At 36.8% G+C, this 72089-nt stretch overlaps 1 protein-coding gene across 1 annotated transcript; it reads right to left on the minus strand.

Annotated features, from left to right (window-relative positions):
• Positions 1–23040: 23040 nt before the first annotated feature.
• Positions 23041–45830, minus strand: LOC140332023 (glutamate decarboxylase 1-like). The gene is made up of 15 exons (XM_072413334.1): positions 45755–45830; positions 43841–43984; positions 37800–38042; positions 36856–36946; positions 35678–35790; positions 35424–35539; positions 34653–34732; positions 31652–31706; positions 31365–31481; positions 31044–31108; positions 30470–30548; positions 26856–27005; positions 26480–26587; positions 26052–26141; positions 23041–23690 (listed from the first exon to the last, which is right to left on the minus strand). The coding sequence occupies exons 1-15, from the start codon at positions 45783–45785 to the stop codon at positions 23511–23513; spliced, it is 1662 nt and encodes a 553-aa protein (XP_072269435.1). The 5' UTR covers positions 45786–45830; the 3' UTR covers positions 23041–23510.
• Positions 45831–72089: the final 26259 nt, after the last annotated feature.

The raw sequence follows: 72089 nt of genomic DNA on the forward strand, positions 1-72089 counted from the left end.
TTTTAACACTTTTTTTGTAAAAAAAACCCAATATCTTTACCCCAGTGGTAAAGACGGAATAGGAATGCAGAGCCTCCTGGTACACATTTGTCAAGCACCCCAAGAGGCTTCTGGTTGTTCCTTCTGTACAGAAGTAGTTTTTTCCCACATTGGGGGGAAAAATGCAGATCTCATGCATGCGCAGTGAGATCTGCACTCTTCTTTTCCCCCATTACAGCAGGCTACATCATCCAATCTCAGTGCAATATCGGGTGATAGCCAGAAGAAGGAAGAAGAGGAAGATGGCAACGCTACCTCCGCTCTGGGATGAAAGTGGATTCCAGGACAATGCAGAACCCAAACAAGAACAACACTGGAGGAATCAGGGGCTCTGAGGAAATAAAGGTGAGTGTGAGTTTTTTTTTTGTTTAGTTCTGTTTTAAAATGAACAAATGTGCTTCTTCAATTCTAGTGTAATTAAAGAAAACAAATCCCAAATATTTTTAATGCAAGGAGCCACAAAATTCTAAAATGTCTCAAATATGTTTGTTTTGCTGTCTGTATCCTTACTGAGAAAATTTCATTTTGGATTTTATATTTACTTTACATTTAGGAGCTAAACAAAAAGTTCCCAATTACACTTTTACTTTGATTCACGTAAAACCCATGTGATGTTTTCCCTTAGTAATATGTTCTTGAATTTTTTTTCTGGATCCATCATTTGCAGGAACTAGGAATTCTTGTATGATGTACAAACTGAATTACCATTTTACAAGCTTTGAACATAACAGTATTAGTCAAATATAATAATTTGAAACAGTAGAAGCCACGCATACACATAGTATACATTTATTTGAAAAAAAGTCATGTTAAGTAAATGCAGAAGCAAAATCACTGTTTTAGATTTTTCTCAGACTTAACATTTTGCATACAGTGGAAAATTTTTTAAAGTGAACCTGAATTGGGAAATTGATTTAGGATCAGCTTCTAGACTATTGGAAAGTAATACTAAAAAAAAAATCTCTAAAGAGGTTAGTTGTTATTCCAATCTACTTCATCTTAGTAAGCACAATTACACAACAGGTAATATAGAACCATCTTAAGGTATTGAACCTAAATCTTCTTGCTGGAATGTTGTACCTAATTCCATTACAATGACTACAATATGTTATTATTTTCTTTTAACAAGACTAAAACTATTAGACATGGGGAAGGAGCGGCCCAGGAAGTTTACCTCGTGTGAGGCCCAGAAATTTCTGATTGCCGCCCTGCACCATCCCACCCTTGATGACATGCCACTATCCTGAAATGCTCAGAATCTGCTTGCACATGCACAGTCTTACCTAAAAGATGCGGCGATATTTGAAAAAAGGTAAGGTTTTTTTTCTATGACCTAAATATATATTACCTATTTATTTTTAAATAAATCTGCTTTATATTCACATTATAAGTATTTTGTTTTTAATAATGACCACATTTATTTTACCTCTTTACAAATGATTTTGGACCACTAGCGTGTCAGTTAATTGGATATTTCATTTAATAATTCAACATTTTGATGAGATGTTGCTTTCTTATTACAAGACCTGGATTTAGTTCTTTGTGCAAGCCTGTCTAGTAGAGCACGTTCATATTATACAACCATCCTGTCACCCTGTATTTATTATGGAAATGTGACTTTTCCGTGTTCTCATTTATTCATTTTCCAAAGTGATCCACTAGTTTTATAGCCCATATCCATTAACCTGAAATAGAATTATGTCAAATGAAATATATTAAATGTAAGTGTTTTTTTTTCAACTTAGAAAGAGGAAAGTATCTGAAGCACTTGATCTGGTATATTTGTAAAAAAATAACTGACTTTTTAATAATTTACAGAATCTTTGAAATTCTATTCTCCATATATGCATTATCAGTATATATTATTTTAAGTTATTTATTTTGTTAGATTTTAGTATGATGTGGCCTATAGGATTAAAGAACAACAGAATTACAATCAAGTTAAAAAAACAAAAAGCCTAATTTTTTTTCTTCCGTAACAACAATGGAAAGTTTATATCATCCCTGAAAGTAGACAACCTGGTGATTAAGCAAGGGAAAGTTGAAAGTATAAAATGTAACACATACAACCATGTACCCAAGATCAGTAAGTATATATAGTACATGAGTGTCAGCTACACAGAGGAGACCACAGCTGGATCTTTTTGGAACATCATATTAGCTTTTGATGTCTATTATTAGTTTTAGCAAATTCTTAATTCCATGCAAATAGGTAAATGAGTATTTGAAACATATAAGTGAACTAACTAACTTGCAATCAACATTTCCAGGTCATGGACTTCCCATTAATCTTTAATTTAACATCTGGTCTAGGACCTGTTCATCTCCTGATCAGACAATACAGGTGCAAGAAAGACACTGATAAGGTCATCCCTGAACTTGGTCCCGTAAGAATACTCATTTACACTACTAAGCAGAACAAAAGGGCCATATTGACTTAAGTCAAAGTAATGCTGTCAAAAGGATACCAAAATGGAAATGTCAACTAAATAAAACCAGATGTTTTCAAGTAATATAGAAATATGTTTTTCAGGCTACTCTTGAACCTTACATAGACATTTAAATCCCAACTTAAAATATTATAATTCACAACAGAATAAATATATATATTGGTACTATGCAGTTGCATGGTTATGTATTACACAAAGAATAGGACCCTCTTCTGTAATTGGGAAATAATAGATATTGGCGGTTAAATTTAAATTTAATATCTACTGTCTACAGAAGTCCTCACAACATCAGCCATTAGCATCCTAAGCAACATTTGATCTAGTAAAAACTGTAGGTATTCCATAATATAAATATTTTAGGCTTCTTTGTATGTTTCCAAGTGTATTCACTTCCATTTATCTCATCATTTGAAAACTTTACAACACTGGAAAGAGCCTCAATCATCATTTTCTCCTGGGAGTATTTCAGTTCTACTATTACTCTAAGAGCTATAACATAGGTTTAGGCTGACATTTGACTAAAAGTCCACTTAAAGCTTAATAAGCCTATTAAGTTCATTTATCATTGCACATCATTTATTGTTTTTTTTTATATTTATATTTGCAACTGTAGTCAATAGAGACAAAAAAAAGATTCATGCAAAGCCTCCTGCTAAAAATGACTGTGATTTTTTTTTTTTAATTTTGCTGTTTAATACTAAATCTCACTATGTGTTATATTCAAACGATTTGAAGTTATAGGCAGCATATTTTTTTCTAGAAAATCATTTCCCAGTCATTCTTAGAATCATTTTTAGTTATGCAATGACATGAAAAAGAAGAGAGTCCCAGGTCAGGGTTATCAAGACCTAGGAAAGGGAATGAGTGGAAAAAGTCTGATATCTACTGCTTAAGATATTGCTCAGAATTTTAAAACTAACTTACTTTTAGCAACAAATATACCTTGTTTAACTATTCCTGGAAGTAAATCCTTATTATCGCTGGTACAGTTAACAGATATAATTTAGTATTCTCTAGTTAACATCAGATATTATCAAATTATGGATAATTTCTGGCACATAGCCAAGAAGTAACTACCTCACACAGCTTTTCTATTTTACTACCTACAAAAAAATAATGCGAGCTCTACTTCTTATGCTGTAAAGTGGTTGTATTTTACTGCTCCCCTTTCTCTTAGTTCACCTCTACCATTTTGATTACATTGACTGAAAATTATATTCAATCTCTAGCTTGCTTATGCTACAATCCCAGCAGCTATTTTACAGTTGTGACTGATAAAAAGCCACCGGAGAGGTTGATTCCCATTATTGTATATAAAAGATATTAATGAACATATGAAACACTAAATATGTAAAATGTGAAAGTCACATCAAGATAAACTTCATAAAAAAATACTGTAATTGCTACATTACACAAATGAAATACATCAGAGAGCAAATGTAATGAAATTACACCATAGATTATTTTTAAAGCTGAACTCCAGGCACTAAAATGTTCATTGATATAAACCCAGTTTTTGTGAATCAAATCTTGTTCTTACCCATCTAAATGATTTCATGGTGGCATCTAAATATGGACATGGGCAGTCAAATGGTCTTATGCAGCTTCTCTGCCTTCTGGTGCCTCCTGGTATGGTGTGTGTGCCTTCTCTAGTCTTCATCAGAACTATGTTACCAGCTATTGTCCATAGGGCACACGCCAGCAAAGGGGCTCTGCACACACCTGATTTTTGCAGCCTTGATGACAAATTGTGGTCCTCGAGCAAGTAGCTATCTCCTCTACTTTTCCTTTGCCTGTTATGTTGCAGCACCACGAGGTATAAGTTTTAGCTGAATCCCTGACTAGTGACAGTGGGCCCCTGTGCAGAACTGACTTGGGGACCTCTAGCCAAACAAATCTTTACCCCAGCCTGTAAATTACATTCTAGTATTTCATCAAGCTGAGACCAATGCTCTTTTCTTATTAGAGTGGTCAGTTCCTGGCCAACCGTAATTGTGTTATTTGTCTGACGGCAGTGGCCAACCCTTGCTTTGCTTGGTCCTTTGACTCTTTGCCACCTGGACCAACCTCTGCCTGTACTTTGACCTCAAGCTTTCTCATCCCTTTAGAATACCTTGCTTGGCTTATTGTTTTTCTGTGTAGGACTTTAACTCTGACTTGCTCTTGCTGAATTATCTGGACTGACATTCTACCTGGCATTATCTGTGGATCTGCCCTCATGGGCTTTCTGGTCATTTGCCAATCCTTTTTTCCCCTGAGGTGATTCCTTACATACATACATACAAGTCCTGAAGGAAACCAGGTGCAGAGATAGCACAACTAGTCTTCAGAGGAAGGGGCTTGTCTTTAGGTGAAGACCACAGAAGTAGACTGGGGAATCGTATCTAGTGGTCACCCCCGGAATTTGCTATTGCTGCTAGCATCTGCATTGTGCTTTGTATCTCTCTGGAGATGCGGAGCAGCTCCAGCGTCTGTGTGAGGCAGGTGGGAAATCCCCACTCACATCACCCCGGGAGGATGAGTCATCTTCCGGGTGATGCAAGTGGTGATGTATTGGGGGGGGGGGGTGTCTAGGAGGGAAATTTAAAAGCAGACAAACAATGTAATCTGCTTTTAACCTCCTGGGCGTTACACTGATGTCTAGATTTCTGTACCAAAAGCGTTACACTGTTTTTCATGAAATTTTTTTTTTTACATTTTAGACCTGTAAGTTACAGAAATATGTCCGAACAAGGGTCTAGTAGATATCATGAATATAAAAAAAAGTTTGAAACACACAATCATGTAAAAAAAAAATGTACATTTAATAAAATCCTATCCTTTTTTTTTTGCATAGAAATTTTTGTTTATATTGTGGGCTTGTAATTCTTAGTGTTAACTCCCGGGTATGATAATTATATTTATTTATTATATTAAAATCATAAATTATAATATAATACATAAATATAAATAATAATTTAAAACAATAATGAAATAATAGACAACAATGTAATCTAAAAATAAAATTAAAAATGTACTTTTATTTTTATGTTGTGTGGTGTTTTTGTACTGTAAAAACCATTTAGAAGCAGATTACATTGTAATCTGCTTTTAAATTTCCCTCCCTGACACACCCCCATACATCACCAATCACATCACCCGGAAGATGACTCATCCTCCGGGGTGATGTGAGGGGGGGATTTCCCTGCGTGCCTCACACAGACAGAGACACAGGCACAGGCTGGAAGCTGCTCGTATCTCCGGAGAGATGCACAGCACAATGCAGGATTTCTGCATTGTGCTATACATCTCACTACAGATGCCAGCAATAGGAGCTGCGGACACTGGGTGAGTATTTCCTTTCAGTTGTAATCCGATTGTCATACAATGTATGACAATCGGATTGCAACATAACATTTGTTTACATTTAACCACCTGGTGACAAAAACTCGGGGTTAACCATAATTGCAAAAGTTTTTAGCCTGAGCATGCTCGGACTTAACGGCAAGGTGGTTAAATGGTTTTTACAGTACAAAAACACCACACAACATGAAATAAAAAAAAAAGTACATTTTTAATTTTATATTTTATTTTAAGATTACATTGTTGTCTATTATTTCAATGTTTTTTAAAATTATTATTTATATTTATGTATTATAATATAATTTATGATTATATTATAATAAATAAATATAATTATCATAAACCGGGAGTTAATCCTAAGAATTACAGGCCCACAATACAAACAAAAATTTCTATGCAAAAAAAATAGGATCACTTTTTGCATTGTGATCTGCTTTTAAATTTCCCTCCCAGACACACCCCCCAATACATCACCCCTGGCATCACCCAGAAGATGACTTATCCTCCGGGGTGATGTGAGTGGGGATTTCCCACCTGCCTCACACAGACGACGCTGCTGCTGCTGCTCTGCATCTCCAGAGAGATGCAAAGCACAATGCAGGACGCAGCGGCATGGCTGGTGGTATTTAAAAGCAGATTACTCAGATTACCCCCCAACGGACCGGCGCCCCGGCATCACAGCGGGACCATCCGATCACCGCTGGAGCGTGGGGCAAAGGTAAGGGGGGCTTTTAAAGTTACCGCTTTTTGCATGTAAAAGCCACCCCGAATCACACTCGAGATTACCGCTAGGGGGGTTAAAGAAGCAGGGTCAGAAATCCTAAAGAAATTACATTGTTTGTCACTTCTGTATTAAAAAGACCACTGTTCCACTTTAAGAAAGTAAGTTCCTAAAACATAATGATTGTTTGTGTGATACTGTAAGCAAAAATTACCACTAATATAATAACAGTCACATGTCTTACAATAACAATAGTTATGGTAAATAGCACATGAACTATAGCTTGGTGGATTGAGCCTCTAGGGTTTATACAGATTTACTATACACATATTAGCTGTTATTTCTATATAAACACTAATCATATTCCCTGCAGACTAAATCTGTTCTCTTTATACTTCAATTATAGAAGTTTCCATAGATTACCATAATAGATGCTAAATATACTGTATTACGAATACATGAATAGCCTACAGAACAAAAACTCTAATTAGAAAGCCTTATTTTAATTAATTCAATATTCTGAATGAAATGAATAAATATGGAATAAAATAGTGTACCACATCTAGAGGTGTTCTAATACCGTGTTTATTTAGAGACTTATTTATTATAGTATTGTATATTAGTTTGTTATATACCAACATACATAATTTATTTTTATTTGTGCAAACAATATATAAAATGAATCCAATTACCACATTCAAAACAATTTACTGAAAAGCCAATATAACAAATAAATGAATGCATTTGCATAGTATTTGCTGCTTTATCTCTGGTTAGTTTCAACTAACTTTCATATTGTTATGGTCTTTTTGAAAATAGAAGCTGGAAATAAATGTGTCAACTCAAAGGTTTTAAGAAAAGAATTTGTAGTTATCATATCAGTCAAACTAAATGCATGATGTTAAGCTGGAAAGAGTATTAAGTTTAGAACAGTGCTACAATCAAACCAAAATTTCAGAGAGGTCAGGCCATTATTTAAACCCTTAAGCTCCAATAAAACCTGGGCAAATATGATATACTCTTGTGTTTCAGCGCTACAATAAATTTTAAATACTATAAACTATTGCAATGTACCTTTTAACACGGTAATACATTCTTAGCTGAAGTTGGATCACTAGCAAGAAATGTCAAGTTGCAGAACTAAATGGAATTGTGAATTATATATTACAGAACATTGGGAAAGAAGCCATAACCAATTCCTTAAGGGAAAAAGGCAGTATTTCAATGTTCTGGGTGTTTCATTTATAGTAACTTACACAGGTAAGTATTACCTAAGAAAGTTGAACAAAAAAAGTGTAAATGCAAAGTATATATTAAAACAAATAAACAAAACATCATTATACATTTAAGTTACAAGAGGATAGGAATGTCCTATTATATCTTTTTTAACCCTTATAGTTAGGGTTGCCAATTTTTTTGGGATAAGAAGCCAAAAGGATCATGACTTTTTTTTTAATAGACAGGGATGTAGGTGCACTATGTGGGGAAATTGTGGGGGAGATTTGTGAGCACAGTCTTATGTTTACATGTGTTTACATTACTTGAGAGCTCAGAAATGTCTATAACACACCACATTCCTCAAGTGTGACTGTATTCCCACTAGATGCCACCCCTCATGCACATACACACATCAGCCTGTAAAAAATGGCCCTTTCCTGTACCATTTAGGCCAATAAGCTTATATCACTAGTTAGCCGTGCGACTCAGGTAGGATCATTATATTAGGTACCCATGTCATTTCTGCTGTTTTAACCCTATACTCTGCCATGTGCAATCCAAATATTCTGTAAAACAACACCCAGGCACCCCACTTGTCACTAATCCCTAATTTCCATTGGTCATATCAGAGCATTGATAAACATTTCCCAATACCAACAATAGGAGGATGCCCCTTTCTTTCTGATGCAACCCCTCTGAGCAGCCCATTTTCTAGGCATACAGGTAGCAATGAGAACATTTCCTCCAGCTGCCCATCTTCCCTAGATACTCCCCCATTATGACTGTCCATTTATGTAAGGATGTTGGCAAAACTGCACATTTACATACTATTAATATACCGGTGCTGAACAATCCAAATAATTCCCAGTACACTCTCTAGCTAATTATCTGAAAAAAATAATTAAAATGAGTTAAAAGTAATATTTGTATATTTGGGATGTTAGAGGCCCCATATATTCACAGTTTTTTTTTTTTACATATATTATTAATTATTGGTATTTATAATGGAGTTGAAATGACCGAATGAATAATATAAAAACATTTAAATAAAACATAACAGCATGTATACAAACATGCATGCCACTAACAGAGACATGCTATCCTCAACGCGTTTTGTGGATTGCGTCCACTTTCTCAGGAGGAGAAAAAATAGATAGTTTGTGGCAGTTGGAAATTCGGACATCTTGGCGTGTGGGTGCCGGTCATTTTTTGGAATAGAAAGTGGTTTTGGTTACAACTATACTGGAAAAGGCGCTGTACAAACAAGGGGAATTTGGATGCGCATGATAATCTATATGGAAATAAGGTGAATCTGCAGTCTAATTACGGTTTTAATCCTCATATTGTCTGCAGCTACCTACCCCGGCCTTCAGCTGTCCAACTAAGGGAACTTTGGTTTCATGGTTTAATTCTGTTTTCTCCTCCTAAAGAAGTGGATGCAATCCACAAAAGGCGTTGAGGATAGCATGTCTCAGTTAGTGGCATGCTAAAAAGAGTATGCATGTATTAAAATGTTTTTTTATTAATTATTTGGTCATATCAACTCCATTATAGATACCAATAATGAATTCATATATGTTAAAAAAAACTGTGGACATTGAGAAATGTTGAACATATGGTGCCTCTAAAGTCCCAAATATACATACTGTATATTGCTTGAAATACCAAAGTGTTAATCCACATTGGGATAAGGCATGTGTTGATGAATTCAACATAGGGACATTTTGTAATTTTAATAAAAAATGTAAAAATCAGTTAAACCTAATTAAAGTTTTCCAACATTTCAGATTTTAAAAAGGTTTGTGTTGCACACGTTTAAATACACATAAAACATGCTGCCAAGTCAAGGAACCCCTGCAAAGTTCCCAATTCTTAACTACCTAAGCAACAGTCTAGGAGTTATATACAACAATATATACATTGGGAAGAGTCTTACCTTCTTTAAAAATACACCAAGACGTTAGAACACCAGACTTGTTTAAGACAGATGAAGACTGTCACTGTGTGTGTGCCTTTTGATGATATAGAGTTGTTCTTGGCCCCATTCTTCTTTCTAGTCTAAGAAAAAAGAAAAGTGCATTTGTCACTTACAGCGTTATTACAGTTAAAGAATTTGGCTATAGATTTGAAAATGTCCCCACATTTTGCATGTGGATAACATCTGTGTTGCTGTCAATTTTGCTCTTGCAATATTACCTATTTACATATAATTATTTTATAGGTCTTTCTAAATAGTTGAGGTTTTTCTATAACCTATTCTCTGAATAGTGAAATAGTGTTTGGAGACATTTTACTAGTTATCCTAGTCAGCATCATAACAAGCCATAGTAGCCCATGTGGCTACAGTGGGGCCTGGATATGGTAGGGGCAGTAAATGTGTGCGTGAGTACTAAGGATTAGAATATCACTATTATTATTGTTTATATTGCTACTACTTTTCTGTTTTTGTAAATCAGCTATTATACCATCTCTCTCGCCAAATACTTTTTGTGTTGGTAAAGGGGGTAAGACGTCTTTGCATTTACATAAAGGACCTGAGGAATAATATGCTGAAACAAGTTAGTGAACTTTGAAGGATAGAGTAGTTAGATGGATGGAAATGAAGTTTAAAAGTAAATTCCCTATTTCCAACATTTTATATCATTTGCACTGCTTCCTAGTAGTGTTGTGTCTAAGTTGCTTGATTCAGGCAAACATCAGATCAGTGACAGTATTGTTGCAGTTGATATACCAGGTACCACATAGAGTGTTTGCCCCAATTTTGCTACAAGACCCTGTGATCTCCTAATTTGTATCCGACCATTGTTATCAAATAATAAATTCAGATTTAACCTCCTGGGCGGTTCATTTCTGTCCAGATTTATATGTCTAAAAGCGGTATATTTTACAGTATAGTATAATAATATGAGTATATTAAAGTTTGAAGCACAAAATCATGTCAAGATACTAAGTAAAAAAAAAAAATAATGTTTTTTTTTTAAATAAATCTTAAAAATGTTTTTAAAAAATAAATAAATATTATACTCATAGTAATATATTATACTGTAAAATAAATTTTCATGAAAGGCAATGTACCGCTTTTAGACAGATAAATCAAGTGTATTGCATTCAATACAGTTATTTGGTATTGAATGCAATACGAAATAATTTGAAATTCCTGACGCAACCCGCAGTAACGGCTGTATGCGCCAACGTCACCGGGAACTTCCCAGTGATTTGGTCAGATGTGGGGGACGCCGGCCCGAGGAAGCGAGGCGGATCAGGTAAAGCTCTATTTACTATTGGTTTTCACTATTTTAGCCACCCCTAGTGTGACTCAAGGTTACTACCCCAAGGAGTTACCACTGAAGAGGTTAAGGGTATATTCTACTAAAATCTAAACATGAACCTTTGACATACAATTATGGCATTTCATTCTGACACTGTTGCACCAGTCCACCCCTTTTTTTTGTAATTTGGTTATCCTAGAAAGCACTTGCTATTGATTCAGCAACCCACGCATGTAGGTTCATTGCCACCGCTCACAATCAGAATGTAAAAATAATGCAAAGATTTTTTTCACAATGACAAATAGGATTGAAGTTTGTCTTGAAGGGATTGATTATTCATGAAGCAAAATAAAAAGAGCACCACTTAGTGAAGCAGACGTGACAGATTGTTAGTCTCTAATATAAAGGACCTATGTTCTAACCTTTATTTGTTGCTGAGAAACACTCTGTGGTATACCTAACTGTCAGTGCTTTGATCTTAGATGGTATACATTGAGGCCAGACTGTATGATCTCCTTTAGTCACAACAAAGCTATTTGAAGAAGATGCTAACTGCAGACTACATGCAGAGTTTGTTCTTTTGGAATCCATCTTGTGTAAAACACTTGTGAATATATCTTCTTTTTTTCATGAACACATGAAAAAAACTAATTACTATGCATATTCTGTCTCTATATATTAAATGTTTTCAATGAACAATATGGTATATGCCATGAGGTACAATCCAATATGGTAAAGACTATTCAAATCTTTATATTTGTGAAAATTGAATTGTTTCAATAGTTTTTTGCCATAATAAGTTTTTATTTTATTTTGATTGTAGACCTTTTTTAAAACAGAAATAAACTTCAAAAGTAAAATGTGAACAGGCGTGTTCTTTATTGCAGGAGGTACAGGCAAAGTCTTTGGCCATCGTAACTGGTAAAAAAAAATATATGGAAGTTAAGACAAAGAAAAAAGGCCAGGTGGAGAAATTTCACCTCATACAAATTATGAAAACCCCTTGTAGTGATGAAAAAAGGGGAAGATTGGATAAAACTATCTGGTCTATCTGGAAAGAGGGGTCTATATACATTTCAAAGTATCAACAAGCTAAAATATTGATTTTATGTTAATTACATTGAAAAGACAGCAATCAAATTACAGTCAATGGTATGCAAACATTCAAATAATAGCAAACAGTCACATGTTGATATAAGAGTTCAGATCAATCTGACACATATCACAAAACTTTCTTCTTCAGGGGATATAGGTAGTCCTTTTTAAAGAAGCACAGCATTTTTGTTTGTTGTTGACACTTTAAAATGTATAATGCTAATATTGTGTAGATAAAGACTCCTCTTTCCAGACAGACCGGGTTTAGGTTTATTTGATCATCCTTTTTTGCATCCTAATTGGGCAGAATGATATAACCCCCACTCCCTGCATGCAGATGGGTGCAAGTTTATTTGCAGTAGACAGGTATGAGGGAATCATACAGCTGCCCAGGTGTACATTAGGTAGAATAAAGGAACAGTCAGGTAAACAATTTTATTTGCAGAAAGGAGAAGCCTTTTGGTGTTTTTTTTATATATGCACTCTTTAAGCCTGTAACATACTAAATCTAAAACCTAGCCATATACAGCATGGGTATTTTGTGGAAGATCCATCTGCCTGCGTGAAAGGACCCTTACCCAAATTATGTGTACAGGTCGGATGCAGCTGAGCTGAGTTTTGCTAGTACAGGTAGTCGCAAGGTTAAGGACGTCCGACATACGGACACCTTCTAAATACGAACAGGGGTTCCCTGCTTGTTCTGTGCAGAACGGAGGCTTCAACAGGGGAGGGGGGCGGTTTGCATGACATGTAGAAGAAATCTTTTGCTAAACACAGCTGAGGTTGTGGGTGATCATAGGGGGTGCTCTTTCTGCAGCCTCTTGTAACTCATTGATGACCAAGACAAACTCTGCATATCAAAGCACACCTTGCTCCAGAAGTTAATGAATGTCTAGGCTTCATAAAGATTTGTTTTTTGCTTTATTTGTGATTAACTCAGTGAGGATTTTATACAGAAACTGACAGCATGCTGCCTAATATTATGTTGAGACAAACATCTGTCCTAATTGCATTTATTAAAATAATGTTCTGACTTACATACAAATTCAACTTAAGAACAAACCTACAGTCCTTATCTCATATGTAACCCTGGGTCTACCTGTAGATGTTTTACCAACCACCCGCAGTGTATCAGGGGTGTACTGAAATTTTTTTATGGTAATTTGTTACAGCAGATTGCCATGATTAGATAACAGGCAACTATTTGAACACAAGGCTATGGTACTATCTTCTATCAAAGGCAGCCCTTTACTTTTAGCATAAACTTTTTTTTAGATTTTAAGTATACTTTAGAACCAGTTGTAATTTATTATTACTTCATATTACAAAATTCTCATGAGTTACAGAACTGGCATAGAGCAGATGCAAGTCATCTTTTCAATAGTGACAAGAAAATTGTAGTGTTTTGGTATAATGGCATATTTTTTGGGATCATTTTAAGCAGTCTGTGTCATTTTATTATAATTGCTTAGATGTGATGCATACTCTGGGTGACACTTGAAATCATGCATATAATAACGAAGAAAATTTATGCAAAAAGCGACAATACCATTTTCAAGGCTCTCTGACATATTAACTGTGATTAATCAATTAATAAGACAAATTGTGAAACAATTTAAAAGTTTAATTTACAATTTTACAGACAAGTAAGCTTTTTCTTGTTTTCTAACTGATATGCTAGCTAAAAAGTACATGGATTAAACTATTCTTTTTAAGTTAGTTGTTCTACTTTGAACACAGATGTTTGCTCTATTAGGTATAGAGATCATTCACTTAGCAGAGTGAATGTTCATTTAGCTTTATAAATAAAGTCAGGCTTGGTCAATTCTAATAACCAATCATGTGCAAGGGAAATACAAATATACTATTATCAATAGCTTTGTCAGTCAATTCTGTCCTTTGCAATAAGCCTAAAGCAAGCCTATGAACATTTTAAAAAATCCCTAACACATCCCTCACTTAACTTTTTGGACTGGTAGTTATTGGAAGTGAGGAGGGCAAGGGCTGGCCCACAACATGGACCAGGAGTAAAACTGCTTTTTAATGGCAAAAAACTAGCGGATAACCCTTTTAGTATGAAGAAAACTCCCAACAAGTGTAATTTAGACATTTTCCTGGAGTTCCTTTTTTTTTATTCCTATCAGGGTATTTTTTGCTGACTACTTTGCTTCACTTTCTGTCTTTGAAATACAACAGAAGGTGAATGGATCTCTCTTCAATGGTAAAGCTAAATTCACATCCCATATCTTAGACACTTGTCTCCAAAACATTTGTTCCCATTGGTAGTTTTGTCCTCCTATCATGACAGCTAGAACATCTAGGATTTCTACTTTATCCAATGTTAAAGAAAGGAAAAACGTTTTTTTTACTCTACATTCATTTTAATTGCCTTCTGATCATGCTAACCAACTTGCTTTATTAGCCTGAACTGCTGACCTAACACAAAAATGAAGATAACAATGTTTCACCTTTTTTTAATTTTCAAATTTGTTCCAGGTCATTGACTTGTACTTGTGAAATTATAGAAGGCATAGGATCAGCATAATAGATTTTTCTTCAGAAGGTTACTAATGTCATTGCCAGTATTATTTTTTTACTATTACTATAAAGGCAACCTCCAAGCAAGGACCCAATGTATATATTTATCAAACATTTCATGCATTTTTAATCAATTAGTAAAGATAGTTATATTCATTTCAACACCTTGCATACTTTTCGTTTTTGGGGTAGGGACAAAGGTGGCTGTTTTACAGTAGTGTGGTAAGGGTTATGTTTCGTTTTGCATATACTTTGCCAGCAGCTGAAACAAAATTGCATTATACCCTCTGTGGGATGTGGATAGCCAGATGGGTTCCTGAACCTATGGGTAATATAGACCTTTCTGTGCTGCAAGATTGGGTGTTCACATTGGGTGACACTTGACATTTTTAGAGTTATTTCTGGGTATTTCTAATAGAAAGTTTGTTACACACTTTACATGAGAATACAGCACCATCTACTGATGAATGAGTATAAACTGGGATTCTTTCTCTAAGGGCAGTTTAAGGGGAAATGAGAGGGTTTATACTAATATATAGCATAACTTTTTCAAAATTGAGTTATGCTTTTTTATTTTTAATGTTTTGTTTCATTTTTTTTTAATTTGTGTTGTGCAGAATCAATGCCAGCAAGATATAGAGGTACCATTTTATAATCTACAGTATATTCTGTTCTAATCCAAATGATAAAAAATGCAAGTGCATCTTTTATTTTACTAACACCATCACTCAAATAACCATTTTTTTTAAAAAACATTGGTTTCATAGTTATCTATATTTCATCCATAGTAAACCCCACCTGAGCACTTACTCTGTACATTAATACAAACCACAATTATATTTTGAAATGTTGTAGAAAAAAAGCAGAGTTGGAAATCTAGTAATATCTTTGGATACAGGTTTCAATTCTGCATAGATAAATAATTCAGATATTTTTCACACAACTTATAAAATATTAAGTTATGTTTAGATGAGAGATGTCAGTAGTAAATCGCTTGGTATTTAAACAACATCCATTATTGATTATTAATTAAAGAAACTGTAGACCCGTGCAGTAAAGCTGGTTAGCAAGCCAAAAATAGTGCAAGGTGGATTACTGACATCAGTGAGGAAACTTAGAGAAATTGTTTTCTGACTGTAACCCTGTTTATAATCTAAGACCATGCCAGTGCATCTTTTCAAACTTGACAGATCTTCCAATAACAGGTTTATCAGTGTGACATAGCCCTTGGGAGGTTAGTTTGGTATATTTCATGTCAATTATTACTAAAGTCATTATTATTATTATTATGCCTAAGGGACATATTTATAATGGAAAGAGGACATCCTCAGGAGCAGACATAGGGAAGTGAAAAGTGTGCCAATCCACAAGGGCCCTGTACCCTCCTCAGTCACATGGGGTCCCCTAAATGACCCTGGGTGGGGAGGGGGCAAGACATGTGAATGTTTTTTCTCCACTAAAATGTGTTGTGTTATGAGAATCCGTTCTGCTACACATTCATAAACATAGAAGTGGTGGTATGCAAGCACCGAAGGACCATTGAGTTATTTTTGCTAAATGAAGCAGAAAGAGCTAAATGACTGAATGACAGTCTTATTGAATCACAGTATTCTCCCTAATCCAAAGAGGAATAAGGATTGGGTAAACAGGGAGAAGAAGCAGGATGAAATCTTACTACATAGGTACCTGGTGTGAGGGAACACTGGTGCAGGTATTAGCTATACACATAGCATATTCTTACTTCTTTTTCTAGGTACAGAAGGGCAGATGCAGGATGCAACAGCCAGGTTCAGGGTAGCACCAGCAGAATGAACACTATCCAATCCAGTCTAATCTAAACCTGTATTTTAGAGTCTTTATATTTCTTTAGAAATAACTATAAACTAAAATTGATAATTTTTCACAAATAAAAATGTGTCAGAGAATGTCTTTGGTTCATTCGGGATTATCTTTAGTACTGCATATATTCTAATAATTGTGGAAGAAACTGGCTAACTATTGAACTACTTTATTTGGAAGTTAACTTCCTAATGTGCATTGGGGAGTATTTTTGTAATGTTGAAAGACAAGTCTTGGGAATTCCAAGGAGTAGTAGAAAATTGGCACTTATCAGCATGTTAAAATCATTAAACCCAGTCTTCCCTGACTTTAGGAAAGCTTTAGGCTGTATAGCAAGAGGGCAACATGGCTTTGACACAGGGCAAAGCAGCAAGAAGTGATCAAATTAAACCAAAGCAGGCTGAAATATCATGGAGACTTTCCAAATATATATTGAGTGAAAATCTTTTGCAGTGTGATTCAGACTTACAACCTGGATAAATCCTCAAGCTACAAAGTCAATTTTTTTGTTACCAGAGATTTGTGTAACCATCTGTGCTGTATAGTTTATCATGTTTCTGCCCCTACCCCTTATTGTTGCTGATGTCTTTACCTCCCCCCTCCCCTGCCCAGTTTCCCAATTTTTGGACTTTTGAACTTTGCCTCTTGTCTCCAACATATTCGCCCCATGGCCTGCAAACCCTCATTCTTTTTTACTTCCTCAGCCAAACTGATGTTCATTACCTCCTTCTTTGGACTCATCATTCTCCAATAAACTCACCGTTTGCCCTTTCTGACCACAACTTCCCCACCTTCAACTAATCTAATTCTTACTCCCCTTGGCCACTTCTAGACCCGGTCAATGGCAGAGAGATATCCATAACCTTGACCAAAACCGATTCTCAAACTAAACTATGTCCTTAGTCCCCATTCTCTCTAAAATAACATCTCTTGATAATGCTGCCACTCAATTCAACAACACTCTTTCTTTGGCTCAGGATAAAGTTGCCCCTGCCACCATTTTCTCCCCCAATCCTGCTAACCCCTGGGCTTGGCACAACAATACAAACATCTACAAAAGACTGCTCATTCAGCTGAGTGCAAGTGGAGGAAATCTGGGCTCAGCACTGACTACAACACTTTAACACCACACTCACTGTTGTCATGCAAAATTATTTCTCCGCTGTCATTTCCTCTCAAGCATCCAACCCACGCAACCTCTTCTCAACAATTGACTTCCTCCTAAAACCCACACCTGCTCCCTCCACAATGGTCTCTGCCCAAGACATTGCCACCTACTTCGGGGATTCCTTTAGAGATAAAATTGTTAAAATTCAGACATGATGTCTTTGCCCACCATGCAACTACAACTATATCCACCCCTTCCACCTGTAAATTATCACTAACCTCCGTCAGCTCTTTTAGCTTGGATGAAGTCTTCTCTCCTCATCGCCATCTACTACCCGTCCGCTTGAGCCAATTCCCTCTGATCTACTCCGTGCCCATTCCCCTACCCTGACGCCCACACTAACCAAACTATTCAAACTCTCCCTTTCTACTGGTATTTACCCCTTCGCTTTCAAATATGCCATTATTCTCCCCATTCGTAGAAAAACCCTCACTAGACCCCTCCTCCCTGCCTTCTACCTTGGACCAGTTCTCCTTTCTCTGTACACCTCCTCACTTGGTAGTCTCATATCTGTACACCCGTCTTGACCCCTTGACTTGGACAAGGATTCAAGCTGTCTGTTGTCCATCTCATCTTGGATGGCTGACTGATTTCTGAAACTCAACCTTGATAAAACAGAACTCATTATCTTCCCCCACCCCCTCATATTCAAAAAACCCCCCTGACATATTTCTAACTGTAAATTACACTGTTATTGGTTCCTCCCCTCAGACACTTTGTCTTGGTGTCCCCTCAATTCTGTGCCCACTTTTACCCCCCTACATTCAGAACATTTCCAGGTCCTGTCACTTTACCCTGCACAACATTTCCAAACGCCACCTCTATCTGTCCCCAGAGACCACCAAACCCTTCCCACAACTCATCTTCTGTCTCTTCATTTGGCTTCCATTTCACTTTGGAATCAAATTCAAGCTCCTGTGCTTTGCCTTCAAATCCTTACACAGCTCTTGTCCCACTTACCTTTCTGATCTGGGAAAAAAATACTCCCCCAGCCGCTCTCTCTGCTCCTCCAATGACCTACTTTTAACTTCCTCACTCATAACCTCATCACATTCCAAGACTTCCCTAGAGCTGCCCCGGCTCTCTGGAATGGTCTTCTTCCTCCTATTCAGCTTTACAAACTTGCCTACCTGTCTTCTTCTGTCCTCTTCTCAACACTCCACGCTTTTTACCCAGCATTCCATATTTTCTCCTCCTATTGTGTGCTGGTTCCGCCACCTCTTAGATTGTAAGCGCTTCAGGGCAGGGTCCTCTCCTCCTGTGTCACTGTCTGTATCTCTGTCATTTTCAACCCCTATTAACTGTATAGTACTGCATATGTTGGCACTATATACTGTTTATTATTATTAATATTTATAAAAATGCCACACACTTTGCCAGGGTCACTGGAAGCGTACATCTAAAATCCATAGCTTCTGCTATCTTCTTTTTCACTAGTCACATTCAAACTTTTGAGGCAGTTGTAAATAAACTAAGTGATTTTAAAACACTTTTAGTGTTTTTACAGCAGGATCGGCCCATCCCTAATATAATAAATCGGTCTTTTTAGATCACAAATATTCTGACTTTCTCTTGTGGGAATCAATTACTGCAATTGAGAAACATGGACCTGGAAGATTTCCACTAGGCAATGTTTGAGGGAATGTCATATTCCCTGTTTTATAAATAGAGCCCCAGTAAGTCTCAGATCACCAAATTACCTGGAGATGGGTGCACTACATCATTGCTTTGTGTTTTCCTATCAGGAAGATTGCCTTCCTGGCCTTGAGACTCAACAAGAAGTGAATATAATCTCTCCAAAGGAGGAAATCCCATTTTAGACTGATGTCCTACAACTATTAAAAGATTTCTCTTCTGGTGAAGGCATCATTTCAGTGTATAATACGTTTTTATTGTGTTATGTAAATGGAACACATCCTAGATGTGTTTTGCATGCATTTTACCTCTTCCTTATTTTCATATTTCTTCTCAAGTGAATAAATTACACTAAACAAACCCATTCTGCACATATGCAGAGCATTTTATTTCTGTAGTCATTGACTATATTGTAATGTGGGTTTTTGCAAAAATGTACAAAAGCAGGATTTAAAAAAAAAATGCAGTGTGTTATTTTAAAACATAACCTCTTGTTAATTAGCATGAACCTTTAACAGATTTTGCAATGTAGCACAGAACAAAGTATATTAATGACACTGTATGTATATTGATAACTGTTTTGACAATATTTACACATGTATATTAAATAGGGGTTACTGAAATACCTCTAATAACTTTATCATCTATTTTCAAAACCTTGTTTTAGCCTTTCCTGTTTTTTTCATTCTTTTTTAATCCTGGTTTCTTATCATTGCATCTAGCACCACCTTGTGTAAAACAAGTGGTAATGCAGCTATTACTTTATTTTTTGGGCAAGGCAGAAAAAAAAACATACAAAACCCAAAATTATGAAAATATGTAAGTTAGCGGAAAATGAGAAAGTAAATATGATTGCTCTAAATAATTTTGTTGCTTTAAGGACAGCATTTGATTTGTGAGCTTTAAAGGGTACAGCTCCAGTCTGAATGAAACATTAAAGGTAATCTCCAGACTACTCACCTCCCTATTTTCTAGTATTACAAATAAATAATATTTGAAGTTCAAATGCCGTTTTTATGAACCTTAATCAGTGGTCACATTACACATCAATCTTGTCTCTTTTCTTTCTTTTATTTACGGGAAGCATGGATTGGGATGTTAGAACAGCATTCATGTTCTTATACAAACAATGTCTAAAATCAATCTTACTACAGAGTTCCTCAATGAAAAGTCAGATTCAAACCAACATTTGGCCATGATATTGGACTGGTGATACAGGGAGCAGAGACCGTAAGTTACACAGCGAGTAAGATTCTACATTTAGGATCTATTTATAAATGATTCCCCCAGTCAATTCCTCTAAAATCTCTTTACTGGGGTCATTTCAATTCCTATCAAAACAGCTCAGTCTGACATCTAGTGGCCAATCCGCAAAGGTGCACAGCTGTCACAATAGAAAATGAAAGGGAAATAAATGAATAATATGAGCAAATTGACAAGGGAAGCATTTATAAAAAAAGAGCCCTTAGTGCTTTAGGAGCGGTTTAACTGCTCTCCTACTGACCTTGTGAGCTATACAATATGTGATGTAGAGGATTACAGAAAAAAGGAAATTCATTACCATACCTGGGGCTGCAGTAACTTTTCCTGTTTATAGAAGAAAAAAAAAAAAAAGGAAAAAGAAAATGTGCAACATTAACTGCGGGATTCATTTTTTTTTTTTTTTTTTTACGGATTTGCCTTGGGGCAATGAACTGGACCCAGCATCCATACATTTTGCCACTTATATTAAACAATATACATAGCAGCTTATAGATTACAGGGAAAATTTAGGAAAACTTTTTTGTTAATCAAGTTCTAGTATACTGGACAATGTTCGTAGCCCTTGGCTTGGTTTCCTTACATTCAACTGCTGATGTTTGCTACCTGGAAAAGTTATTGTAGCTGCATTAGCTGATTATCTGGAGGTGTATTAGTTGCCTGATCCCACCATTTACTTCCATAATAAAAACCACTCCCCCCATAAAATGGACATTATCGGTGATGCCATTAATTGAATCTTGGTCCCATTCTTTCCCTGGCATAACTTTTAAAAATATAGTAAAAGTTGCTACCAGGACAAAAAGGTAAAAAACCCCAGCAAATAAAAACATTGTCAAAAACTTTAGTTCCCCACTCTACTAAACACATTTTCTAGTTTTGTCTCGATTTCTGTTGGCGAAAATTCCCATTACTTCCTATCCTGGCAGAAAGTACATACAAACTTGCTAGTATAGACACAAACAGCAATAAACACTTGAACAAAGGTTATATCACCCCTTGTTCAAAAAAATTTAACTCTTCAGCTCTTGAACATTTGTCACTACTTGGGATAACAAAGTACATATTCTGGCATGATTTCCTTTGTACTTTTACACAAATCAACAAATAGAATATATTAAAGATTTCTGCACGGTGGATTGAAGGGGTTAACCTCCAGGTCATCTACCTGTCAGTGTATTCTTTTGTTTATATAACCCAGACAAGGTAATGTATGATAGAGTTAGACAACTCTGTGCAGGGACACTTCAACCTGGATATAGGACTTTCCTGGTCCTTTGCAAATGTAATTAAATTGATTTCTGTTTTGCAAAGTAATAGAGACAAAATTCTATTATTGCCAAGGATTAGGAAACTTTTGCAACATTACGAGCATACTTATAAAATTGACTCAATAATGATATACTTTAAATATGTGTACTTTAGCACTAGGTGGTGCTGTTAAATTGAAAAAGACACTGTTAATTGTGAGAGGGGCACAGAGGCAGGTTACAGGCACACTTTGTAAAATTCAGCTAAAATATTTACCTTTGCCAAACTTGATTTACCTTTTCTGTAAAACTTTTCCCAATTTGGAAGTTAAAGAAATAATGCCTTATTTTTTTTTCTAGTACAAAAAACTAGGGACAGTAGCAGGAGAAAAAAAATATATAACTCAGAAATAAGTGTTTTTACACTCAAAATCATTCAAAAATTCTGCAGAATATGGCACAAATATTTAGGAGTAGAAAAACTGAACACAGCACATTTATTAAATGGGTAGTGGAGTTTCTATTAAAAACAAAATGTCAACCTTTTCATGCAATTTTAATGTACTTTTCTTTTTTGGTCCTGTATTATGTTTATTACCCTACCTCAACACAGGTTCTAGTTTACATGACGTTCATGCAGCCAACCAATTCAGTTATATCTGGAACTGAAAGCTGATTGAAAGTTGTTTAACAAACCATAGGTCCTTCTGTTCACAGAAGAAGCATGGATCACACAAACCTCCACATCCAATACTAGATCAGTGATCCGCAGAATTTAGGTTGATTCATTTTAATAGCCAATATTTATATAACGCCAACATCTTACACAGTGCCTTAAAAGTTAATTGCCAAGTCACTAACTGTTCCTCAAAGGAGCTCATGATCTTATGTCCCTACCATAGTCATATGTCTTTAATACAGTCTTCGGTCATAATTGGGGGGGGGGGGGGGGGAAGAGGGGCATTCAATTAATCTAACTGCTTGTTTTTGGAATGTGGGAGGAAACCCACATAAAACACGAGGACAACCTGCAAACTCAATGCACAGTGGGCCCTAGCCAATAACCGAACCTAGAACTTATCCCTGCAAAGATTCTGTTACTTCTTACAACAATGTGTTGATGTAGTTTAACAAACCGATTTTAAAACACTTATGACTACACTTTGGAGAACTGAATTCAAATGGTCTTTGTGGTTACATTTATGCTGCAATCTTATTAGTTACATACCGGACACCAACACTTCTCATTTTTAATTTAATCATTATAAGAATTTATTACAATTTCCAAGGCAAACAATATAAAAGCAAGTTAGTGATGTAACCAAGCCATTTTATATGTTTAGGGTAGGTTACATTAAGTACAAGATAGTGAATTCTATTGTGAATGTTTTTTAAACTCAGCAAATCAAAACTACAAAGTTACATTAAAACCTAGTAATTTAGCCAAAATGGCAACACTATAAAAACACTACAAAACACACAACATAAAAGAACATAAATAGGCAATTTAAAAAAGGTATACAGCATAATAATCAGTGCAATACGCACGTTTGTAAACCAGATTTATCATGCCATTGCTTTAGGTATGAAAATGGTATCCAGATTTCCCTTCAAAGATAGCCACAGGAACTTTTTTTTGGGTTGTCATACAGTCCTTTAGCAGAGTGCCATGAGGTTGCATGGCAATTATAGCTTCAAGTCATGTCCCAGTCTTTCAATCTCTTCCAAAACAAAATCTATATCAGTTTTATTCGCTGCAGGGTTGGAAATCACCATTCGAAAGAAGTTTGGCTTTTCTTTAAGAGGAAGGTAACTGACCATTACAGTTCCTTCTTCCATCATCCTTGCTTTAATTTTGGCAGTGACCTAGTCATTAAAGAAAAAAAAATTATCCTAAATAATCTAGTGCAATCTAGTGTACCACCTCAAATCACCAAGGTAGAAAAACTGGTATTTGCCACCACAGTTTTTTACCCACATGACTTAGGAAAACAAAAAATGTATCAAGCCAGGGGATCAGATATTGAACAAAATATTAGCAGGTGAACCTGATCGTGTGTCAAGCCTCAACAATAATGTGTTACATGATCAAAGAAAGTATTGAAAAAGAAAGGAAAGACAAGGAGGCTTTTTAGGCATAGAGTTAGTATAGATAAAAACAATTACTTTATTTCCTAACGATTAGCTTAATTTACAGTAAAACATATTTTCAACAAATAAATAAAAATCAGATTTATGTTTTGTTCCTGAGAAAAAACAAGATCAACTCAAGAACTGCTTATGATTTAAGTTGGTTAAGTTACCAGAATCATACAACAAGTTTCTTTATGGACGCGTTTCACTTAAATTGGCTTCAGGGGATATCAAGGCTTATTGGACCCATAATATGTGTATCTGGTTGTTCCAAAATGATGGAAAGATATCAATAGGGTTATATGTACTGTTACGTTGCTGTTGTCCTTTGATTTGAATGGATGAGGGAGTTAGTTGCTTTAGTTTTCTAGTGAGTTTGTAACGGGGCCAGAAGATGGTATTAGAAACCAAAGACGGTTATAAAATTTAAATACCTAGAGGTTTTCAAGTGGCTTTTTGTTGTTAAAGGTTATTGTCCTAACTATTAACTTCATACAATATTCTTTTATCTGTTTGACTTTGGTTTATTTTCTGCCCAGCCAGCTTCTAGATCTCTATCTATGCTGACTTAGCAGTGGTGAAAGATTAATGCAGAAGGTTGCTGTTCTTTATGGCCAATCCCTGTGCCTTTTCCCAGATTATGAAATACAACCACAATCAGGTTTGTTTGGAATGAGGAAGACTGGCTTCATACCAGTATTAAAGGAGATGTTTTTGGTATTTTATGCATTTTCTAAGAGTCCATTCACACCTTTAACTGTGAAAAATGTGCAAAGTTCATACAATTCTACAATACATAAATGCATTTAATACGTAGGGAAGGTAGGACACCAGTAGTCAAAAATTGTCCAGCAGTTACCAGAAATAGGATACTGCAGTGTGAAACTGGTCAGCGCAATAAAGGTTTTGATTTGGGATCAACCTGTAGTATTTATTAAAGTGTGTGTCTCCTGGCAGGTTCTAAAATTTAGATCTGACCTTTGATGTTACAGATTTCACTGCATCATTACTTACCAAAAAAAGCCAAAATGGGGAAACCATGTGTGAAGTAAACCTCATAATTTATTAGCTTGCATCTCTACCTTTAGCAGCAATAAACGCATTGATTTTGTCCCACGCTTTAGACCATTGCCTCTAATCATTGAGGTTTGCGGACATTCATTTACACACAGCTCCCCCAACACAGCATTTTGATTGTGATGTGATCTAGACTTTGATTGGGCCATTGCAACACATTTTTTTTTTTAGATTGCTGTTGCTATCGCTGCTGTTGTGCTAGGGATTATTGTCCTGGGTTATGCATCACAGATGGCATCACATTTGACTCAAACACTTTGGTATACAGAAAAGCTCATAGTCTAATGACTGCAAAGGTGACCAGGTCATGTGACTAAAACAAGCCCAAATCCGTCACCCCTTCATTGTTGGACAATTGATATGAGGCATTTGCATCCACATGCAGGGTTTTTTTTTTTTTCACCCAAATATATCCACCTGGGTCTCATGTGTTCTAAAGGACCTTGTCTCTTAAATCTCGTGATTTGTTCAGATGCAACTTTGAAAACCTGAGCATTGCTGCCTTCATCAGCTGCTGGAAAAATTGGCAAAATACATGGATGTTTTTCACTGAATGTAGTTCAATATGTTTTTCTCTGTAGAATGATGAACCTAAATTTTTTAGTGCCTTTTCTCCCTGGCATGGTGTGAACACACCGAATGCTTGAGATTAGCAAACTGCCAAAATGTCTGCTTTTATAAAGGTGGTCACACTTTGGGACAATTATTGAATTGTATATGGTCAGCAGCACCTAGCTGTTACCTACCCTTTTGGAAGTGGTAAGGGTGTACCTAAATTTCACACACTGCTTCTGAATTTGGTTTAGGGTTTATGAGATGTGTCATTTAACATTTTGTATAAAGGACACATCATATTTTAAGACCTGTCAAAGACCAAATGACTTTATAATTCAATAAAAAGGTTTTTAGGATATAATAGAAAGAGTACATACATGCACAATATAAAATATAAATTATATTAAAAATATTATATTTATATTGCTACATTATACATCTATATTTATATTGAGATTTTACCTTGTGCAGCTTCACATTCCATTCTCTATCTTTTGGCATTCCTTGGAGACAGGGTGGTATATACCAAAAGCACACATTTGTATGTTCAGGCTGAAAACAAAAAGAATTTATCAGAATCAAAAAGCATACTATTCTTACTGTTATTTAACATTAGTTAGCTAAAATGGCTAAGGTATTCCAGGGTTTGAAAGACAAACTTGCAGTGACATGTATATTGTGTTTGCAGAGGGACAGATCATCTCACTTTTCAAATAGTCATCCTTACCTGCCTGATCGCTCTATGAAGTTGTCAAAATTGCTGAGCTGTACATAAGTTATGCAAACATTTAAAACTCAATCATATTCTATACATTAGTAACAACTCTTACTGCCAATAAGCAACAAGTCACATGTGAATCATACAAATGACCCAATAATTAGATTCTTACCTCATCAGGAAAAACTAGTTCAAAGTTATCCCGCGTTTTAAGTTTTTTGTACAAGTACTCAGCATTTTCAAGACATTTGTTAACTTGGAGTTCAAAGCCACTGGTACCCTTAAACAAGGAGAAAAAAAAAAAACACTGAATCACAATAGCAATGTTAACCCATTTAAATAATATATTTATATTTTTGGAAAAGGGAGATTTAAAAGGGAAGAAAAAAAAAATACATAGGGAAAACAGATAAGCAAACAGAAAAACTTGACTAAAAAAATCATAACCCTTTGCAATTATTAAAGCAGTGTATGTACTCTTCACTCTCTCATTCATTCTGTGGTGCAGCAATACAATGATATAAATTCCCCTCATTCAAGCCACTTACCTTTGCCTTCCACATGAGCCACAGTTTAAATATATCAACATGTCGACCACACTGGATTGTTTTGTCTCCAGTGTCATAGGTCACATCATATTGTTTGTCTGGCTGGAAGAGATATTTGGCACACAGCTGGTTACAAGCTTGCAGAAGACCCTAAAAAAAAAAAAAAAAAAAAAAAAAAAAAAAAAAAAAAAAAAAAAAACACACACAATTTACTTTGGAACATGGCATTTGTATATAAAAATTTCTATTCAAAAAATAAAGATGAAACTATGCAATTATGGATACATAATGAAGGGAAAGGAGAGCCGTAAGGGAAAAAAACCACAGTAACCGTAACCAACAAATTATATTAAGCAGCTGGGCTTTTAAGGCATTAGATAATTGAATATTAACATTGTGTATATAAAACCATATTTTTGTAAAAAAAAACAAAAAAAAAAAACAAAAAAAAAAACATTTTACATAACTTATTTAACATGATTTTTAAGAAAAACTGCCTTTTCTTACTATATATTTATTACAACCCATATTGGATAAACCGGTAAATTTCCTTCAAGAAAGGATGGTTCGGGGGTACAGCAGATACATTTATGACAGCTCAAACTTCAAATAAATATAAAGTCATTAACTAAACCTAAATCATTAAATTTCAATTCCAATCATTATATTTCCAAAATATTTATTAATTAACCAGTTACAGGGTGTGGCAATGGAAGAGGCGTGCCCTCACATATGTCAACCCGTACCTGGGGGGGGGGGGGGGGTGTGAAAGGTCTTCTCAGATGACGCTTTCTCAATATACCTTCAACACAACAACAATATGATAAGATACATTGATGATGTGTTGATGAACTATAATGGAACAGAGCAAGAACTTTTAAAATTTTTTGAAAAATTACAAATACCTTCACCACTGCAATGCAGTACGAACTTAACGTAATTCCAAAACGTAATTCCATTTTTAGATCAAAGTTTATTCTGATTCCACATAATAATCATCTAATCTATACAGAAAAGTTTCTAATCTATACAGAAAACCAACTGCAGGTAATACCATATTATCTGCGAAGAGTGCACATACTTCATCTTGTATTCCTTGATGATGATAATGTACAGTAACCGCTCTAATGAGGAAGATTACAAAGTAGTAGCTAAAGAATTACAAGCTAGACTATTAGAGCGGGGCTATAGTAAGAAAATTCTTAAGAAAGCATTCCAAAAAGTAAAATGTCCAGACCAGTACAAATATCCTATTTGGTAGGACTGACAACTCTAGCAAAACAGAAAGAAAAATAGGCATCATCAACTTGGTACTCCCAACAAAATAAACAAAAATTTTTACCTGCTAAATATTAAAAAACATCCAACCCCTACTCCACAGTTCAATTATTGAAAGTTATTATCCTTATAAAATGAATACATACAAGTTTCTGTGAAATTGAAGGATACTATGCAACGGGTACATATCCATGTGGGTCCTGCACAACCATTGCAAATAGATCCTTTCTCACATAAAAAAAATAAATAAATAAAAATCGATTGAATCTAAGACCTAAATTAAAATGTAAATTGCAATACCACCTGCATTATATCCTTAGCTTTATGTGGATGTGGCACTTTCTATATTGAAAAGACAAAACGACAATTTAGGAGACGTATTTATGAACACATCTAGGTTCACTAGAAGGTATGTTGACTCTCTGGTTTACAGGGATCTCAGGGATGGTGTCAATTGAGCGGGGGATATAAGGAGGATGGCTGCATGACAAGGGCCCTCTCCTATATGGATTATGCTGCGGTTGGTAAGGTTAGGTTTGGTCTGAGTAACTTCTAGATAAGGTAAAAGCAAACACCTTTTAAGGATTTATTTCAATGAGTATGCAGTTTAACATAGATCAATGGCTAAACAATGTAGTTCATATGCATGTCACATTTATTTTCGAATCTGGTGGTTTCACCTAAGAAAATTAAATACAAACCCAGATCTGGCATCTATAAATAGTTACAGTGTGCAGGTAAGGGGGTCTGTTTTGCACTGTTGCTTTGGGGGGGGGGGGGGATACAATAATTGTGTTTACCATAGGCTTAAAATATTGGTTACAAATACGTATTGATTCTTTTTTTTCTTCACTTGGTATGGGATGTTTAAGTTCATGACACACGTGTCACTGTTTGAGCTAATATACATTTTGGAAACAAATTTTATTATAAATCTAAATGGAGTATAGGTATTTGAATTATAATGTTCAATATGTGATTTTGGGTGGCAGAGATTATTTTTGATCACTACTTTGCTGAAAGACAAAATATTTTTTGTTGGAGAGAAAATAGCAGCTTTTTGTGGCAAAACAAAAGTTCCTTTATACATAGTTGTTCATCATGTTAACATCACAGATTTTTCAACTGTACAAAAAAAAAAAATCCAATAAAGACAAAAGGTTGACCATTTTTTACTACACTATATATGGTAGTCCTTCCAACTCCTGGGACACTTAACCCTTTTATTACCACAAGTAGTTCTCTTAATTTATGAAACACTGAACTTTTACATTGTTACAAATCTCACAAATATCAGACGGAGACACTATTGTCTTTCTCATCTACCCCTTTACGGACTTAAAAACAAAAGTATATCACCTTGAAACTGGACTATTTTATACCAGCCTATATATAGTTTGAATTCCTCGACAAGGCCTGCTTATCCATAACCCTAAATACATCACCTACACAATCCATAGTCTCAAACTTCCCCTGCAGAAGCCAGAAGACGAAATGAGACACTTGTATGAAAGCAACATATATTTAATTTGGGGTACACCTTTTTGGTCAACCTTTTTGTCTTTATTGGCATTTTATTTTATTTGTACAGTTGCAAAATCTATGATGTTAACATGATGAACAACTATGTATAAATGAACTTTTGTTTTGCAACAAAAAACTGCTTCGTTTGCTCTTCTTGATTTGATAATTTATGAAGTTATATTTTATGGAAGTGGGAGCGGTGTCAAACTAATCTGCTGTACCCCTGGACCATCCTTTCCTGAAAGAACTTCACTGGTTTATCCATTGTGGGTTGTAGTAACTATAAAATAAATACCAGTTAATTTTTTTGAATTGTTAGGTATTGTGAAAATGATATTATGTTATGCTATAGGTCTCATGAATTATGTTCCTGATGAAGTGGTACACAATTCCACGAAACGCTTGAAGCTAGAATAATTAAATCAGAGACTTATACAATAACAGTTATATAAAAGAAAAGTTTTTTTTGTACAAATAAATGACAGTTTTATTATACACTATGTTAATTATCTAATGTCTTAAAAGTCCTACTGCTTGATATATTTTGTTTGTTATCCATTATAGGATGTGGCATTGTTAATCAGTTAGGGAAACACATTTGTCTTTGATGCAACAGTAACCATCCACAAAGCACTTGCAGTCGGTATACTTAACAAATAGCTTTGATCAAATAGGCACACAATGGTTTGATTTATGTTATTGTAGCTACATATAAAATAGTTTAGTTTGTTCACCCATGTATTTTTGCTTTATACTACAGTACAAGTAGCCAGTTTTTAGCCAGTTTAAATTGCAACATAACCCAAAATTACCTTTTCTCGAATTAGGATGGCAGAGCACTGCAGCGGTACACCCATCATTTTATGAGGATTCCAGGTTACTGAATTAGCCCTAATGAAATGATGAGTTAAATGTAAGTACGGAAAGTAATAGTTTACTAGAGAGAAAAAAAGCCTGTACCACACAATTTCCCTTACTTGTTTTACAATATATGTCTACATTTTAGAACAATTTTACATCAGTTTTAGAACAATTAGAAAATCAGTTCTGTTACTGTGGATTGTAGAGAACCATTTCCATACACATCCACACATGATGACCAACTTAAGAGGCCAACATTTTTAGCCTTGAGTTATTCCGCACTCTATTCATTAAATATCCCATGCTGCAGTTATTTTACTGTGGGGTGCTGCAATGCACAGAATGTTAGCCCACAGCTGCAACCTACATGGGCTACAAGTTAGACAGCCCTGTATCATTGAAATATAGTTGCGTGTGGAATACAAAATCATGAAAAGGTCAGGGGAAAGAAAAAAAAATTATAAATTAGTCATATGCCTAAACTTTGTATAGGTGAAATAGAATACATTTTTAAAAATAGAGCACCTTTCAATTCCATTCAGCTTAAACCTGTGTTTCTTTGACAGTAACAATCCTCCACCCCAAGCTGCCTGTAAAGAGAAAAAAAAAAAAAAAAAAAGACTTAGGAAAGGCTTTATAGTGTTTAGAATTTGCTACCAAAATATGCACAATGACAAGACTAATTTACACAGGACGGTATTGCTCTGGACAAGCTAAAGTATTGTTTTGCACCAAATTGTAGCAAGCTATTGCCAGTCATGCATGTCATGTCTTTTAATTGCAGCTTGCAGAATGCATGTCTAAAATGTAAAAATTTCTATTAAAATAAAATGAAATCCACCTTACATCAACATGCAGCCAAAGTCCATACTTCTCACAAATGTCAGCAATCTCTGAAAATGGATCAAATGCTCCATACACTGTTGTCCCAGCCGTGGCACTGACATAAAACGGAACATGCCCCTGCAAAAAGAGGGGAACAAATATATTCAGGTAATGAAAAATGAGAAAGGAAACAAAAAAAACAAAAACACACACACCAAAAATGTACAGTGCCCATTTTTAAGTTTTTAAAGAAAGGACTTTAAAAAAAACACATTTAGAATTAAGTTTGTAGGGGTTTACTTTCTCACCTGCTCCTTTTCTTTAAGTATTTTCTCTTCCAAATCTGACACAATCATTTTTCCTCTAAAAACATGAAAAAAATAAGCTATATAATTAAAACTTTTTACAGCCACTAAATCTTTTTAAATTAGTTTTTTTTTTTTTTTTTTTTTTTTTTTAAGCTTAGCATGCCTATTTGCATTGGGTTAAGCTGCGTACACACGGCAAATTTTTCTCGCCCGATAATCGGGCGAAAATCTGCCGTGTGTACAGTCGGTCGTCGCCCATCGTCCGACGACCGTCCTGGCGGATCCATGGACGATGGACGACGACCGATCCTAATGAAAGGGAAGGGGAGAGCGCGCAGCAGGGTGCCGCTCCGTCGCTCTCCCCCTCCCCTCTCCATAGAGCATGAACGGTGCTGTATGTACAGCATCGTTCATGCATCGTGCAGTCTTTTCTCGTTGGAAAGGATCGTGAAAGATCCTTTCCAACGAGAAAAATTGCAGGTGTGTATGCAGCTTTAGATAGATATCCAAGTGTAGTGACAGGTACTTAGAAGTGGACTTTTAGACAGTTTACAAATCTACATGACATACATTACTGACCAGTCACAAAGTACAGCAACAGATATAGATTATATATATATATTATATATATACACATACATACACATACATACATATACACATACATACACATACATACATATATACACACATACATACACACATACATACACACACATTTGTGACCAAAGCAAAAACAGACACCAGGATGTTCATACTTGTGCAATATCTGGCTCAGTATTTTAGACCACTGGCACTACCTTTCTGTAAAAAGTGTCAAATATAAAGTGACAAAAGTAACCAGCATTTGAAGCAATGGTGCCAACCTATGGTCCGCGGGCAACACCGGGCCCTCTCTGCTTGTTGTCTTGCCGGAGATAGGGCACACACAAAACTACTGCGTTCAGACTGGCGGTGAGGTTACCTCCTCCTCAGGCCATAGAATCCTGGCTAAGGGGGAGATGCTCAGTACCGCTCAGAGTCAAATCTGCAGTGTGAGAGACTGAGCAGCTGGTGGGGAGCCCATTACACATAGCTGGCCACTTACCATCTGTGAAATGTGGAAATGTGAGAGCCAGTAGGAAATGTGGAAATGTGAGAGCCAGTAGGAAATGCCTTTTGTCCCCCCTCTCCTTCCCAATTAAAATGTTATACCCATTATATCATGCTACCCTGTCACACATAGCTATCCCCCTACTCTATGACCCCATTTTCTCTTTAGGAAAAGGGAAATGTAACAGCAAGTGCAGGACTCTTCTGGCTAAGCATTTAATCACTACAGCACCATCACAAGATATGAAAAAACATTACCTGTCATACTGTGCTACCCTGTCACTTACCTTCTGAAAACCCTGAGATTTTAGGGTACAAGGAAGGTTAGTGGCCCCTATAACTGACAGGACACATTGGCCCTGATTTATGAGCTCTCCAAGGCTAGAGAGAATACACTTTCAGAAGTGAACTGGGTGATCCAGCAAACCTGGGATGGATCTGGTCCAGGATTCTAAACATTTGCTAGCAAAAAGAAAATGATTTTTAAAAATCCATTCCATGTTTTCTGGATCACGCAGTTCTCTCCAGCCTTGGAGAGCTTTCATAAATCAGGGCAATTGTATGGTGTAGTTTCTGCATTTTGGTACAGGAATTGTAAGCGGGGAGCAATATATGACCAGCCAGCACTGTATGATAGATTTCGTTTTTTATCTTTCATTAAAATGTTGCATTAATAAAATGATCATCAAGTGGTGAGCGCAGAAATTCTTGATTTGTCATTACTTTTATTTGGTCATTGTATGTTACTGTAACTAGAAATATTTCAATTAAATTTCATTTTAATATTTTGTATCTTTATGGTCTGTTGGCATTGTGGCCAGCGAGTTTATCAGTATCAACAGCGGCCCCAGATGAAAAAAGGTTGGGCACCACTGATTTAGTGTTTTAACATGACAAAATGTATCTTATGCTAGGTTCACCAACATTACATGCATTATCATAGTAGAGTTGGAGATGTCTGAACCAAATAAATAGTCTATGAAATATGAAAAATAGACAAAAGGCATTATTAATAAATAATCTATTTCAAAGCCCAGATCAAACGCTTGGAGCCAGAATGCATAGACATATATAAAAGGTAATTCAAAAGTTTGTCCTTATATGCACACTTGGGACAAGTCATTGAGTCCCAAGTCATATAAAAATATATATCTCCATCCATCCTTTTAAGCAAAGGCCTTTCAGGATTTATTTAAATAGACATTATTATAGGTCAAGTATTTTAAATGGACACTTGACATTCTTTAGAATGAAATTTTCAGATCTAATTGGCAGTTTCATTCCACCTGTTACAACATTTTGTCGTGCCACCATGTATCCATAAGTGTACAAGCTTCAAGAGTTGTTCAACTTTCAGTTGAACCACAGCAAGCATCTATAGCTGATGAATTTAAACTTTACTTGGCATATAACTGACACACTTCATTCTTAGGCAGTGCAGTGCCTTGTGTCTTTGAAATGCGGTAGTTCCTGATGTCTTATCCTCCTGGATAAATAATTTGCATTTCATTGTGCAGAATAGCTTTAGATGTTACTTTGTAAGTTTAAATTTCAGCTGGAGTGGTTCCAACACAGGAAATATACTGTAAGTCTGATGCAATTAGAATTAGTGCAAATACAAGGATGGTAAACAGGAAATAGATTTGCACTTGACTGTATAATTGAAGTGAATACATTGTGTGAAGATTCCTAATAAAAATAGGACTTTATATGTCAGAACTTAAGAAAGCTGGAATTTATATCAGATTAAAAAACACCAGTATGCTTTAAAATTCAGTAAATTGATTTTATTAGCCCTTGGCCTCAAGGGTAACAAATATCAGGGTGATATTTGTTTTCATCATTTAATATATTTATTCTGAAGTTAAAAAAAAATTCTTTTGAATACTCACATTTGTATAACTCTTACCTGTCATCACATGCTACAGGAACAACATTTTCTATCCCAATTCCAAGGACAGCAGATGCTTTTTCAAAAGAATAATGACTCTAAGCAAACAAAACAGGTTATTCAATAATTTAACTGAAAATCATAAATGCAAAACAAAAAAGTTTTGAGCTTTTATGCAGCAAAACACAATAATAGCCATCTGTTGTATCATCATATGTACAATGCCCGGGGACAGTATAGGATAAATGTTTATCTGATCCCATTTGAATGCCTGACAGTCTTAACAGCCTTGGCAGAGTAGAATTAATCAGTATTTACTGAAAACAGCTTATGAATTACAATAAAGAAGTGACACCAATGAAGGGTGGAAGTACACACCAGATGAATTTAAAAACCAAACATTATCCTTTCCAGATAAAATAGCTGGAGACACAGGGCAGTGGGAAGACCAAGGACAAAGAAGCTGGGGCAGCATAGAAGGTACTGTAATACCTATAAAGGGGCAATAGGAAACTCAATTGGAGCAGTAGAAGTGGTGAGCATGGGTTTTAAATGAAACACTGTAGATAGCAATTGTAGTCTAAAGTATTTACCATTTCGAAAACTGGGAAAAAAGAAAAACACACATTGAAGTTGTATTAAAGAATGAATAGATAATTTTCGAAGTAGTTTATACAGGTTGCTAAAGAAAAAGAATGCAATATTCATCAGTGTCAAAATAGCATTGATAATCACCCTCAACATTTGATACAATTTCCATTTACTATATGGTATATTAAGGCTACATACATTCTCTGATGTAAATAACACAATTCTTGGCAATGCGGCCATGCCTTTTGTTTTCACTGTAGGGAAAAACTTGTAGCGAGCCACCAGGACACTGTAAAGGTTAGAAATAGTACCTCCTAAAAAAAAGGAAAAAATAATTGTCTATGAAATATGAATAGACAAAGGCATTAATATTAAAATAAAAATAAATAAAAAAAAATGTAAACTCTTATCAAAACACATGGTGGGAATAACATTCACAAACCAACACTTACCTGGTGAAAATATGCCATCTGCTTGTCCTTCTCTCCATCCAATCAGCTCATGCATTTTCTTGATTATTAACTCTTCCATAATAATGAAAACTGGGGCAATCTCAAATGTAAACCTGTAAAAAAAACATAACCCATAACAATAATATTCATAATGCAGAAACTATGTGAAAAAAAAAAAAACAGGTACACCTTTAGCACTTCCACTGTGAATTAAGAAGTTAAAATAGTAGCTCTGTGCGTTTGAATACCTGGTCAGCAATAATAATCAGCACTTTTAAAGCAGAGGTTTTGGCAGTTTGGTGGTCTGGAGCATTCAAGCATGTGTTAACACAATGTCAAGGGCAAAATACATCAGCAATAATCTTAGAAGCACTTGTTGCTACACATCAATCTGAGAAATGTATTTACAAGTAAAAGCAATCAAGATAGTTGCTAATCCACTCAGGAGTGGACCTACCAGTATATTTCACCTAAAAAAAAATAGCCAAAACCCACCGATGCCAAGTTAAATTTTAGAAAAAGACTGGACAAGTATGGCTTATTTGGAAAAGTTGCCAAGAGAAAGCATCTACCGGTATCTTCTCTCCTAAAAAAAATGGCAGCATGACTTAGGTTGAAAAGTTTAATTCCAACAAACCACACATCTGGATCAATGTTCTTTGTACAGACAAGACAATGTGAAGCTCTTTAGCCATAATGCACAGCTCTGTGTTATGAAAACCAAAAAAAACACAGCATAATAGCACAAAAAAAAGACCAAAAATCCTCAACAAAAATATGATCATTGTAAAGAGACTGATGGGATAGTGAATGAATTACTTAAAAAAAAAGCCATGTGAGAAGTTATTACATGATGCAATCATTTTTGAGCTAAGATTAAAATTTTAGAACCTAAAAATGACCAGATAGTATTATCCAGTATTGCCAGTGGGGCCGGTGAAGGAATCTTGCTGGAAAAGGGTTCTAGGTTCTAAACCTAGAAGAATGTGGAAGGTCTCCTATTGAGCTTCATGACCTAGAAGCCCATCATCTCCCATCACATTTTAGTAGATAAGATGGTTTTCTTATACATCCAACCAGAATATCAGACCAAGTGTTAGATGCAGGGGTTGGGGAAAAAATGAAAAACAAACAAACACACACACACACACACCACACCCTCAACACTGTTACCATACATGTTTGTGTTTGCAGTTGCAGTCAGCCATTCGCCAGCAAGGCCAATCATGTCAAGCCCACTAGAAAGTTGATTAAAATAACGAGGATGGCCTGAAAAGAAAACAAGGTATTAGAGTATGCATGCATGACCAAAACAGAGGCTACATACCAATAAAGAATTAAAGTTAGTACAATATACCCTACAGAACTGTAATGGTTCTTGTACTTTATGCCAATGTCTGAATTAACATTAGCACATTAGCCAGAGAATTGTCCGCCAGTAACCATACACATCCAAGATGTGAAAATTGCATTGAAAACAATGACTTTGTAGCTTTTGTATTCTGCACATCTAATGATCTGCAATAACGGACACCAGAGGACCATCATAAAAGTGCTACATTCTTTTTTGCCCCCCACCCCTTAACTCTTTTTATGGCAATATACATGCCAAAATATTTGTGCAGAGATTTGCCAAGGGCTTTTTTCTTCTCTTAATCATCTTCCTAGTCTTTACAAATGAAGGAGCACTGAACACACACACAATTCTATGGGTAAGGAAGGGGGACAAGCGGGCAACACCCTGCTGTTCCCCTTCACATACAAAATCACTGTGGTTATTAACGGTCATTCATCACAGAGAATCCAAAAGATTGTTGGATGTTGGGCAGAAGGTGCATTGGATAAGTATAAGATAATAAGATTTTTTTTACCCAAGACAAAAAAAAAAAAGTTCATCTAGGGAGACAATTATCTAGAGAGTGTGTATGAAACCTTAGTGTAGAAGCACTGAATTATTTTGCACTGTGTACAACACTGCACTGCCATTGCTGGTAATCCAATTGCACCTTTATCCAGTTGTGTTTAGTTCATGCAATGGAAAAGCATTGTCACAGTGTAGCAACCAATGGATTGCCAATAAAATCATAAGTTTGAACAAGCATAACAAAAAGCAGCCCAGTACCTGTTTTAACTCCATATTTTAGGGCATCTCTACAGTCTACAAGTATTTGCTCCAAAGGCTCTGGCTGATCCGATAAATCAAGGTTAAAGCCTTCCAAGCCTTCTAGTAGCTGGTGAGGATGGTGGAAGTCCAGAACTTTGCTTTTCCCAGTAAAGGTTTTTTGTATATAACCAAATAGAATATTGAACACTTCTAGCAAAAAGTCTTCAGTATACCTTCCTCCATTCCTTGCAGGGAGCAAGTCTGTAAAGCAAAAAAACAAAAAAAAAAAAAAACAAAAAAAAAAAAGCATTGGTCACTTAACAATAGGTGTATTATAAAAGCTATGTACAGTAGGATGTTTTTCTTTTTCTCTTTCAGTCACCCGCCTTCCCTTTCCCCATAAGTCAAAAAGCTGTTTAATAGACATTTTCTGACCTAAACCTTGATAACAAAAGCGAGCTCTGTGGGTCAAACTTGGTAATGCAGTTAGGACCAGATACCTACGTAGAGTAGTCAGTTATAGGCAGCCATCTACCAGTCTCCACCTTACCAGATTAAATGGAGGTCTCTCTTCCAAAGTTTCTTATATCTGAGTTTATGAGGTGTACCAGACAGATTTATATAGAATATATTTTTCTAAAGACCAAAATTCTATGGCCTTCTGTCAGTAGATCTGAATTGTGGGACACCCAAAAAGAGGGTATTTTTTCATTTCTTTAGTGAAATGACAGCCATACATTAGCTACATGGGGACTGTAAATTTATCATTCCGTTTTTTCTATCTATAATTTTGCTTTTGTGGGCACACATTGTACTTAACTCAATAATTGTCACACACTTCATTATTTGAAGTATGGCATTATCAAAGACTTATGATTTTTCAATGTACAAAATCCAGAATTTTGAATGAGAATGTTATATTGTATATTTATATATCTTTTGCCTATGTTTCTTGGCTTTATGTAACTGAATGAATGTACAGGTTTGTGAACTGGACATTTTAAGGTTTAGACTCAAATTCTGAAATAATTTCCAGTACTACATCTCAAAGTAGTTGTATATTGTTTAGTGCCATCTTTTATGGCGTCAAACGGATTTCTTACAGTCCAGCTGTTAAGTGTTAGAGTATGATTGCTGGGTGCAGTGGAGTCATCCCAGAACAGCCATTGTGGGTTAACAGAAACTGTCTTTATTGGAACATGCATGCAAAAAACAAAAGGTCTCCTTACATGGTGAATGACACATGTAACACATCATAGAAAAACAGAAAGAGAAGAAAAAAAAAAAAACACGTAAGAATTGGTAACAGCGACACCTAGTGTTATAATTATGAACTGCAGTCAATCCAGCAATAGACTAAGCTGTAAGATGTTGTACCTCCAACACCCTTTTCTCAACAGCTAAGGCTTAGTCCGTTAAACCCACCTTCTTTGTATGCCTTGAGTGTCTTTCAGCGGTCAGGGACTTTGTAAGGATATCTGCTGTCATATCTTCAGTGGGGCAGTAAAGTAACTCAAAAGAGTCCCTGTTCTTGAAGATCCCTAAGAAAGTGGTACTTCACATCAATGTGCTTGGTTCTCAAGTTAACTCTTTCCATCTGCGCAAGTGCAAGGCATCCTTGATTGTCTTCAAAGATTTTTGTTGGTTCCAACTGTGGTTGGCCCAAGTCTGTTAACAGTTGTCTCAGCCATATAAACTTCTTGGCTTGCCTGCGCTGCTGCAATGTACTCTGCTTCAGTAGAAGATAGTGTAACAGAGCTGCTTTCTGCTAGTCCAAGGGATAGCACCTCCTGACAGAAGGAATAAGTAACCACTGGTAGATTTTCTGTCGCTGGCGTCTCCAGCCCAGTCGGCATCCACATATCTTATCAAGGTGCTTTCATCGTTTGCACTACAAGCCAAAGTTACCAGCTAAGTCCCTTTCAGATAGCGAATACGGTTTACAATTCCAGTCCATCTGACTTGGCATTGAAACCTTTCAGCATGGGATTCAAATAGTTGCTGCAATGTCAAGCCTTGTAGCAGTGGTAAGGTACAGCAATTTCCCTATTGCTCTCCTGTACCGAGTATTAGTTGGTAACAGGGTATCTTGGCTATTCATCTCCTTCAAGTAGTTGGTTTCCATGGGAAACTTTACTGGTTTGGCATTTTCCATTCTGAATGTTTCAATTATTTCTTGTATTTTATGTCTTTGGTTCAGGAGAAAACTGCCATCTTCCTCTCAATCTGTATGCCGAGGTAATTCTTTCCATGTCGCCAAGATCCTTGGTCTCAAAGTGCTGATTTAGGGTTTTCAGTATTTCTGCTACATCCCCTTCTTGCTCAAAACAAATCAGGATATCATCCACATAAATAGGCATGTAGATCCATCTGCTTGCCAATTTGTGTATAAGCAGGGATCTGCTTTACTCCTTTGACAGTCCTGTTGTGTAAGTACTTCATTTATTTTTATATTCCATGCTCTGGCTGCGTTCTTTAGACCATATATACTCCTGTGAAGTTTGCATACTAGGTCTGGCCTTTGTTCATCTTTGAACCCTGGTGGTTGTTCCGTGTAGAAATGCAGTTTTTGCATCAAAATGTTTCACTTGCATTTTCTTTGTGGAGGCTACTGTCAGCAGAGTCCGTATTGCTTTGTATCGTTAAATTGTGCCATCTGCATTGTACTTCACTTTAAAAATCCATTTACAGCCTATGGCTTTCCTTCCAGGTGGTAGTTCTGTAAGTGTCCATGTTTTGGTGTCATGCATGGATTTTATCTCTGCCTCAGCAGCTTTTATCCATTTGCTGGCTTCCCGTTCTGAAAGCGGAGATATGTCTTCCCAAGATGTAGGTTCATTGGCACTGGCAGTGCTTGCCTTTTATGAGAAACGTACAGGTGGTTTACCTCTGTTGTCTCTCATTGAGCGTCTCCGTATTATGTCTGAGTTTGCTTGTCTCTGCTCTTCCGTACTAGTAAGAGTCTGCACTCACTTCCAACTCTTTGTTCAGAGGTTACGGATGTGGGCTGGTCAGTGTCTTTTTTCTTTTCTGTTCTTGCTTCTTCTGTTGTCATTACATTGTCTTTCATATCTTCAACAAATGTTATGCTGTTGCTAATAGTGACCTTGTCTGTTTTGGGATTTAGAATTCTGTAGCCCTTGACATTTCACTGTATTCAACAAAGACACCTTCAAATGCTCTGTTTTGGAGTTTGGTGCGTTTTTCTTCAGGAACGTAGATGAATGTTTTGCATCCAAAAATTCTAGGTGTTTTACACTTGGCTTCTCATTGTGCCACATTTCATATGGAGTTTTCTCCACTGTTCTGGAATAAAGTCTGATCTGCAAATATGTGGCTGTCATTGCCACCTCACCCCAGTGTTTTTGTGCTAGTCCAGAGTCTATCAGCATACATCTAAACATTTCAGAGTTCTGTTCTTTTTTTCGGCTACCCCAATTTGCTCTGGTGTGTATGAGACGGTCTTTTGATGCTCTATTCCATTCTGGTTTAAATTCTTTTGTATCTTAGATCCTGTGAATTCACCTCCATTATCACGCCGAATTATGAGAGGCTTCCTCCAAAACTTGTTACTGGTCTTTACTACATAGTCTTGTAATTTATCAAGAACTTCACTCTTGTGTTGCATTAGGTACGTGACTATGTATCTTGAATAGTTGTCTATGAAAGTCACTATGTACCTGTTGCCTCCAGGTGTAGGTGGGTTTAGAGGACCACATCACTGTGAACTAGGTCAAGTGGTCTTGAAGCTCTCTTCTGACTGACTTTGGCAAGTGTTGCTCCTGTAGCTTTGGATTTTATGCAACATTAATACTTAACAGTAACTGGACAAGGGGATCCTTTGTCAGATTCCTCTTTTGTAGTTCCTGTATACATTCTGGGTGTCTGTGGCCTAGACGCCTGTGCCACATGTGTATGCAGTCATTATGCTTATGTGTACATACTCTCACCTTTTCCTTCACTGTTTTGAGGTGATACAGATTATCATCCAGCTTGGCACTTGCTATTGTTCGCTTGCCATCCTGGATAGAACACTTGTCACCTTGGAATTTTACAGTGAGTCCTCTGCTTGTTAGACGCTTGACAGATAAAGGAGTCCTCCATCTAGATCACGAACATTAAGCACATTTTTCACTGGTATAGCTAAATTGTGTCCTGCATCATCAGTGCATACAAGGGTCCTGTGCCCATATCCTTCTGCATGTATTTTATGTCTGTCTGCAAGGTAAATAGTTTCTTTGTTATTCAGAACAAGTTCTGTGAATAAACTTCTATCATTTGTCATGTGACTGGTTGCCCCCGAGTCGATGCACCAGCCTTGACATTTATGGCTGTCCGTCACTTTAAATGTGGCATTCCAGTTTTCTTTTCCATAGATCAGAGATTGTGGCTTCGACCTTCCGTTTAGTATATGAGGAAGGCCGTCTCATTTGCTCTGCTTTTCATATAGTACAGTCTTTATGTGTCCCTGTTTGTGGCATCTAAAACACACCCTAGTCTCCTTCCTGTGTAACCTTGCATCTGTAGCTTTAAGAGCGGTTCTGGTGTCAGTTTCTGTGGAGTCATGCACCAATTCCTTTCTTCTCCGATACTCATCTATGAGTCTGGTTTTTACAAATGCTAGCGTCATATCTGTTTAAGGCCGTGTCTCCACCACATTAATGAGTGCAGTATACGTATCCGGTAAACTGCATAACATGGCTGCGGCGTGACTGTCTGTTTTATTCTCCCCGATTGATTGAGTTGTGCAATCAATTCCAGCATGGCCTTTATATGCTCCTGCATGTCCTGTCCTTTGCTGAGCCTCATTTTGTAAAGTTTCCGCAGCAGAAACAACTTTCTATTTAAACTTTAAATCTTTCATGCAGTCTTTTCAGTACATCCTTTCGCTGTGCCCTCGTGGCGTATGTGAATGAGCTGATCATCCTCCACTAGTAAGCTTATAATGGCCCGTGCCTGTCTGTTTTTCTTGTCCCAGTCCTGATCATTGTCCTGTGGTGGTAACCTCCCACAAGTCATCTCTGGATAACAGCATTTCCACTTTAAACTTCCATAGCTGATAATTGTCATTGTTCAGCTTGATCACTGAGAGTTTAACCTCTGAGTTTCTGGCCAGTCTCCGTAAAATTATTATAATATATATATTTTATTTAAAAACAGTCTTACTTGTCTATAGGATATGTCTCTGGAAAGCTTCCTTATATTGATCTCCACGTCAGCCACACTTGGGCTCTGTTCTGCCTGGGCCGTGCTGGGTCACTAGGCTTTATTCAGTGACTGGGCCCATAACCTATTGCAGAGTATGATTGCTGAGTGCAATGGAGTCATCCCAGAACAGCCATTGTAGGTTAACAGAAACTGTCTTTATTGGAACATGCAAAAAATGGAAGGTCGTCTTACATGGTGAATGACACAGGATATATATGTAACATCATAGAAAAAAACAGGGAGGGAAAAAAACCACAAGAATTAGTAACAGCGACATCTAGTGTTATAATTATGAACTGCACTCAATCCAGCAATAGACTAAGCTGTAAGATTTTGTACCTCCAACATTAAGAACCAATATTATATTTGAGAAGTGTATCACTAATACAGTATTCTTGTCTATAAACACTCCTCTGTTTTACTTTTTTACATTCACAGCATTGTTAGCCCATGAATTTCCATTAGTCCATTAGTAGCAATAAAGCAACAGATTCCAGGACAACCTCTGCACAACTACATTTTGCATAAAGGAAAATGGATGGATAATAAGGATTTTTGGGTTAACTGAGCAACTGCACCCTAGGCATGCTATTTCAAGATAATCTGGGTTTATTTTGTAGAGGCTAACTAGAGTTAGTTTTCATAGTTCCATCATACTAAAGTTTTAAATCATGAAAAAGCAGTAGGCAGATGTATCATCCCAACACTGGATATTATGCTTCATCTGTAGTCACCACTCTTGTTTGTTCTCCTACAATATCAGTCATGGTAGTTTTTTTAGCATCATAGCTGCTGTATGTGATCAGTACAATATGTGCAATATGGAGGTGATCTTGCAGAAATCTACGTACCTGAAGCAAATAGATTGGAAAAGTCACTATGATTCTGGACAACATTCTCCAACTCATCTCCAGTTTTCAGATTATCAGGTTTATCCTTCAGATGTTTGTCATTTGCAGAACACATCTCATCTTGACAAATCTTGACAAATTTACCTGTTGACAAGAGTACAAGTGTTGATTCAAAGTCATTAATGGTGGCCCCAGGTTTGCAATAGATCCGCTTGCTTTTGCAAAAATACTTATTAACAAGGTTATATAAACAGATTTCTAGTAAGTATACAGCTGGAACGAGGCCTTTGTATATGAGACAGTATGGTCTTTTAATACTGTTTGCTACATGGTGAATATTAAACAGCAATTGGTTGGTATTTGGGAGGTTGTTTGTTTTACCCCCACTCCATCTCATTAGTGAGATCCACTGTAGTACATAGTATAGAATTTGAGGTCTGTGCTCTTCAGAGGGGTTGTCTAGCAGACACCCTCCCTTGTTTGTCCTTGCACCAAAAACACAACCGTTTAACTCTTCCATGTTGTATACAAAAGCAAAATATAATATATAGTGATCTGGTTACACATTTTCATTTGTATCTCAGTTAAAGGTCTGCATATACTATAAACATACCACCAGTTTGGCATTTCCTACACATTTAGAATCATGCAAAATATTTTTACAGATGGACATAACCAAAAATTTTTAATGATCCATACATAAACCTCAGAATTTTTACAATGAATGATTTTGTATAAATATCAGCGTGTGTAAATCTCTGCACAAGAGATTTTAGAGAAAGAGCTAGTACAATCAACCAATCAAGTGCAACACACATGTCAACAGGAAACATGCAGCCAGGAGGAATAGAAATGATGACCTCAGTACACTGCGGCTCATGATATGCAATAGGCATCTGAGAGGTTGCAGTCTCAATAAAACTGCTTCCATTGCAGTATATCCAGGACCTGATTTATTGTCTGACTGTACAGAATTACAAAGTTGTCTGGCTGTACTAAGAAAACTAGGTAATTTCACATATTAGCATTTTAGTTACATATATAGCATGGGGACTTGCCTCATCATTCACATTTAACAAATAAGCCTAATATATATGCTAAATGTAGAAGAAAAAAAAAAAAAACACAAAAAGCACATAAATAACATACAACACAGTGTCGCAACTATGTTTAAATAAGCACAAATTGGACATTGGAAATTAAAAAAAAAAAATCTAAACCTGCTAAAACCAAGTTGGAGGTACAAGTTTCATTAAAATCTTCTACATAATGGGTCTTTTAAATAGGAAAACAAGTCTTTATTTCCCATAAAGCAAATATTACTTTAAGGAAAATGTTATGTTTTCTAGTAGAATTCAAGCAAAAGTAATTAATAATGATACTTTACAGGGTCAGATTTTCATTCTTTAGTTAGGTAACAAAATAAATAAACCACTTACATTTGGCACCAATTTCCCACACAAGTAATATGTAATTGGCAGCTTTACACATATGACAAATTGAAAGCAGTGATGTTATTAAAATATAGCACATTAACTTTCTGCTCAAATTGACAATTTAATTATACAAAACATGAGGATAATTGCACGTTAACACTAAATTAAATACTATGGTCAGACCTGCTGTTATGGTATTACAATATAAAAAGGGTCTTGTTAATCTGTATTTAAAAATGGTATTTTTACTTTTCAGGTTCTAATATTTCCAATAGCTGAAGACAGAGTATATGAAAACAAAAAATAGCAACACAATAATTATTGTGGAAGGATTTTTTAGGAAGAAAGCAAAAAAAAAAATAGAAGACTTTTAAAAGAAATGTATAAAAAAGCCAGGTAAATATGCTTTATTGGGATCACATTATAGGGCAGCATTGCCCAGTCCCAGAAAATAATAAGAAAGAAGCAGTATTCTTACAGTTATCATTGGCAGTAGTCTTACAATCCATCACTGCTCAAACAGCACAGCTAGAAATTCTGCCACTTCAACTTGCAACACCAGAGAACTAATCATGGAATTGAATGGAGTCTTTTTGAATCCTCCTATGAAGGGTGTGTCTATCAATTTGTTCCCACGTGGGAGTTACTTGCTAGTACTTGGTTTTGCCTGGAGCAGCAGTTACATTACAACAACCTTATTCTTTCCAGAAAAGCATCAATTTAACATTTAATTTGTTAAAATTATGTATAGCTAAAGCGTAAACTTTCAGATTTTTATATAGTAAAAAAGGGTTTAAACATCTGCTAGGCTCTTCTTTGATGTCTACGTATTTCCCTTCACTTTCTGTCCCAAAGGCACAATATTATGGAGGAAGTTAGTGGAATTACCTTTTTTAGATAGTTGTCACAGAGGTAGGTGCCTCACAATGGTCATCAGTATAAACAGATAGATAAATCACCCGAACCTGGACCTAGACAGCAACAAAAACTGTTTCTCATTCTATACAAAACAAAAGAGGCTCTGCTTTTGAGTATTTTCTGATTCTGGCACTAATAACACCAGAAAAAGAAAAGGAACCAAAAAAAATAAAGTATTAGGGTTAATGGATTCTGGGCATTCATAAACTTTAAATATAGAAAAGATTACAATTTTTTTTTTTTGTAAAATTTGTTACAGCTGAGTTGCAAGCAGAGCTTCTTTTTCACTAAACATTGACTGTAAATGGTTTGTTTAAATGTCACACGTTTGCACAGAAGACTGTGGCACTTGATTTGCATGTGCAGCGGTTGTTGCAAATCATTTGTAAATTATGTATGTTTTATATGAACAGATGACTGTTTCCTTGTTCTATTTTTAGTTACACTGATTGAGGCTGATTTTCTTAAGAAATATAAATGAAGGAAGAAAGAATGATTGCTTAGGCTACGTACACACGTGCAATAATTATCGTTGGAAATGAACGACTAACGGCCGATCATCCGATAATCATTAACAAAGAAACTGCACAACGACTGGCCAACGATACCGATGAACGAGGGATGTCGCTTGAAATGAACGACCGCCCCCGCGGATATGATTGGGCAACGATCGTTCGATATCTATTGTGTGTACAGTCGTTCAATGATCTTGGATGGTTCTGCAGTACTCTTTCTACTATACATGTCACTTCCTGCATCGTGTAAATGATCGTATCTAGTGTGTGTACATTATCGGTGGAATATATTTAAACAATTGTATTGTTACAGCATGTACAGAATTGTGCACAATATGATTGTTCAAAATAATCGTGCATAATCATTGATCGTCATTAATAGTTTGTTTTCTAATGATAATTATTGCATTTGTGTACGTAGCCTTAGCTTGTCAGCACAATTTACTTGTTTTGTGTTACTTGACTTGTTAATAAACCTACTGCAAGAAGACCTCATATACTTACATTTCTAGATAAATGGCTTCACTGCTCTCTGTCCTTTGTAAGTGTTCAGCCCCTTGAATGGATGTAATGCCTGTGCCCCTATTGTTCATTGTGGTTTCTCCCACTGGTTTGTACACCAGGTTTGTACAATATTGTCTTGTACAAAGATATTGAATGGATAAATCCACCCCTCTTCAAGACATATGCATTGGCATTGCCAATGGAGTCAGATGTGAGGGTCCAACTCCTCACAAAGTGGGGGGAATAATAAAGGATGCACCCAGAGTACCTTGCAGGAAACATCATAGTCCACACGCCTGCCATATTCAGGTGGACATAGAGAACATAAGTGGGATAACAGAAGATGACTACTTCCCAAACACGGAAGCAAGAGGTTGTGGTAATCTCACATCTTCTTTATGTATCCAACATGGCATGCAGTAATGAATGAGACGTCATGTGAGGTCAGATCCACTTGGGTCTATCAGTCACACATCTTATGAACTGCTCACCATTAACACCGTAGACAGAAAGTTATTTCAGATTTTATCTGAGTTACCCCAAGCTAATGGAATAGCGTCACAAGTACTACGTGATGTTAATTGGTGTCATAATTTTACCATTGATGATCAAGTACATATATTGTTAAATTCTCCAATGGAACTTCCTTTTCATTTTTCCCACATAGAAACAATCACATTCAATCAAAGATACCACCACTGCTATATCATAGATTACCATTGCCATCATAATAGTCCATTGCCATTAAGTAATTTGAAACCACTATATTTTTATCATTAGTTCAATTTTACTGGATACATTTCTATTATTTATATGTACCCTCATTTTGGCATGGATAGCCCAGATTTCAATAGTGACTCTTAACTACATAGTTTTGTAGGGAGAAATGACTAAATACTAAATCCAGAGAATTCCTTGCAACTTTTTGAAAATTTAGTTCACCTGATAATAGGGGGCAATATTTATCTCAAATATTATATTTTGTGGTGGTTACATGAGTAATGGTAATGGTAATGGTAATCAGTTTTGGTCTATCCAAAGTGTTTTATGGTTTAACACCAAATAAAGTCATGTCAAGCTGGTGATTTAGATTTTTATTATTCTCAAATTTGTTTTAGTTATAATTAATCCTTTCCTTCCTGTGCAGTAAACATGTGTGAATATAATAAAGCCGGGTTACAGCTCAGCACGGCTCCTGAGGTGAGCTCTTTTGCAGGTAGGTCTTCTAACGATATTTAGCATTTTGGTCAAGCATTAGTTCTGTAACCAATCTGCCTAAAATGCTGTCTAGCTACACTGCCATTGTTAGTCAGGTTTGGTCTGTAAATACTGCTAATCCCAATTCTGTGTAATTGGCTTCTGCATCTGGTAATGCACCATCTATACTAAATTTTTTATGATCCAATGGTGGCATTGAAGTGGGCCAGCTTACTGTGGTTAATATTTCTGATAATATTACCCGCATGTTTTTGTTGATAGATTTATTTCAAAGATATCCTGAAGACAAGCTAAAATCATTTGGGTTGTGATTGTTGAAATTCCATGTGTATGATCTGGCTTGTTGTAGGTAATTAAGTTCATTCATTTTGATGCTTCCCCTTTAACTAGATATTAGGTCTTTTCTTGCTGTCTATGGCACCTTAATTTACCTGTTGGTTCCTTTTTTCCCTCTCATGAATTGGGACAGCAACTACAACTGGTTTAATAAGTCTTTCACCTAAACATAGTTTCAGAAATGGAAGGTGGAGTAGTAGCAGGTATGCGGTTCATGTTTGCCCTTCTAATTCTTATTGATGTTAGTTTTTTGCACGGCTGCAAAAATGTAGTTCCTAAAGCCTATGCCTATTTACTTTACTGTATATTTTTTTTCTCTTTTAGAGATTACACATTTTGTTAAACCTCTGTATGTTAGTACAGCTTCGACTTAGAGGAGGGTAGACCTCATGAAATCAAAATGTTCCCTTTTTTCTAGGAAGTAGTAAAAACTACTTGTTCTGACATGTGGAAATGCTGTCCTATGAGGGCCATTTGTTGAGAAGTTGTTTTCCCCAATGTTCAGGTTTTAGGATTCCTCACTACAACGCATTGCATATGGTAAGTTACTTTACTTGTGCTTGGGTATTGGGGTCTTTTAGGTGAACAATCTTCTGTTTAAGTGTATTACTGGACTTGAAAGACAAATAAATATTTGCTATGAGGTTTTCAGGCATGTATGAGATAACTATATTTCTCCCATGTGTTTTGCTTTGCTTATTCTTGTGGATATTTTATTTAAAACCCAGTTTGGATAGCTACAAATTTTCATTATACTTTTTTTATAACTTGAAACACCTTTAAAAGTGTATTCTTCTAGGTGGTACAGTAGTAAAACATTTAACCTTATTGTGATCACCTAGGTTCTCCTATGATAGTCTATCTTCTCCGGTCTTGGAGAGCTTTAATAAATCAGGCCCATAGACAGATGTTTGTTGGTACACAACATACACAGGCAAGCAGATGTTGGCCAGGGACAGCTTGAGTGTCCATTTCTAACTGGAAATTGGAAGTAAGCTGTAAAAGCAAACATTATAGGATCAAAGTTTTGTGTCTGTATCGTTACAAATAGGTTCAATAAAGACACTAGCATTAGGATTCATTGTCCAGCTTCAGCTTACATTCGCTGTTTAAGTTGAGTGACAAGTACCACCTGGTATAAATGTTTCAGAGGCTGTACATTAACATATGTAGATTTCCATCCATATGTCTATATTTAAACTTTCAGGCAGAATGACAAGTTTCAACAGACGTCCATCAGATATCAGTTTCCCACACCCACTGCTAATTTTAATATATCTGCAAGCATTTTCTCGTGTTAGCCAACAAATTCAGTCAGGTTTTTTTTTTCATAACCCAAAGTTCTAATACAAAAATAAACCTTTTAACTTTGCAAAAAAATACTTGTAAAAAACATTTTTCCGGCAGCATTTGATGCACAATATTGTCTGAGTCCGTAAAACAGTAAGTGGTATGCACTTCTCCTTCCTACCACATACAGGACCATACATACAATCAGAAGATTGAGGAAATCATTACAGGATTATTCCCACGGCTGCATTATTGAATGCAGCCATGGGAATTCTCCTGTGTGCAATCCCCGGGCACTAGAGGTTAAATGAGGGCACGGCGTTCACGCTTACATGTTTACAGGCCATTCTCACTTACATGTTTGGTAAGTGAGAACAGCACGATTCGCCACAAATTTTAAAATCTCACTCGCTCTGAGGAGGCCCCCTAGTAAAGAGTGCTGCGCACCACATTCGACACAGGAAGCTCAGGTGGACACTGCCTCTGCCGTATTGTCCTGTAGCAGCAGCGGCAGCAATAGTCTCTGCAGGCCGCACACATCCGAAAGTCCAGGCCAAGGCAGGAGGGGTTTTTGAATGCCTGTTCGAAACCTGATGTGGCCACTTCAAACAAGTGAAGTGCGCATGGTGAACAATTATGTTGGCTCTTTTATGGCTGTTGGTGGTGGCTTTGACGACAGCAGTTATGAGGAGGATGCCTGTGCTGACAGCAGTGACGCCAAAAATTTTTGGGCTTGAAATCTGCCCGCACTCGGCAGAGTATGCCATCAAGCTTCTTTCGTGCCCCAGCATCCAGTGTTCTGTCCGAAAGAACCTTCAGTGCCGCTGGCGGAGTCATCAACCGATCACAACTGTCATCAACCGATCACAACTGTCGCCAGAAAATGTCAATCGCCTCACCTTTTGGAAAATGAATGAAAGTTGGGTAACTAACAACTATCATACCCCCACTGCAGATGTCACTGATTAGCTGACACAAGGACTCACTGGCCAACCAAGATGCCTCTGTGAACCCACACTGCTCATCTGCTGAGTCTGTGGCTGGCTATCACCAACACCCTGTCAGCTGAGCTTGCCTCGGTTAAATTTTTCCGCTAGTTATCGCAATGTATAGGGGTAGCATTCATCGCAAATGTCATGCTTACCATTATGCCAGCTAGCAATTATACTTTACATGTCTGCTGCTTCCAGGAGGCCAACAAACTGCAGATGAAAACCCCCAGTACTGCCACACTGATAGGTACCATTGCCTTTGCCTAATTTTTCAGCTAAGTATTGTAAAGATTGAGGGTTGACATTCATGTCATCCACTTCATGATGCAAACTAGCAATATCGTCTAACAGTGCTGGCGCACAAAACATCTTGGTCTGGCACTTCTATGTTTAATCATAAATTTCAGATATTTGCATTACACACTTCTGGGTGGCATTGACAAATGCACTATACCCAGCTCTGGATGCCAGTTACCAATGCCGCCTCTGCTCCTTCTCAAGGCCCACCGCCTCCTCCTCCTGCTGTTGCTGCCGCCTGTCAGTATTCCATTCACTAAAATTGTATTACACACTTCTGGGTGGCATTGACAAATGCACTATACCCAGCTCTGGATGCCAGTTACCAATGCCGCCTCTGCTCCTTCTCAAGGCCCACCGCCTCCTCCTCCTGCTGTTGCTGCCGCCTGTCAGTATTCCATTCACTAAAATTGTATTACACACTTCTGGGTGGCATTGACGATGCACTACACAGCTCTCCATGACACTTACCAATGCAGTCTCCCTGACGATAGCTGACCAGAGGCCACACACTGCTACTGCTCCCTCCCACGATCCGTCTCTGGTCCCCCATCCTTTTGCCAAATGTCACCGGGCTACTTAACCACAACTTTATGTGTGACATTCCTAACACATGTCATCCAGGTCATGATGCCAGCTAGCAATGCTGTCTTCTGCTGTTTTGACAGCAGGGACTACCACAGGGTCTTTTGGAACTTTTGTATTTTTCCTCTTGTTGCCACAGTTCTTCTACACATACCTAGCACAATTGGTGGTTCTAACATGTATAGGGGCTTTGCTATTATTGTTTAAAGTCGTCTCATTGACTTTAAAGGAATTCGCCAAAATTTCGTGGACCCATTGGAAGTTCGAGGAAATTTGTGCGAGACTGTCAAAGGCCTTCTTGGTCATCCATAATCATGAATAAATACAGATCTTTTAATAACATATTATTTAAAAAAAAACGAAGGAAGAAGGATGGTAAAAGGTACCAGTACTAAGTATGGAGTCTTACATTGCTGATTTGTTTTACCACACTGAATCAAAGACTTCAGTCACTGACAAGTATACAGGTCAGCAATGACTCCTAAACTTTCATGCTTTCAAAAGAAAAACAATTTAATAATGGTTATGTGTTATTTTCAAGAACGCTAACTAAATCTATAAATTAGAAAACATATTTAATTTGATTTAAAATGTCAATAGCATATGGTATTTTACTTTACAGTTGAGTTAAATTCATCTAAATGTGTGTAGAACAATCCACTAATCCATTAGTTTACCTAAAACATAAGAGGCATTTACAAATGGAAAGAGAAACCTAATGAGAAGGTTGTTTGGGCATGCATACACAGGGGACCTTCACTGGGGATCATTTTCTACAGACACCCCAGCGTGCTGTTCATTGTAATACCCCTTTACTCTGCATCAAACAATCATTGTTCCATACAATAGATACCAAGAAACCAGGAGTGAATAGAATCACAAAGACAACCTGCAGTAGGATTAAAGGTTCTTACCCCACAAATATATTAATGTACTAAAGCAACATCATTGTCCTCAAAACAGTCGATGCTTGAAAATAAAACATCACACTATAACAGGTTTCCTATAGGGAATAACAGATGAAAAGACATGTCAGCTTTTAAACAGAAGCTCTATTACCTACAAAAGACCAGTGATCATAAAATGCACTTCTTTTCAACTACATTTTTTTCATCTTCCCCTTTGCAAGAATTTTTATTTTGTCAGTCATATAGGGAAGTGTGAAAAGAAATATTATTCAATTGCCTGCAGCTCATTAGTCTAGAAAAACAGGTGAGCCCAGAGTATTGGTAACGTGCTTATCTGTTAATAAATTAAGTTACCCTCTAAACATGGAAATGTGATTGACAATTTCATTATGCAAAGGATAGTGGTATGATAGCTAATGTCCCTAGGGTGTGCAGAACAACTAAATGTGGAGACATTTAGGTGTTGGATTGAGTACAAACCTTCCAGCTTTCCTCTGGTCATTTGTCCTGCCCATGAACTTCACAGTGAGTAGTAATGTTTCTGAATGGTACATTTATTATTAGAGTGTTAAATGGCTACAGTACACAGAATATATCTGGGATGTGTACTGTACATTTGTGTTTTATATCAGATGTCCCACTCATCACCACCAACTAGTCCAAACAAAAAAATAATGTGTATTTCACAAGATACATAAAATATTTAAAATAAAAGTTGAGGCAATGAAAAAGATTTTCTTCTTATGACCTCTAATGGGTATGTAGCCTCTATTACTATTAAGAACTCCAATTATGTCAGATATTTTTTTAATTATTTTTTTATTAAGGAAGGATAAACAGTAAACAACTAAGTATATACAACTCTGTAGAAAAGTATACAAAACGAAGTTCAGGATAAACAAAGTAACCTCTTAATTACAAAGGAATATCTGTGCGATTCAGTTTAGCATATACTAATCACACAAAACCAGTGTTCTTCAAGACAATGCCCCTGATTCATCAAACAAAATCGGATTATCGGTCGCGCATTCGTATTAGCGATCCGGAATCGCGCGCGATCGCGCTATTCAACAACCGGAAAAGCTCGCGCACGGAGCCGCGCTTATCCGACAGCTTTTGGCAGGAATCCGTCCGGCAGATTCAGGATGCGAGTGGACGCGCGCACTCGAGTCCCGGACCGCGGTAATCCGCGATCGCGGGTCGCGCGTATTATCGCGCTTCCCGCGATCGCGGATTTCAATGATGAATCAGGGGCAATAGGAGGGTCATTAAGCAATTCTCTTTCCAGATACCATGTTTTGTGGCGAAAACAGTTTTAAAGTTTTGTTTTATTGGGAGTATTTAATGTATCAATAAAGCTTTCTCGGGTTTCAAAAAATGTTTGAGTTTTCGTTTCCTTATGCAGTGCAGCCTCTGTCCACTCCATTTTAAATAATTCCTGTAATGTAGTAAAATGAGTTTCATAGTTGGGGCTGTAGCATCTAACCAACAATGAAGAATAGTTTTTTTTGCAACCGCTAATAGTAACAGTGCTAAACGTCTCGTTCCCCTAGCAAACCGAACACCACGGAATGCCATTAAAGCAAAGATAACCCATTCAGGGGTGAATGGTATATAATTTAGGAGATATTTGTGAATATAAGGCACAACCTGTTTCCAAAAACGTTTGATAACAGGGCAGTCCCAAAAGTTATAGTAAAGTGTAGCCGCCTGGGCTCCACATTTAAAACAAGTGCCATCATCCTAGAAACCTATTTAATGGGCTCTTTGGGGGGAAATATAATTCTTATGAAATAAACAGAACAACATTTTGCGATATTGGACCGCGGGTACTGTCTTCCAGGACACTTGATACATCTGTAAAATCGTGGAAATTGGCAAATTTGGGAAATAGGTTCGTCATTTTGCCATAACTACATTAGACGTTTCATAGCCCAAGTCTGTCCTAAGAAATTCATATAGTTTAGAGATGGCCTTTGCAGGAAGTTGTGAGGACAATACCATCCTATCCAGTGGGTTGTCCCAATCCCGTGGGGTCAGACGCCTAGAATGGGAATCTTTTTTTAAGTTCTGGAAAAGAATATGCCTTGTGGGTCTTAGGGTCAATTAACTGTCTTAAGAAGATGAGGCCTTTACTGGCCCACCTCGCTAGTAGAGAGGAAAAATATCCCAGTATAAATTCCCCATTACCTGACAGGGGGAGATACAGGGAGGTGTGGGTATTAAGCTCATCAGCCTTCCGCAAGGAGTGCCATAAAAGCCATACAGAATAGAATAATGGGTTAATTTGTATCTTCTCCGGGAGAAGTTCTTTGTGGATATGCACGATTGCCATGGGGTGCAATGGGGTGCAGAGCGAAAAGTCCACCTGGAGGTTCGTATAAAATGATGTCCCGTGAATTCATTTCTTTAAAATTCTTAGTAATACTGCTTGGTTGTACAGGGCTATATTGGATAAATTTAACCCACCATTATTTGTGGTTTGTTGTAATATATTACGGCTAGCTACAGCTTGTTTGCTGCCCCAGATGAAAGTTCAAAAAAAAAAGTTAATTTGTTTTAGGTCAGGAGATGACAAGAAAATTGGAAGAGTATGAAGTAAAAAAATAAACCTCGGGAAAGTTACCATTTCAATGAATGACACTCGACCCATGAAAGAGATCGTAAGAGAGGACCAAGTCTTAAAGTCCTTTTTCATTGCATGAATAGCATGGGTAAAGTTTAGAGTGCAAATCTTAGCAGGGTTTTTAGGGATCAAAACTCCCAAGTATCTAAAATAGGATTTTAACCATTGGAAAGGAAACAGAGTACTTCATCTTGGCCTTTGTTTGGGAAAAAGATAAAGGGCAACAGACTTGTCAAAGTTAATAGTGTATCCTGAAACTTTTTGAAAGTCCTGAAAGGTGATCCTTATCGAACAGCAAATGAAAAGCAAAAATTCATACGCAAAAGCAGTAAGCTTAACCTCCGTGGAGCGGTACTTTATACCAGAAAAATTAGAATCTGCCTGCAATAAATGCAATAGGGGGTCTAATGCTAAATTCAATAACAAAAGAGATAGGGGACTTCCCTGTCTCGTCCCACTATTCATAGTGATAGGCTGTGAAAGCTGGTTGTTTAATAATAAATAAGTCGTAGGATGATTATATATAAATTTTATGTACATCCTAAATTGGGTCCCGAATTGTCTGTGAGCCAACAATAAATGTAAATGAGGCCAGAGTATCTTGTCAAACGCTTTTTCAGCATTAAGATTCAGAAGCACATCGTTTTACCTAAAGGGAAGTGTAGTTGCAGCAATAGCCGTTCTTATACCAATTGAAATGTGTCGGTGTTTGAGGGAGTTCAGTTGATGGGAGGTCAATTGCGTTGGCAGCAGTAGTTGTATTCGACCTGCCATGATTCTCTCTAGTATTTTATAGTGGGTATTAAGGAAGGCGATTGGCCTATAAGAGGATGGGCACTCAGTGTCCTTAAATGGTTTAGGAATTAGGGAGGTGATAGTTGATCAAGATAGTTGATTTTCCAAAATGCCATTATAAATTTCCAACAATAATGGTGAGAGATAGGATTCTAGCTGTTTAAAAAACTCCGCCGGTAGTCCATCTGGGCCTGGGGTTTTACCCAAAGGAAGAGTTTAATTAGCTCTCGCAATTTCCTCAATCTGAATAGGTGCACTTAACTGTTCTTGTTGAGCAACAGACAATGTAGGTATAGCAATGCATTGTAAAAACGCTGTAATATCAGCTTCAGAGGAGGATGATGCAGAGTGGATCTGTTTGTAAAACAATTATTATTATTATTATTATTATTATTATTAATAAACAGGATTTATATAGAGCCAACATATTACGCAGCGCTGTACATTAAATAGGGATTGCAAATGAGGAGAGGACCCTGCCCCGAAGAGCTTGCAATCTATTAGGTGGGGGAATTTCACACACAATAGGATGGGAGATATGTAGTGGTGGTTTCAAAAGACAGAAGAAGACCGGTAGGCAAGTTTCAAAAAATAGGTTTTGAGCGCTTTTTTAAATGAGCAGAAAGTAGGAGAAAGCCGAATAGGACGAGGAAGACCATTCCAGAGAGTTGGGGCAGCTCTAGAGAAGTCTTGTATCCATGCGTGTGGTGAGGTTATGAGTGAGGAAGTCATTAGTAGGCCATTGGAGGAGCGGAGAGAGTGGCAGGGGGAGTATTTTTTAACCATGTCAGAGATGTAAGTGGGACAATAACTGTGGAGGGATTTGAAGGCAAAGCACAGGAGCTTAAATTTGATTCTAAGGTGAAAAGGAAGCCAATGGAGAGAACTACAAAGAGATGCAGCGGAAGAGGAGCGGAGGGAAGGATGGATGAGTCTGGCTGCAGCATTCATGATAGATTGTAGAGGAGAGAGTCGGGTTAGTGGAATACCAGCGGTAAGGATGTTACAGTAGTCCAGACGGGAGATGATAAGAGCATGTACAAGGAGTTTGGTGGTCTCAGGGGACAGGTAGGGGCGGATTTTGGAGATGTTGGGTAGGTGCGTATTGATTTCAAAAATGCGTATTGATTTCCTGTTCATGCCGTTTAACACCCAAATGATCTTTTAAGGTATTAATAAAATGTTTAGGCTTTGGGGGCGTTGCCAGACAAGCTGTTTTATTTCCCCAATGATAAAAATGATATTTAGTGTGGCATGCTCGAAGTAGTGCAATGGTATGTAAGTGGATTTATAAAACTATTGCTGCCTGTAACCAAGCCTGTATAGTTATCATTGGGGTTTTGTACATGCGCTCTGTGAGCTGATGCTACATTGTCATACAATGATTTACACAGTTGTTTGCTCTCTGTTTTTTGCCTAATTACGTAACTGGAAATCATGCCTCTCAGAACTGCTTTTCGGGTTTCCCATAAAAGCACAGGGTCACTCCAATGTTGAATGTTGTCATAAAGGAAGATGTGACTAAAAATGATTGAAATGCAGGGGGTGATGCTAAATGGGTAGGAAAGCGCCATCCAGGGGTATGAAAAAGCAGACGCATTTATTCTAGTTTCATAGACACTGGAGCATGGTCAGATAAGAAAATTGAATGATATACAATGCCAGAGATTTTATGAAAAAGTGTATCCAGGGTCAAAAAAAAAATCAATGTGGGAAAAAGTTTTATAAACTTTAGACCAACAGGAGTACTCTTTTGAGTAGGGTTATGTGTCCTTCAGGGATCCAGGAGGGATAATGATTCTGTGAATTTTTTGAATACATTGGAGCAGGGGATACTTTGCTTTTCGGATCTATCCACACATGGATCAGGGGCCAAAGTGAAATCCCCACCTATAATTAGATTCAGGTAATCTGCGGATAGGAGTAATTTCCTTATTTGAAGGAAAAAGTGGGCATTGGGACCATTAGGTGCATAAATATTAGGGAATGAATAAGTGGTACCTTGGATCATAACCTTTACTAGCAAATAGTGTGAATTCGGATCCACTTGTACATCAACCAGTTGGTAAGTCAGAGATTTCCTAAAAATTATAGCCACTCTCTCTTTTTTTGGAATAGGAGAACGCAATCATCTCACCCACCCATGATCCCGGGAGACACAAAGTGTCTTCATTCTTAAGATACCTTTCCTGTAACAATGTAATATCAGGGCGGAAAGAACACAAGTGAGAAGTCACCTTGCGCCGCCTAATATAGTGATTGAGGCCTCCTACATTCCAAGTAATAATATTAAGTTCTGCTTGAATCACCAAGTGCTGCGGCTGTGGTAGTTATCATAGTGTACCGATGTAATCACAATTCCCACCGGGTTGAAAATTTAAACAATGGGCTGGATTGTCCCAGGCTATCCTTCCCATGGAAAATAACCTTAAAATTTGAGTTTCCTAACAAATAGAAACAAGTCAATATCTGAATCGCATTGAAGCATATCCACATGTTAAAGTGCAAAGGCTCACCACTAGGTGTCCAAGCAAAATATACTGCAAACCTTGCTTTTTTTCCTATAAAAAAAATCTAATATGTTTTCATTCCCTGTATAAGGGAAGGCACCAAACTTGAACCATCTGTAAACCAATTTCAAACATGTTCGGTGAGATTGGCATATAGTAATTTCAGCAACCTCATTTCTTAGTAAGGGAACCAATATCAGCAAATAAAAAACAGTAGGAATACACATTCCTATCCTATAACATATAAACAACAATGTAAGCCTCAAGGATAATAAGTAATCTCAATTATATTTCTCAAGGATACAGGAAATCAACATTAGTTACAGTCCAGGAGAATCATTTGTGTTGCGCGATGCCAGGGCTTCTTGCAAACAAGATAGGGCAGATTCTGGGTCATACAGTATTACAGCAGATTCGTTGATTGAAACTATGAGTTTCACAGGGCATAACAAGGCAAAGCAAATTTTCTGTTCAATTAGGAACTTGCAAGCAGGAGAAAAAGCTCATCGTTGAACACAGCAGAGAAGTCCTGGAAAATAGGTATCTTGTAACCATTGACTTTTAAGGAACAGGAGACAAGATGCGTTCTTTATCCATGTAATGGAAAAAATTTTGCAATCACTGCATGTGGCTTAACGTTGAAAATGTGGTCCCCAGGGCCAATACGGTGCCCACGTTCAATCATATGCGATGATAAGGGTTCCAGATGAAGAGCTTACATCAGATTGACTGTTATAAATTTAAGGAGATCTGGATATTTATGAGTCTTCAGTATTCCCAAAAAACGCAGATTAGAACGCTGGTTTCTATTCTACAGGTCCCCATACTTTTCATTAGGTGAAGCTAACTGGTTGGCATGGATGGTAATTGTGGATTGACGCTGCAGGACTTGATCCTCCAGATCACTCACTCTTTGCTCCAAGTGTTGCTAGAGATCTGTTGTAAAGTTAAATCAAGAGTGGATTGCGGGGCATTAAATTTCTTATCAAAGTAAGGGAGTAGTAAATTTTAAACCTCCTGTGCTGTAGAGGAAGTAGGTATTTGTGTTAAAACTGAGTCCTGTCCCCCTTGGGACTGTGTAGGAGACTTAGCTGCCGTGCTGTGCTCAGGAGAACGTGCTATGCCCTTTGCTTTGTTTTGCTTGCCCATTGTGCCAGGGGTAGAGCGTGTAATATATTTGTACATCCCCCAGGGGGATTAGGAAACAGGAGTATCCCCGTAGCAGATATAGCGATCAGCAGAGGGGTTATTAAAAATAAGCAGCACCAGGTCAACCAGTAGTAACCATTAATGAGCCCACTGGGAGAGAGCACAGCACCACTCTGTATGTCAAGTTAAAAGCAAAAGTTTCCATGGAGTGCTTGTACTTGTACAGAAGATAAAGCACTGCGTATAACTAGCCAGTCCAGTAGCATACAGCAATGAGCAATAGTAACTTGTAAACCAGCCAATCAGGAGAAATATTGTCAGCAATAGGACAGTACAATGACAAAATGCATGAAGCCTTATCCAGCAGCTTCCTCAAGGGGACTTATGCTTCCTCAGCAAAAAGCAGAGCTGGTTTTCAGGCAGCGCTCCCCTATGCAGAGCCAAAAATGAATGAACACACCACCACTCAACCAACTTGCAAAAATAGGCAGGGATGCAGAAAACAGCCACAGTAGCGAACTTAAAGGAACTAAAATCAATCAAGTGCTCTGGCCACGCAGCCAACATGGCTGCGGCCTACTCATTGCTGCCATATGAGCACTGACTGCAGGCTCAAGATGCACTCCGCCAAGGGATCCTGTCAGCACTGCAGATGGGAAAACACTCACTGATGGCAGCTAGGTTCAGAGATAATCTTCCCCACTGCCGATGAACGTGGATTGTAGCGGGTCTCCTTGGAGCTGCAATAGAATGCGGCCACTGGTGATGGCTCCGCTCCCGGTAGTCTATCTGATATCTGATTTTAGATGCATTTGTTATAATAGGTGGCCATTTATGATTATTGTCATACTGCTTGTTGTAACCTGTGTTTTTAAAGACATACTGTACATACATTTACGTAATACTTCTAAATTCCTCAAATAAATACTTTTCTGATATATTCACCTTTGAGTAATTGAATATTGTATAAAATTCTGAACTTTTCCAGTTTGTCAAAATCCAAAATTAGGTTTGAGTGTAAATGAGTTTTTTAACCACCCCTCCCTGTCACATTGCTAAAGTGCTATGGGCAACACTTTCTATTCATACCCCACCCTAATTCACGCATTGTTTCTACACTTCACCCTCTGGATATATCTTTATATCTGCATGTACTGACAAAACCTTACGGTGCTGACCGGGCATAAGTGAAAATGTGTGGATGCCATATTAGATATGATTTTAAATTAACTGGTGTGAAGCTCTAGATTTATATATTTACTATCACAACACAATTTACTAGGTAACTTTATTCTAAATTGCCAATCACAGCAGCCTCTAGGACAGTACAGAAATAGACATTAAAATATCACTCTGTCTATAGGGTCCAGAAAAAGACATTATTTATTTTTTATTTAGTGCACTCCTCCTCAACTGCATAGTCCTGTATCTCAGTTTATCCTATTTGATTTCTGACAGTCATTTACTCTCTGCTTTATGTGAGTATTCCCTAGAATGGTCTACATGCAACACCCAGGAACATTCAAGAATGTCTAAGTACTGATTTAATAAAGCTTTCCAAAGACAGGGGAAGATAGACTATCATACGAGAACCTAGGTGATCCAGAAAACCTGAATTGGATTTCCTAAAAATCTGTGTAAAGAATACAGGATGGCACAGGACCAAATGGAATACAAATGTGGAGGAATTAGGGCAAGTAAGTAAAGTTAAGTGTCATTTTTTTAATGAAACTTCTGTTTTAAATTAACTACATTTATTGTTATTACTAGAAGGAAGTTGGTGCATAGGAAATAACACAAAATGAAGTTAAATTTACAGTATATCCTTTATGCACAAATGCTTATTTCATGTTTCATCATTTTGTTTATACAAATTTAATAATAGTCTACTTTTAAACCTTAGGCTGTTTTCTGTTGATTCATAGATACATTTCTTTTTCACTGCCCCACCTTAGAATCACACCCAGCTCTACTATTTTTATTCCTGTATCAGATTCATTTCAGGTTTGCTGCATCACTCAGGTTCTCCCATGGTAGTCTATCCGCACCTAATCAGTAAGTTAGGCCCCATGCGTTTAGTCTTTCACCCCAAAGCTGCACTCACCTGCTCAAGTCACCACAAATCTCACAAAGTTCCTTTTGCAAGTCAGCAGTGTCCATCATGTGTTTTCTTAACCTCCCACACACCACTGCCCTTTAGTCAAGTTGCCGGTATTTTTTCACTATTTGCTTTTTGTTACTTTATTTTCTTAATCCCATTCTTCCTGTTACTGCCCACCACTTCTATTCTCAGTTGCCAGGGGTGCTGCAGTTTTCTTGGTATGCCCAGCTTACACACTGACTAGCATTACACAAAAATGTGCTACAGGTGTACACGTGCACCATTTCTACGGTGTTGTCATTTAGGAATCCCACTGCTGAGATGCTCAGGATACTTAGCCGGTCTGTTTGATAGGTAATGTCATGGCCAGTGCCTGTGCTCTCCTTATAGGCCAATCTCCCCACACATGGCCCCTGATTCATCATTGAAATCCGCGATCGCGGGAAGCGCGATAATTTACCGCTTTTTGCAATTTTTCCGGCCCCGAGTCACACTCGGGAACACCCCTTAGGGGGTTAAAGTCTATAGGGACCTGAACTTTGGGGCACTAAAATGCCTGCAAAATAGTCATAGGAAGGGCTAGAGGGCTGCAAAAGGAAGCAAAATGGGGGTAGGGACAATTGCCCTGCAAACAAATGTGGATAGGGAAATGACATAAAATAACATAGAATAGAAAAAAAATAAAAAATAATATTCTTGAACTAGGAGGCAGAGGTCAAAGTGGAGTAGGAGGTTGAGGAGGCGGTGGACGTGGGGGTGTAGGTCGAAGCGGTGGTGGAGGAGGAGGAGGTAGCCAACACTGTTTTTGTTGTTTTTTTTATTTTTATTTTTCATTTGTTTTTTTTGTTTTTTTTTTATAAATTTGGGAAGACCCCAAAAATTTAGGAAATAGAAAAGAGAATGCAAAGAGAAAGTGCACTGGAGTATAACAATGGCTGGGTGCGGCCGATATTCAGCACAAGGTACGGGCAAGTCCTGTGGGATCCATGCCTGGTTCATTTTAATGAACGTGATCTTGTCCACATTGGCTGTGGATAGGCGGCTGCGCTTGTCTGTGATTAACCCCCCTGCCGTGCTAAACTCACGTTTGGACAATACACTGGACGCAGGGCAGGCCAGCACCTCCAAGGCATAAAGAGCAAGCTCAGGTCATGTAGAGACCCAGAAGTTGAATGGGGCAGACCCATCGGTCAGTACGTGTAGGCTGCATGATTGGCTGCCCTGCAGCCTTTCAACAAGCTTTATTAAATACCCGAACACCAAACTCGAACCCAAACTTTTCCGGCAAAGTTCGTGTTCGGGTCCTGGTACCCAAAATCGTAAAGTTCGGTACAGACCTTTACAGTTCGGGTTCACTCAATAGTACTTCTTTGGCTTCAAGTTGGTTTTGCAGCCTTTAGCTTGTACATTATTTCCAATCAGTGTGACACTCACTCGTTGAAATATCTGACCACTCTTTCATGCATGTATTCAGTTATACAATTTTTCTGCTTTTGTCTTCAAGAACTTACCATTTTAAATCCCCTAGTCTTTCAACTGGATTTAATTTAGGGCTTACTCTAGTCCTGTTCATAACCCTAACTTCTTCCTTGTCAGACATTTTTTGGTAGATTTGCTAATGTATTTGAGGTCACAACTGTTATGAAAGATCTATTTTCTCTTTGATTTATCAGCCAACAGTACATTTACGGGAAATGTTTCCATTTATGTTTCATGGCAAGCTGTAGTCTTGCTTGAAGCTTTTTTTTGGACAGCACAGGCTTTTCTCAGCACTCCTTTATGTGACAGAGTTCCTGTTTACAAATTTAGGGGTTCAGTTATATTGGAGACATGATGTTGCTATCTGCTCTTCATTATAAACCACAGTGCTATGCACACCATGCTACATCTCATACATAAATTAGATGACCTTATGTTCTAGCTGACTAGACCCCAAAGAAGTAGAGAGAAACATTTATTTAGAGCAGGAGGAAAACAGGTCATGTAACATTGGAAGATCTAATGACCATGCTTTCTTCCCTATTGGAATAGCAAACAGCAAAAAATAATATATATATATATATATATATATATATATATAATAAAATGTGCAGAAAGTAGAATAAATCATTATTGTATTGTGTTATGGATAATGATATAACTTTAACCATTTTTGAATAACTTTATTTGTAAAAGTATTGGAAACAAGTTGGTTGGTTTCTTCTTAACCCTGTATAAAGAAATTGTTTTTCTTATATATCCTGTGCCATTTTTGCATAGTCAACAAAAACACTATCTATCTGTTTGGTGCTCTGTGTTTCTCTCCTCCTCATTGCTATGTTCATTTCACCCATGTTGTTGTTTTGAGAGGAAATTTTGTGATGATAAATTTCAGTGGCTCATGTAACCTGGCTCATGTAAGTGAATACATTTTTTGTATTTCTGTCATTAAAAATTCTTGAAAAAATGTAATTTATTCATAAGGATTATGTTGTTATAAATCTTTGTGGATCTCATGGTCTTTTCCTGAGGAAGCGGAAGATAGTTCCGTAAAACGCATTAAAAAAGATAACCATTGAGCTTTGTTCAGCTATGTTATTTATGGTATAGGTATCAGCTATTTTAAATATTGTTATATTTTAATCATGATTGTTATAATAAAAATTTGATATTTTAAAATATATCCAAAAACATTTATTTATTACATGTTACTGCTCTTATATGGGTTGTTCACCCATATAAAACAAAAAAAAAACCTATATAACAATTGGGGATGTGGCATAATTATTAATTATATAGGAGGAGGTGACAAATTTTTCACTATAAATATTTAGTAACATCTACAATGATGTCAAATTCTGATGCCACTTAACCCTTTGAATTATATACATGTATTTTGTCCCTTATACCTCAACAGTCTTTTTTTTTTTTTTTTTTTTTGCACCAATGCACTATACACAGCGGGACATTGTTACAAAACTTTGTATTACAGTAGTAAGTGGGAACTTGCTAGTTGTTCTTCCATCTGTGGTCTCATTTTTTCTGGACCAAAAGTGCAAGGGAAGCCTTTTCTGTGAAAGCTCTGCCTTATTCTCTGTGAAAGCCGTCCTTCAAGCAATAGCCCAATCCCTTGCTCACATCTGTCTGTGTCTCTCTTTAAAACAGGACAAGCCATCAAGAGAGACCTTTAGTGTAGGTCTGAAGGTGGACTCTATACATTCCAAGTCTCTTTTTTCTGTTTTATGCTTCTGTGTCTGTGGTTATTTTGGGACAGAGTAGGGATTTAGCTATTTCTTAGATATTTGTTCTTGCTGATTATTGATAATGATTTTCCAGGTATTCCTAAATGTTTTTCAGTGCTGTTTTTGCCAGCATAGGTTCTGGCCTATTTAAATAATGTATGTAATAAATCTTGTATGTATGTATCAAGTTCTGTATGCTATGCCCTTATTGCGTTACGTTTCCCCCTGCAATGTCCTTGTGGTTTATGTGTTTATATATATATATATATAACACCAACACCACCAAGTCTCTCCTAGAGCAGGTAGCTGAATATACCAAGGGTATTCTTAAACCCTATTCTGGCATAAAAAAATATCTAGTTAAGTATTTTTTTCTGCCAGCCCACATTCTTCTTGGGCAATGGTTTCAGCAGCTTTTTATGGAAATAAAAGCCTGCTACAAATAAAAGTTGTTCTTCTTTAGTTTTTGAGATTAGTTTACCTACTAGTTTTTGATGAAAACATGTTTTCTTATTTTCTGTCCCATCTGACAGTCAACCATACTTTAATATTTCCTGTATTCTTCTGGGATAAGAGTTGAAGTCCTTATCTTTTATTCTACATACAGTATTTTTTGGAAAAAAAATGGATTCTGGATTTATCATACTTGTTGTGTAACAGGTGTAATATCCCAATATCAATTTAAGCCTCTCTTTCTGGGGAAAAAAGTTAAAAGCCATAATCCATATTGAACAGAGTGCAGTGATAAATGAACATATGGCAGATGAAAGAATGCACCGAAGTGTTCCATGACCATTTCCTAACAACAAACAAAACATAGCAAATGCTGGTATCCAACTTTGTCATATCCACCCAGCCTGCCAAAAATTATGTTATTTCTTCTACATCACCTTTCTACTTGTTACATACATTTATTATTTTAACAATTGTCTCTTGTCAGGACAGTGATCTACCAAACTCTGTAAATGATTGAGCATTGTGAATTTTTTATGTTGTTCACCAAGAATGCTCTTGACTAGGGAAGTCCAGAGTATTTTATAGCCAAGATGTGGTACAAAACGGCATTCCTGCTATTTATTGCTGTTATTTCCTAATACCCCTATAAATAACCATAATCATGAACCATCAATAAGATAGCCATAACTTATAATAATGAATAAAACAAAGACTTCAGGTTGCAGGTCCTCAAGGACTTTACATACTTCACAGACATTATTTGGGATCTGCATCCCATTGTTCTCAGTTGCAATCCCACCACCTCAGGAACAATACCAAGGAACAGACTATCCCGGCACAAACTTGCTTTTTAATCCCACCATTCTGGGGATTTCAGATCAAAAATTATTTCCCTATGACTTCATCACCTTGTCAAAGCACTGCCCTGGAGGACCTCCAACCACCCTCTCAAAACGGAACCCACTCTAGCCTACAGACCAACCCTATGGGAGGGCATGTGGGGGGCTCACACCTAGTTAACCTCCCCAGCGGTAACTCTGAGTGTGAGCAGTGAAAAAATTATTAAAAAAGTAAAAAAACAAACACTTACCTGGTCCCTTCAGCGTCCTCCAGGCTCCTGCCATCCTCTGGCTGCGTCCTCTTCGTCGATCTGTCCCCTGGCGAGTGTGTCGACATTCGCTGAGAGTTCCCTGTGACGTTCCCTGTTTTATTTAATTTATTATTTTGACATGATTTTGTGTTTCAAACTTTAATATACTCATACTATTATATTATACTGTAAAATAAATTTTTATGAAAAACAATGTACCGCTTTTAGACATATAAATCCAGACAGAAATGAACTGCCCAGGAGGTTAATCAGGCTCTGACCTCACTTCCTGTTCCTACCCCTTTATAAACCCTACTCTCTCCCCTCTGCCCTACTTACCTTATCCTACCTGTTCCAACTTCCCACCCTCTTTTGCTGGCTCCTGGCACTTCTTTCCTCTGACAGTTTGTATATAACAATTAATTTGTCTGTACTTAGCTTTGGCTCTGGTAAAATGGTCAGATTGATTTTTCTAGTCAGACTAAATATTAAGGACTCAGAGAGAGAGAGAGAAAGAGATTCAGACTGCATTTAAATGGTAGGATAGTGGGCCTATTCCTGTTTATACAGCACCATAGTCAAACATCAACCACACTCCTAATACAATACACTGTTTCCAGTCCTACCCACGTTGTTTCACAGACTAAGAACAATCATTTCAAAAATTAAAAACAAACTTTAAATCACATAATATTACATTATATTGGATGAAATGTATCTCTAAATTTGATCTCTGGAGCTAGCCGATCAATTTGATGTCAGCTGGCTTCAGACATTAGCTAACGTTGAGTTAGGACATGCAGTGTTCTGGCCCGATGTTAGTTTTACATCTATAGGCACTAAGTAAATAACATAAGAATAGCTTTTCTACTTTGAATTAAACAAAAGGAAAGGGGTAACAAAAAAACACCAATCTAGGAAGCAAATAATGTCCCATCTAACCCAATGTCCATACTCGCATATATAGCAAACAACTATAGAAAAGGCGTCACCCTTGCAAGGTATCATTAGGTCAAAGAAATATCTGTGTAATCCTAATCCGAAGCCTTGACAGCCAGGATTTGCAAACAGGTGTGTGTGTATGGAACATGGACATACTCTACATTTGATAATAGAGTGTGCACCCAAACTCCTCAACTAGTAAAGCTAACAGCTAAATGTTATTCAGAAAAGAACTGATACACTTTAAACTTGCGTAGAATAATTTGAACATCCCAGAGTGAGTACTGTATATTTTTTTTTATATGTATTTCAAGGGTGCCCAACCTTCAGCCCATGGGGCACATCTGGTCCGTGGAGCTTTCACATCCACCCCTCTCCTCATTCTCACTCTGCTTGTTGTCTTGTGGGGGATGGGGCAATGGTGTCCTATCAGATATTCCTACCTACAAAATGTGTTCTACCAGCTGACTGGGTCTGCACACGCATCTCCTATCTTTTACTAGTAGAACGGCGCCATCACAAGATACAAAAACTATACCTATCATACTGTGCTACCCTGCCACCTACCTTCTGTGAACCCTAATTGCTCTTTAACAGCAGAGAAAAAGAAATGTAGGATAGGTGGGAGACTCTTGTGGCTAGACCCCCCCCCCCCCCCTTACCACTTACCTTCAGTGAACCCTAATTTCTGAGGAACGAGGAGATGTAGGGATCTGAGGGTGTAGGAGTAAGAAAATGTCCCCCTTGGCTATCTTTCACATGAATTGCTTTTCTCTGGAATCCATTGCAGAGATTTTGGGTTAGCAGCCCCCTATACCGGGCAGGGCTGATTGTATGGTGTTCTGCTCTTTGGTACAGGATTGGTGAGCGAGGATCAATATATGACCAGCCAGCACTGTATGAGAGCTTTAGTTATGTATCTTTCATTAATAAAATGAACATCAAATGGTGAGTGCAGAAATTCTTGATTTGTCATGTCTTTTATTTGGTGTATGTACGTTACAGTAACTATAAACATTTCAATGTAATTTATTTTAAATTAAAACTATTCTAGTTTTACACATTCATCCTTATTGTTTGTTTGCATTGTGGCCAGCAAGTTTTATCTAAAAGGCAACAACGGCCCCCATTGGCAGCTGACTCTCCAAATTTTTTATACATATATATATATAAATACACAATACATTTGCAATATTTTTTACACATTAGATCAGTGTTTCCCAGTCAGGGTTCAGGGGTTCAGTGAGAAATGTTGCATTAGGTCTTTAGCCACCCTGGCCCCTTGATTTTATCGCCTTCTCTTGTATCATTGTATCACCAAGATCATTATATAGAGTGACATAATGGTCAAGCTATATTCCAGTATGTGAAAATAAAGACAAAGAAAAGATTGGGGTTTTCTGCAAACAAAAGTTGTAATATTAGATTAATCTGAAGTATCCAACAAATTAATGGAGTTAATATTATTATTAAACCCCTTACATCCTTTTACTCACATTATATTTATGATTAGTTTATTCAGTATGTATTCTCATTTTAAGTGATGTCTTATGTGGAGGAAAAAACATTTGTACAAATCCTGACAAAACTGTGGAATCCCTGTTGGAAATGTTCTTACTATCATCTAAAAGCAAGTTATTGGCATATCTTTTTATTATCATACAGTATAATGCATCCTAATTTGACTATGTTCTATATTCATCATGATATATTTTAATTTATCACAAACACATATTTGATAATTGTGATATTTATCTAAAAAAAAAACACAATTTTTAGTTCCAAAAACAAAACAACTGTAACTTTTATGAAAATACAACACCTTTGGCTTGCTTATGGAGCCACTACTATACGTTCTATTTAATAAAATATTTGGTATATGTTACTATTATGGTAGATTTTTTATTCCTATTTTCATATTTTTTGTTTTTGTTATATATAAGTATATATATATATATATATATATATATATATATATATATATTTATATATTGAATGTAAATTCATGACAAAACCATGTTACCTCTATGCATAGTTAACATTCATTGCAAGATCCCCTGAAGAAGCTATTGGCAAAACACGTTGGAATACATCATGTAGACTGTAGTGCCTGCATGGCCAGCTGTGGATTAATGGGACTTTGTTTTTTTTTTATTTAGACCTGTCTGTTCCTAGAGAACTGTTTAAAAGGTTTAAAGAACATTAAAGGAAGCAGAGGACTATTGCGGCTTCTATATGTTCTAAGAAGGAAGCTGCAAAAAAACCTGCATCACAGGTATGCAAAACAGGCAGTGATTACATTATTTTACATCTACCTCATATGTTATGAACACATCTGTATTTACTAAACAATGGTCAATTTTGTTTTGGCTGTAAACTCTTAAAATCATTATTACAGCATATTTTTACTTTGCTGTAACCCCCAGTGGCCAAAATTTGCTATTCTCCCAAAAAGTACAGTTTTGCTATTTTACTTTTTCTGGGAATGTTGAGTCCTAGCTTACACTGTACACAGTATTTCCTATACCTATACCTACCTATTTCCTATACTTTTCACACATGATTTGCACATATTTACATAGTGATTTACACATTTTTCAAAGGGAATTAAAATTTGGGTGAAAGTTGTATAAATCTTGTATGAAAATATGTATAATTATACCCTGGAATGTGCATACTGATTGTACTTTTATTTTGACTTTGTTTAAAGCAGCAATCACTTTGCTTACTTGTTCCTGTGCATTGGCATTCATTTTCAATAACACCCACACAGACCAAACAAACACAACAATATATGCTGCTTTTCCATGTGCTGAAAAAATGATATGTATTTGACCTTGTCTATTCCTGTCTATAGACCTTGAAACTTGGCCTTTCTTATTTCACCAAAGAGCATGTGCATGAAAACTAGGGATATTCTTCCCTATAAATTCTGGCAATGTCATGCAATTATTGTATTGTTGATACTGATATTGTAATGTTGACATTCAATTATTTATTATTGCACTAAAGATGCTTGATCATTATTTTACATTTGACAAGTTTCAGCAAAATGCTCAGGGCTTGGTAATGGTTTATTGGACAACACTATTACCTACCTAAACCTTTAGAAATCTTTAGCATACAATTACTGTAGTATATAAAAAAGTGATAAATTAATGTCATACAAATCTACATGAACTTTTTCATAAATTATTGAAATACCCATATTTATTTTCTGTACTCTAATTTTTTTCCTTCGAAACATTTTGTTTCCATTGTTTAACTAAAAATTAATATATGCTGAACTAATTACTAGGAATAGGCAAAATGGGGAGCTGTTTTTTCACAAAAGTCAAGATATTTTGGCAAAACGCATCAGAATCAAGAGCGAAGGCAACATTGAGGTAGTTGTTTTTTGGGGTGCAAAGGGCTTAATAGGCCACTTGGTCAAGGAAGCTCCATTTAACTATTTTTGTGTAACTAGCTGTAGCTTCTATACAGATACCAGTTCTAAATTCTATAACCAAATGCGCTTACTTAACAATTCTGTTCTATTGCTTGGCCATTTAAAAATAATTTTCTTGTCCCATTGACCTGTAACTTTATTTCTGCAAAGGTCCTTGTTGTGGGTTTACTCATGGAGTTATTCAATGTTCATTGTAATTGGGTGTATGTTACTAAGATTTTTTTGTTATTTGTATGATACCAGCCTAAAGAAGGGAATTAAGAGTTATAATTTAAAACAGTAGTATGGCTGTTACTGCACATTTATAAAGCCCATAAAGTCAAAGGATTGGCCTCTCTTCAAATCACGGCATTCTATCTTCTTCATTATGTAGAACTCTGTATCCTCCGGCAGGCTCTGAACCATCGTCTGCATTTTATCTATATACCAGAAAAATAAGGCTTTGCTGTATAGTATATTGTGGAGTACAGTAAAAAAATGTTGTCTATTCTCTGGTATAAATGAGCACCTACTGTAAGACTAAAATATATATCAAAGTATCAAAATATATTCAGTTAGCAACATGAAAGGTATTGGCTACATTTTTAATTTTTACTTTTATGGCTAACCCAGGGCTATAAATTAGAATAGGGGTGCACATGTGTTTATTTTAAACTCCATCCATGGCAACAGCCTTCACCATCCAAAGATTTTGCCGGCAGAGATGTATAAAATGCATTCCATCGAGGAAAACCTATTACTATTGAAGATATACTGTATGTTCCTGGTACACCTCGTCACAAACCTATGTCCAAATGAACCTTTTTGCACATGCCCAGTGGGAACTCCAATCAGAGACTAGGGCGGCACTATATAAAGTGTCCCTGATTTCCTATCAGTGCCGATTGATCGTGACAACTTCCTGTTTCCTGG

The sequence above is a fragment of the Pyxicephalus adspersus genome, chromosome 5 (assembly GCF_032062135.1).
Source record: "Pyxicephalus adspersus chromosome 5, UCB_Pads_2.0, whole genome shotgun sequence".
NCBI classification, from domain to species: Eukaryota; Metazoa; Chordata; class Amphibia; order Anura; family Pyxicephalidae; genus Pyxicephalus; species Pyxicephalus adspersus.

Bases quoted from the DNA above. Each gene is read 5' to 3' on its own strand.
- LOC140332023 (XM_072413334.1), bottom strand. From the start codon at position 45,785: ATGGATTGTAAGACTACTGCCAATGATAACT. The intron at 31,707-34,652 runs GTAAGAGTTATA...TCATGTTTTTAG, and splicing joins CCTGTAGCATGTGATGACAG to AGGAAAAATGATTGTGTCAG. The intron at 23,691-26,051 runs GTAAAATCTCAA...TTTAATGACTAG, and splicing joins GGAATGTGAAGCTGCACAAG to GTCACTGCCAAAATTAAAGC.